This window comes from Peromyscus leucopus, chromosome 4 (assembly GCF_004664715.2).
Source record: "Peromyscus leucopus breed LL Stock chromosome 4, UCI_PerLeu_2.1, whole genome shotgun sequence".
In the NCBI taxonomy this organism is placed as follows: domain Eukaryota; kingdom Metazoa; phylum Chordata; class Mammalia; order Rodentia; family Cricetidae; genus Peromyscus; species Peromyscus leucopus.
Genome location: NC_051066.1, coordinates 141,528,643 through 141,600,731, shown reverse-complemented (window position 1 = coordinate 141,600,731; position 72,089 = coordinate 141,528,643). Strand labels below are relative to the sequence as shown.

General features: G+C 47.4%; 1 protein-coding gene across 2 annotated transcripts; it reads left to right on the top strand.

Moving 5' to 3' along the window:
- The first annotated feature begins 13,494 nt into the window (after positions 1 to 13,494).
- Positions 13,495 to 70,634, top strand: Apcdd1l (APC down-regulated 1 like). 2 transcript variants are annotated; one of them, XM_028893788.2, is made up of 4 exons: positions 13,495 to 13,808; positions 61,344 to 61,482; positions 64,050 to 64,602; positions 69,600 to 70,634. In XM_028893788.2, exons 1-4 carry the CDS (start codon positions 13,760 to 13,762, stop codon positions 70,368 to 70,370), a joined length of 1,512 nt encoding a protein of 503 aa, XP_028749621.1. In that variant the 5' UTR covers positions 13,495 to 13,759; the 3' UTR covers positions 70,371 to 70,634. The 2 variants fall into 2 exon arrangements, with proteins under 2 accessions (XP_028749621.1, XP_028749620.1); XM_028893787.2 differs by having other exon boundaries at positions 64,047 to 64,602.
- The last annotated feature ends 1,455 nt before the right edge of the window (positions 70,635 to 72,089 follow it).

Here is a 72,089-nt window from a genome sequence, read left to right as displayed (position 1 = left end):
TCCATTTATCCTTCTGTTCCTCCATCCAACCATCCATCCAGCTACCCATCCTTACTTTGCACATGTCCAACTTTACTCTTGCCTAGAGAAGCTTCACTCCACAGTGAGGAACAGTCAGAGGACAGAGAGGAGGAGACTGAGTGCTGAGCCTACATCAGAGTCTTTACCTACTCCACTACCACTAAGACTCAGAACAATGAAGAGGAGGATGGAAGAGGAAGGTAAGAGCCAGAAATGGGGAGTCCTGCTGTGGGGTGCTGCCTTCTGCCATGGCATGGATGTTGGTGTCATGAGCAAACAGCAGCTGGCGTCACATACATGACATCAAGACAGCCAAACCCAAGCACAGTGCGGTGGAAGATCTCCATTACTGAGGAGCTGTGGGCAGTGGATAGATGCTGGGGCAGGAGAATCATTCTTTTAGTAGATGTGGCATCTACTCCATTTCCCATAATCCACTGAATGGGGCACACCACACAAGTGTGTTCAGAACTAGGAGGACTTTTCAGTTTTCAAATGAAAGCAACAATAACAATGACACAGACACTCACAAACTCACAAGAGAACAATAAAAAAATTAGGGAGAGAAGAGTTATGCAGTGAGGAATAAATAAGGGAATATTCGAAGAGACACCTATAATCAAGGACCACATGAAGGATCATATGTAAATCATCTACAATAGGAACATCTTTAAAATTTTTATACATATATCTGTATGTATATATACACACACATATATACATGAGACTATATGTATTTAATAGAAATATAAATGGAATAGCCAAATAACAGAGAAACAATGCCCCAGTTAGACATCTCTCATCACCAAAGAGACCTCAGTGACAGGAATGGCTTACATTTAATTCAGTCGTTGATCAAAAGGCCCCCTAGATATGGAATTCCACAAACATCTCTGGCTAAAGTCAAGACTGTTGGTTGCTCTCCAGAAACTGACATTAAGGCCCTACTGTAGGCCCTACTCATCTCCATAACTCATTGAACCGGAAGAGGTTCAGCTGGTGTGTCCCTACAGAGTTCCCCCCTATTGACTAATGATATTGGTCCTGGAAAGTACTTTGCATACTACCAGAGGTCAAAGGTAAACACCAATCCAGATAAAGACCTGTCTCAGTTGGTGTTCTGTTGCTGTAAAGAGACTCCATGCCACAGCAACTCCATAAAAGAAAGCATTTGACTGGGGCTGGTTTAAGTTTTAGAGATTTAAGTCTTTTGTCATCAATGTGTGGTTCATAGGCAAAGGGATCTTTGAGTTCACGGGCCAGCCTCATGTACAGTGCAAGCTCCCTGGAACTCTGCAGCCATACCTATACAGAGAAACCCTGTCTAAAAAAATTTTAATTAAAATTAAATAAAGAAATAAAATGTAAAAAGCTTTCCCTAAGCTATATGATTCTAAAATCCACCAAACATGCTGTGCACAGTTAGGGATTTCCTGTTTTGCGTTTTTCCCTCTTATGTACTTACAAAAATGTCCATCTCATTCCCTGCTTCTACTTTAGATCTCTTCCTCTCATCCTAGATTTCATGTTTATCTTTTTATACTGTGTAATGGGCCTGGGATTGAGTATTTTGAGGATTTTAATCAACCCTACTCCCTACCACAGTCATTGGCTACATTATTGGAACATGACAAGAGGTGTCCGTGATCTTGGCCTCTTCCTGATCCTAGGTAGAGCCTCTGGCCCTGGCTGTAGCTGCTCTAATGTTTCTCTTTGTTCCTCTCATGAACAAAGATTTTTCCTTTCTTCTAAGGCAAGATGCTTGGAAGTGAGGGTTCACATGAACTCCTAGACAGTGTGTGGAGGCTCATGTTTCTTTGGTCACCTGCCTGCTCCTATCTTTTGTCCATATTTACATGATTTTGTGTGTGTTTGCCTTTGTTTGTCACACTTTATATACCAGGTATCTTTCTTATATACTAGATATATACAAGATGCCTTTTTCAGTAAAATTTCATCAGCTTATCATTTCTCCTTGTAAGAAGTTTTTGTTGTTATTTTGTTGTTTATTTGTTTGTTTGGTTGATTGGTTTGGGGTTTTTTTGGTGTTTTGTTTTGAGACAGGTTCTTACTATGTAACCCTGACTTGTCTGGAACTCTAGGTAATTGGGCTGAGATAGAACTCAAAGAGACCCACATATTAAATTAACAGCAGGTGCCACCACACCTGGCAGTACCATTCATATTAATATTTTTATTTTTTCGAGCCAAGGTCTCATCTAGTGAAGGCAAGCATTGAACTCATTTATAAGCTAACAATGACCTGTAATTCTTGATTCTTCTGCCTTTACCTCCCCAGTGCTAGGATGATAGGCATGTGCCACCATGGCTGCCTCTTACTCAGTTTCTTAACAGTGTCTTTTGAAAAAAAATCATACCTGATTAATTTTGATGAAGGACAATTTGTCATGTTTTCGCTTATGGACTAAAGTTTAAGTTGTAAATAAACCCCTATAAGGTGCTAACCCTCAGTCATTTGAGAAATATAAACTAAAACCGCAATGTTATATCACTATATATTTTGTTTGTTTTTGTTTTTGTTTTGTGAGACAGGGTTTCTCTGTGTAGCTCTGTGCCTTTCCTGTAACTCACTTGGTAGCCCAGGCTGGCCTTGAACTCACAGAGATCCGCCTGCCTCTGCCTCCCGAGTGCTGGGATTAAAGGCGTGCGCCGCCACTATATTCTATAAGACCAAGAAACCCAAAAGGTTTGACAGTGCCAGGTACCACTGGAGATGTAGGGAAATATAGTTTGCATCCACAGACAGCACATATTCCAAACTGGACAGTCAGTTTGGTTGATAGTTTGGCAGTTACATACAAAGTTCAACATACATTCATCTTATAACACAGAAACCTCATTTTATAGACACTTGCCCAAGAAAACTGAACATTCCAATCCACACACAAAAGCAAGTACAATGTCAATTTACAGCAGCTTTACTTAAAACATTCAAATATAGAAATAACTGTATTGTCTCTCAGCAAACCATGGAATATCCCTAACCTACCCCGCCTATCCATCAATTCAAAGGTATGACGTACACACAGCACAGATGGACACCAGAGCCATCCTGCAGAGTGAGCAAACAGAATCAATACTTGATACTACATGCTTCCCCTATAGAACATAGGCCGCCATTGGTTGTAAGGACTGGAAGTAAAGAAGGTGGTCACCTCTGAGATTTGGGGGTGCTGGGATACTTCTCCAAACCCATGGTTTCATGCTGGGTTCCGTCATCAAAATTCATAGAGCTATCCATGAAAAGGGTTGACATTACGGTACAGATTATGCCTACAAGAAAATGGGGGCGGAGAGAGCAAAATGGTATCTCTCACAGCAAGTAGAGGATGACCAGCTCTTTTAAATCTTGTGTGTGATTTGTGTATGTGTGCATGCACACATGTTCACATGTGTGAGTGCAGACATGCGCCAGGCCCACCTATGGATATCAAAAGACAACCTCAGGTGGAGGTCCTGCCTTCTGCCTGAGTTGGGAGAGTCTCTTCGTTGTGGGTTTCTGTGCACACTGGGCTATATGGACTGCAGGTTTTCCTGAGTCCTCTTGTCTCTTCCTCTCCACCCTCCTCGTCCCTCTGTAGGAGTGCTAGGATTACAGTCAAGTACTTACATGCCTGGCCTTATCTGGAGTTTGAGGATCCAAACTCAAGTCCTTGTGTTTGCACAGTGTGATGGTTAGCTTTAACTTGACACAAGCTAAAATCACCTGGGTAGAGAGTCTCAATGGGGACTGTCTCCATTGGGTTGTCTGTGGGAATGTCTGTGGGGAATTGTCCTAATCATGTTCATTGAACTGGGAAGACCTGCCTACTGTGAGCAGTGCTGTTCCTCCGCCAGGGTCCTGAGCAGTACACAGAGAAACTGAGCACAAACAAGCCAGTGCATTCATCCTCTCTGCTCTCAATGCAGATGTGCTGTGAGCAGCTGTCTCAGTCTCCCACCTCTGGGACGTCCCTGCCATGATGGACAGGAACCTGGGATTGTGAGCTAAAACACACCCTTTCTCCCCAAGTGGATTTTTTTCAGAGTATTCGGGGAGCGGGGGTGTCAGGGTAGTTCCTCAATGACGCAGAAATGGAACTTGTGAATGCTTTGCCCATTGTGTCCTCTCTCTGGCCTATGAGCAACCTTTTTTTTTTTTTTTTTTTTTTTTTAAAGAGCAACATAAAGCCTTGAGATCAGATGTCCACTGTGTGGGCTCCTCGCTCTCCAGCTCTAAGCCTGTGGGCTTCTTACTAAGAAGAGCTTGCTTGGCTAGTATTGGGCAGTTCTGGGGTACACCGGTGCTCACAGAGACTTTCTCTTATACAATGCCACTGAGAGAGGGTTGGGGGTACTTCCTGTCCTGTCCACACACTGAGAGAGGGATTGGGGGTACTTCTTGTCTCATCCACACGCTAAGAGAGGGTTGGGGGTACTTCCTGTCCTGTCCACACACTGAGAGAGGGTTGGGGGTACTTCTTGTCTCATCCACACGCTGAGAGAGGGATTGGGGGTACTTCTTGTCCTGTCCAGAGAGTAATTGAAGTCATATCAGTTATCCCTAATAGAAATACCACCCTGGCCCTGGCCTAAGGGGTGGAGTCTCAGGCCTTCTAGAAGAGTTCCCCACTTTCTGGAGCATGTGAAATTGCAGCCTCCTCCCCTGGCCTCTGTCCTGATGGCTGGTGCATGTCCTGTGTCCATAGCTAGGAAGCCTCACAGCCTATGGGGCATTGAGTCTCCTACAGGAATCCTTGCTTTCTCTGCTGTCTTTTGGAGTCAAACTCAAAGGCTTCTCCTCTCCTGGCGTAAGGGCTGAGGGCAGATTCAGGTTCTGCCCTGCTTGCCATCTCTCCTCTCTGCCCCCTTGCTGGCAGAAAAGCCATCAGAACCCTGTGTGCCCATTCTCACTTTGGGCCTGCAAATGTCTGTTGATGAACGGCAGAGCAATTGAGGTTTTGGTGTTGTGTGGATCCCTGGAATAGGAACAGGATTTCATTGTAATCAACGAAGAGAGAAAAGGCCTCACTGCCAGCCCGTTCCTCTTCCCCCTCCTCCAGCCTGCCTAACTGTTTGGTGGACAAGCACGGAGGCCAGGGGTGAGTGGAGACAGCTTGTGGTGAGCAACCTACCCACCACCATGCCTCATCACTAGATGCCAGCACCGTCCAGAACTCCGTGTGCCATGCACGTTAACCCATTCCCTCAGAAGAGTCACCCAAGATGGGAGAGTATGGCATAACAAGCATATATCTTGTGGTTTGAAAGAAAATGGCCCCCAAAGGAAATGGCACTATTAGGAAGTGTGGCTTTGTTGGAGTAGGTGTGGCTTGTTGGAGGAAGTGTGTCACTGTGGGGGTGGGCTTTAAGGTCTCCTTTGCTCATGCTACACTCAGTGTGACACACAGTTCACTTGGTCTTCTCCAGCACCATGTCTGCCTGCACACTGCCATGTCCCACCATGATGATAATGGACTGAACCTCTACAACTGTAAGCCACCCCAATTAAATGCTTTCCTTTATAAGTTGCCATGATCATGGTGCCTCTTCACAGCAAGAAACCCTGACTAAGACACATCTTTAACCCCCAAACACTATTGTTTTATAACAGATAGAGTGCCACTCTGCTGGCAGAGGTCTGTGGTTTGTGTCCTGAAGGAGCAGTGGGGGGCATAGCTATTCCCCCTTTTGTTCTAGAGACAAGGTGGCAAGGGCTGTTTCCATACTCCCTCTTCCCATACAGTCTGTGGGGAGAACACATGGTTAAAATCCACAATACCTTTAATACAATACCTTTAGTCCCTTCTGCACTGAGGTAAGACACAGGAGTAGGCCACCCAGAGCACATTTGGGGTCTGCAAATGAGTCTGTCAATGCACATAGATAGATACACATCAGCTTTCCCCAGAAACCTCTCCCATCACAACGCAAGCGTCTGAGGCAAATGAAGCACTCTTTATGTATCGCCCACAGATCTCCCCACATCTGCTGGCTCATGTGTCTAGAGGGAGGGGCCAAGACCACAAAACCAAGATCGAAGATCACCCACCCTCAGGGATGTGGGCAGATCTTTTAATTTGTTTAAATTGTTTGCTAAAACTAATGGTGTGGTTCTTAATTTCCTGGAGCTTTGGGAAAACAAATTAGGGCACAAAAAAACAAGATAAAAACAAAAATCAGCTTCCAGTTCATTTTCTACCGCCTCCTCCCAAAGAAAGAAGGTGAATGGACTCCCGCAGCTGACAAATGCCGGCGGCGGCTTCAATCAAGGCCCGTGTCCCCTGCAGTGAGATGTATAGCTCCTAAGAGCCTCAGAAGCCAGTAGCTCCCGCCGGGTTTCCATGAGAGCCTGTGCCAGCCATAAGGCACAAGCACAGGACCACATCAAAGCCAAACTGTCTGTCCCCTGGAAGACTCCGGGGTGAGTGGAGGGCGAGAGGAACGATATTTTGTTAACCTTTTTCCTAGGGGCATTTTGCCCTCTCTCTCTGCCACCTCGTGTTGCATTTCCCTCACCCTTGAAACACTGAGATGCTCGGCAACACAGAAATATATCTTGTTTTCAAAGCTAGCAAGAACAAAATATAACAGGTAGCTGTCCAGACCTGTTTTAAAAGAATAAACCCCAGCTCTGCTAAGAAATAGCACCCCCGTTGGCTTTTATCGAGAGCCAAAAGCATGAAGGAGCCCAAACTCAGCTTCTTGTTATATGTTAAACCCATTAAGTAGGTAGGAAAGAAAGAAAGCGCCTTTACATCTTAGACCTGGTTGAAACTATCAGGGACCAGATTAGAGTTCATTAGGGCTCCGAACCCTGAAGCCCACAGCTGGGGGGCTCCAGGTAGACCCCCAAGCTCACACCTGTCACAGGCTGAGTTCAGAGAGCCAAGGCGGACACTGACAGGCCCTGCCCCCCCATGCTGCCTCTATGGATGCCTAATCTGTAGCTCCCGCATCTGGATCAAGAGATAAGCCTCACCTCATACCTCACACCTCAGAGACAGGGAGCGGCGCACTCCAAGCAGAACCCGAAGGGCTCTGGTCCTCCGGAAATTGCCGGGGGCTCGAGGCTGCAAGGGAAGACTGCTAAGTTGCTGCTGGCGAGTTGGAAAGTGCTTATCAATTATTCATGTGACTGGATAAACAGGGATTTTATCTTGTAGCATGAATCAAGAGATAAAAATTCCATTTCGGGGGAGGGGGCTGGCATGGAAACTGATCCCTGAATGTTAATTGTAAACTGCAAAGGAAGGGCATGGGGGAACCATAACCGGCTCTCGCTAGGGTCCTGCTTGGAGCATTCAGGAGATTCCCTTCACCCTGTCGCAGAATTTGGTTTCTATCATTCCCAAGACCCCCAAACCAGGCAGCCCAATGGAAGGGAAACCACATCCTCTCCTCCCTGAATTCAGACCACCAATAACTGATGGGACACCTCCAGCCATGATCCCCTTCCCACCCTGGGAGCTGATAGCGGAGGATGGGTTTGTGGGCAACACTGCCTACCCTACACCACCACCTTCCAGGCATTTGGGGTCTCACTTATGGTCTACTCCAGATCGAAATCCTAAGCAGAAAACAGGTTTTCAAATAGCTGCCTAACAAAGCTTCCAGCGAAATTAGCAGCAAGCCTAAGACAATGGGTCCTGTCTGCCCCGCCCCACCCCCATGCTCTCCCCCCCCCCCCTGCCTGCCCCGCCCCACCCCCATGCTCTGTGCCCCGCCCCACCCCCATGCTCTGCCCCGCCCCACCCCCATGCTCTGTGCCCCGCCCCACCCCCCATGCTCTGTGCTCCCAGCCCAATAGTATCCAACCTGAAATATATTTTGGCCACAAAAGAACGTTTTCCCAGGCCTGACAGCACAAGCCTGCCATCCCAACTACCCAGGAGGCTGAGGCAGGAGGATCAAAAGTCCAAGGACTACCTGGGCTACAAAGTGAGTTCAAGACCAGCGTGGGCAATGTAATAGGACCCTGTCTCAAGATCAGAACTTTAAAGAAGAGCCTGGAGAGAGATGGCTTAGCAGCTAAGAGCGCTGGCCGCTCTTCCAGAGGACCTGGGTTAGGTTCCCACATGTGCCTTACAACCACATATAACTCCAGTTCCAGGGATCCGACACTCTTTTCTGACCTCTGAGGATAGAAGGCAGCATACTGTGTACATACATCAGACAAAACATTCACACATAAAAAATGAATTAAAAAAGGCAGATACGAGCAGTGGGAATACAGCTCAGTGGAAATGTGCTTTAGTGTGTATGAGGCCCTGGTTTCCATCTGTAGGACCAAACATATTTTAAGTGACCGGTGAGATGGCTCAGTAGGTAAAGAAAGGTGCTTGCCACCAGGCCTGACCACTTGAGTTGGACCCCCAGGACCCACACGGTGGAAGAAGAAAACCAACTCCCAATAGTTACTCACTGGCCTTCATAGGGACACCAAGGCATGTACCCATACCCCATACACAAAAATAAATAAGCACCAAAAAATGTAAAGTACACGGCTTTATTCTGTCCCGCACCCCTGTTCTACTCACAGCCTTGCCCCTGACAGTCCCAGAAGGGCTGAGGAAGTAACCCAAAGGACAAGTCGATACACTGATAGCTTCTTTTGGTGTGAAATTTGACAAGAGCTTGGAGATGTGTAGATAGGCAACAGCAGGGTACAGAGCTACATTTAGATAGAGATAGATAGGTAGACACAGAGGCAGAGAGACACCGAGAAGAGACTTGAATGTCCAGGGTCACTGTGGCTGTCCCTGGCTAGTGGGAGTATATATAATTGTCAATTCCTCCTTTGTTCTGCTTTCTCTGTATTTTCCAGACAGTATATTGGGAGCACTGCTAATTTCATAATGGAAGAGAAATAATAAACTTTGTGCTGTTAAGGTAGTATATTAGGAGTCAGCATTGATTTTTACATAGGAGGAAAGCAGCACACTTTATAACCGGCGGTATGAAGGACACTAACTGACTTGGCATTATTTTTCTCCTCCCACAAAGCAGGAGAATCTGTCTCAGTAGGTATGCCCTTTCTTGGCACCAGCTGGTAGATGGGGAAGGGGGTGGACAGGGGGACTCTGCCTGAAACAGCAATTCTGCAAGAATGTGCACGTCTGCAAATATGGGGCCTGGCCTATATTCTGAGGTCTTAGGCAAAGTGGTGTCCAAGGAGAACCCGGAAGGGGCGGGAACTCCAACTCTATAGAAACATCCATCCACCTTCTTGGTCCTGCTGCTACTCCTATGAGAAACCATGGCCTGCCTTTGCGGAAAAATGTCTCTTGAGGACCAGGACTAGGGTGTGTCTCCACAGTTTAGGGACTGGTAACTCAGGGGTGAATTAATGAATCATGGGGTTCACTGATGAATTGTTACTAATTATTTAGTGAATGTGAGGGGGAAATTCCACATTATTCAGGCAACAATTGTGACGATTACAATGCCAGCCAGCACCCACCCTCGCACCCACCACTCATCTATCCATCCACCCACCCATTCACACACTCATTCATCCATCCACCCATCCATCTAAGCCTCAATCCATGCATTCACTCATCCATCCATACACCTATCCATTTAAACCTCAATTTATTCACTCACTCATCCATCCATCCATCCACCCATCCATCTAAACCCCAATCCATCCATCTACTCATTAGTCAATTCATCTAGCTAAGCCTAGTCTATCCATCACTCACCTCTCCATCAATCTACCCACACATCTATCTAAGCCCCAGTCCATCCATCCATCCACTCTCTCATCCCTCTACCCAGTAATCCATCTATTCATTCAAACATATCCACTAAGCTAAGTCCTCCAATGTCACCACTTCCCCACAGCCATACACACAACATCCAGATGAGGCAAGAAAAAAATAAGACAGGTATAAGTGATGAGGGAGGTCCCAGGAAGCTCAAGGGGTTTCCACATGCTGCCTCCCAAGAATCGAGTGGACAAGAAGCCACTCAGAATCCAGAAGTGTAGGGTAGGCTGAGAAACCAGACTTCCAAGCCCCATTGCTTTCCCAGCTGGGCTCCACTGCACACCAGCCATGTGGCCTTCAACTCCTTTCCAGGGAGTTTTCGGGTCTGAGAAGGCGGGATCCTGCTCTGGCCTGGCTCTTACTCATCCAGAGCAGTCCCCGGGAGGCCACCTTGATGCTTATTTGGTTACTAGATAACTAACCTGGGCACCAATTCTTTGATCAGACACCCTGATAGTGGGCAAAGGAAACAGCATTTCTCAGTAAGAGTTTGGTCGATCTTATCTTCCCTGGGTGCCTTTAACATGGGCAAGGATGGGAAAGTAGGTGTTTAGAAGTGGGGGGAAAGACAAAGGGCCTGGCTCATGAGAGATCCCTAGCACCCCCGTGTCTGTCAAGAAACCCCTAACACTACCCCTTATAACTACCCCCCAAGAAGCTCTGATGCCCTGAAGGGTCCCTCTGTGATTACCAACCCAGAAAGCAGAGCTCTGCAGACTCCAAAGCAATGGTGCCCTGAGAGGCACCAGCACTGGGTGGGGCTTCTTCCCCAGATAACACATCCACTCTGGATCTTCTAGATTCTGAGATTTTTCCTGATTATTCTAGAGCTAGGGAAGTGGACAGGAGCTGAGTATGGCATCCTTCCTCTTGCAAAACAGAAGGTCGAGATAATGTAGCTTTTTATCTTTTCTTTATTTTTCTCCCTCCCTTCCTCCCTTCCATGTTTCCTCTCCCCTCCCTTCTCCTCCCTCTTTCCTTTCTTCCTCTTTCCTTCCTTTATTTTTAAAAGTAAAGTCAGTTTGAAGTCATAACTTTAGTCTCTCCTCCCCCTTCTCACTTGGTATGGTCACAACTCCAGGAGAATCTTGTTCAAATACTATGCTATGTGGCTGTTTTCTGGTCACCATCATGAATGAGAGCAACAGTGACCTCCAGCGTGACACTCTCGGGAGGTCTCCACTGTTGACATTCCTAGTGGAGGTGGGGGTAAACTCTCACAAACCCCTCCCTTCCCCAACAATTCACTGGGGTTCCTGGGGAGCTACTTTGGCAGGATGGCTGCCTATAGCTACCCAGAACACTTTTCAGTGTTACAGCTTTATGTGAGCTGTGTGGGTTGTGGATAGGACTCTTCAGTGGTGCGCATAAGCCACCCAAGGGACTCGGTGGTGTAGCTGTGAGTCTGTTGTGTTCCTGTAACTCCCATAGGATCATTTCTTCCCCAAGCTGGAGCTGGATAGAGGTCTTTCTTCGGTCTGTCAGTAGTCTGCTTCTGGAAATTTCTGTAACACTCAATTTGTCTACAATTTGTCTACTTTTTAAAAAATTATTGTTACGGGTGCATGTGGATGGATGTGCCATGGGAGGTCAGAGAACAATTTTGTGTGGTCAGTCCCTCCTTCTACCTTTACATGGTTTCTGGGGATGAACACAAGTCACTAGTTTACACAGAACACTTCTACCGCTGACCCTCCCCGGCCCCTTTAACTTCATTTCTGCTTCGTGTTGTATTGGGGTGAAGGCTGGGCTATCTCCAAGCAGCTAAGTTCCAGCTCGTTCACCCAGCCTGTGCATGCTTCTGCCTTCTCGCCTGTGGAGTGAGGGGTGTGGACCCGTCACCTGGGCACCTGGTCCTTTCTAGCTTCCCCTGCTGTCCTGAGTACTGTTCCCTCCACCTCCGCCTGTGCGGGCCGGGGACAATGGTCCAAACTCAAAACTCCTTTTTCCTCATGCTGGGGCTGGAGAGATGGCTGCAACATGGAGCTGACAAGAACTACTGACTCATTTGGATGTGAGGGACACAACAGGTGGCCACCCTGTGTTCTCAGCAATCAACAGTTCCAGCGGGGAAATCAGCCAACACAGCCATCCTGCCTGCCACCCTCTGTGGGGAGCTTCGACTTTTAACAGCAGCGTGGTTAGTTCTGAAAGATCAAATTATAACTCCACCTGGGACAGCCATGCAAAACCCCTTTTCAAACAAACAACAAAGAGGGAAAAAACCACTAATATTTGAGCTCCTCTCTACATCCTGGGACTTGCAATGGATTCAGAAGGCACAGAGAGGCCAGTCATGCCATGATGGGCAGAAGCTGGGCAGAGAATCTTAATCTGCAATGGCAACTTTTACGAATTTATGGACACATAGTCACCACAAATCATCACAATTATGCAAATTATAAATAATCATCATGCACAGCTCTCCTCTGGCCCTTAAGCAAACTTCCTGTGACAGGGACAGCTGTTGGCCAGGGGAGGTTTGCATTGATGTGGGTTTCAGACATCCACCACAAACCTCATGCTGTGCTCAGTAATCCACAGACACCAAAAGAAATACCACCTTCTGGAAGGAGATAGATCCTCTCACACCTCCTCGTGAAGGGCCCACTAGGTGTTTTTACCTTTCTTTCTTGCCTCTGCAGAGAATAGTAAGGACAGCAGTGGGCCCTAGGCTGGGGATCCTGGGGATGGAGATGAAGGGATCTTGGGGTCCCTGAGTCCCTGAGGAGCTCATCCCAGTCCCTCCAGAAAGAGAAGAGGTGTCTTGGGTCCCTTATGGGATGCTCAGCCCACTGAAGTGGGCCAGCTGAAACCTGGGAAGCCTTCTGAGGGCCAAGATGACTGCTCCAACAGGTGCCTGGACACAGACCTGCCTCAGGAAGACAGCCTCCTCCCCTCCCCCTCCTGTGTCTTTCTCCATTCCCTCCCTCCAGTCCTCCTTCGCCTCTTCCTCTATCCCTTCCATTCTCAATCTTCTCTCTTCTCTTCTCCTTTTCTTCTCTCTCTCCCTCCCTCCCTGGTCTCCCTCCCGCCTCCTTCTTTTCTCCCCTTCTTTAATCTTCTCCCAGCTCACCAGCTCCTGACAACACAAGGAGCTGCCCCTTGGGACCCACACCCCACCCGCCTGGTGCCCCCTGTGGAGAGGAAGAGACCAGAGCCCCTTTCCCCAGCCACCTCACTCTCTTCCTTTCTACAATCCTAACTTTCTCATGCCCCCTTCCCAGGTGGCCACAGGGCTTGTTTTGCCACACAGGGCGTCCCTATCAATGTCTGACTTGGTGAGCTCCGGGGACCCTTTTGGAGGTCTTCTGCCTGTCTTCTTCACAGCTGCTTTGCCTCCGCGCTGCCACCCAAAACCGACTCCCTCGGATGAGTCCGGTGGGGAGGCAGCAAGAGGAGGAGTTGGGTGGGGGAGGAAACCCGTCCCAGACGGCTCCAGGCTTTGCCTAATTACACAGAGCAAGTCAGGCTTGGCCACTTTCACTGTGCTCCTGCCTGAGAGTATCTGGAAGACTTCAACAGACATTTCTGGGGTCTCAGGCCCATGAAGGCTAAGAAGAATTTTCTGCATCCCTAGCCCTTGCCCTTCCCGGGAACAGCCTGGCCTGAGTGCTCTGGAGCGTGAAGCACAGCGTTCTGGCTTTGTCGGGGGCGGGGGGACGGGGGGGGGTCCTTGCCCTAAGCAAGGACTCTTGGGGAGGCAAGGACCCTGAAGGCAGGGCTCAGGAAGGTCTGGGAGTGTGAGCTGCAGGAGCAGCCGAGCCCGGGGCTGTGCACTGCTCCAGGACGGTCTCCACCTCTTCTGGCAAGTTAGACCTAAGAGTGCGCAGCTCAGCTCTCCAGGATCCCCAGTCCACAATCAGCGGCGCAGCCCAGGCGAGGGGCACAGGACCCAGCCCGCCCCAGCCCACGGCTGCCTGAGGGAGAGTCCTTTCAGTGCCTCATCCTCCGTGAGCCCCGAAGGGATGCCTGCGGCTATGCTCCCCTACGCATGCGTCCTGGTGCTCTTGAGAGGTAGGTGCCACTCTCCCCAATCAACTCACCTTGTAATGTTCCCAAGGACCCTTGGAGACGGTCACACTGGGCCTGGGTACCTGCCCTGTGCTGCTGCCCTGTGTGCACCCTTTCCCCGGACTCACCTGGAGGGCACCTGTGGTATCTCAAGATCTTTCTAGGTTCTGATGGAGGAGCTAGGTAACTAGGCGATATATAGATTTTGTCCCTGGAGCCTGGCTTCCAGGTATCCAGAGAATCTGCTTGTGTTGGGGCACCAAGAAGGTTCAGGCTATCGCAAGCAACCGAGTTACCCAGGTAAGGGACAAAATCCAGGTTACTTAGATCTGGCCGTTGGGCTGGTCTTGCGCGACAAACCCATAGACTGCTAAGGCCGTGTTACTGCAAGGTTGGGAGAGAAGGAAGCTTCTCACAGATGATACCCAGTAGACCTGACAGTGGAGGGATGGAGGCCTCAAGAACCCTTGGTGACGAGGTACCGCCCTCTCTCGAAGGAGTGTCCTCCTGATGGCATGTGCTAAGGGCTCTACAAATGACAGCTATGACAGTCCCAGGTGCCATCGGTGAGAATGAGAGCAACTGTGCTCGGAGAAGTGTGTCTAACCCAGGGCTCACCCCAGGCACACACTAGGAATTCTGGTCCCGGTCAAACCTTGTGGCTTGGAAGCGCAGATCAACACTGCATGTGACTGTGTGCTTACCCATCAGGACTCTGGGCCTCAGCTTTCTCCCCTGGGAGATGGACACGAAAACTCTCCCTTTGTCTAGGATTACTGTGAAGTACAGAGGGTGAGCCACAGGGTCCCCAGCTTGTTGCCAGTCACTGCCTGGCACCCAGAAACTCTGCAGTGCACAGCAGCCCGTGCCCCAGGCCCTGAGGTCTTCTGGCAGGACCTTGAGCACACTCAGACCTTTCATAGGTAGATTTGGGCACGATAGCGCTTCAACACAGCCTTGCTTTCCTAATCCCAAATTTCTACACAAGATATTTTGAGAAAAGATGAAGGAACCTGGAGGGAAATCAAGGGAGGGGCGTGCTCACAGTTTGAAGACTTGCACATGCATGCATCCAAGGTTCATTCATCAGAGCCTGCTTTCTCTGGCTGAGTGGAAATCAGAGGTCACATAGCTAGGCAGTCCTCAGCACTGAGCCCTCCTAGCATAAAACCCACCAAGTCCCCCTCCCTGCTGGCTTGCTAGCAGGTAAGAACAGGAGGTCCAGACAGGGCAGGGGAGGGAGGGAGGAGCTGGTGCTGGCCGTTGTGGTGGACACCACATCCTCTCCACTCCTCTGGATCTCCCCAGGGCTCTGGGCAGGCCAAAGCAGGGGACACACTACCCTGGAAACTACACTGTCAGCTGCACTGTGGGCTTGCTGTCTTTGGCAAGCCTCACTATTGTTCCCTGCCATGCCAATAAAATCACTGAAGTTTAGCACCAAGGCTTGCTCACGGGGAGTCTTGTGGCTCCATTCCTTGAGACCTTTCACCACAGCAAGTCCAACTCCACGAGAAAGGAGAGAAGACTGCCCAGTGGGACGACTAGCAGGGATCGGCTCTACAGCAGGGCAGCCCTTGGGTCAGACCCCTGAGGTCATAGAGTAACCATTCTACCCAGCTCAAGCTCCAAGGCTCCCCGATGCTAGGCCCAAGCCTGGCATGATGTTCTCCACAGTGCTTTGATCTGTGCCCTCTCTACCACTGGCACCATCCCCAGCTGTCCAGGTCCTTTGCGTTCTTAAAAGGAAACAGAAGCCAGCTAACGGACTGATTAGTTACACAACTCAGTACCTGAGCTGAAGCATGCCTGAGTGCCATCTCCAAGTTCTGGAAACTTCGGGTAGAATGGCACACTAACCCCCTCTGCTAAGGAAGTTCAGATTGTACAAGCGATCACACATGTGTCCACCCACCCACCCACACCCAAGGTTTCTCAACCTCCGTACTGTTAACCTTTGGAACAAGTTTCTTTATTGGAGAAGGAGCTGCCCTCTGCCTTGTGGTGGCTTGCAGCATTCCAACTCCCCCCACCCCCCAAAGTCACAAAATTCCAGAAGTGTCTCCTGACATTGCTAGTTGTCTTCTGGGGGCAAAAGAGCCCCCTGTTAGGAACCTCTGGTCTGGCTAGTTCAACCCAATCGGGTAGGTTTTCACAAGAATCAGAGGATTTTGTTATTATTGCCCTGAGCAATCAGGAAATCTAGGGCACAGCAGGGACCCAAGAAAAACAGCAAAGCCTGGGTGGCTTCTAATGGGACGTTGATTTTTACCATTTGTTCTCTTGGTCTGTATTTGAAAATGTCTTCACCAGAGGATGATAGGCATGAGGCTATGTACACACAATGCCAGACACGTCTCAGACCAACCCTCTAGCTGCTGAGACCAGTTCCCTCCACAGCAATTTCTGGCTTTAAAAAAAAAAAAAAAAAAAAAAAAAAACTCCTTATTCAACAATTTATGCTTAAGGTGGGCAATGAAAAACCGCTGCCTCAGGGTTTTTTGTTGTTTTTTTTTTCACTCTCTTACTTTTTGTGTATAAGGGTTATCTAATTTACGTCTTGCTTTTATCTAGAGCTGTCTACTTTGTGATGACAAGTTACCATTTAGGTATAGATTAACCAGGTTTTAAAAAAAAAAAAAATCACAGCTACTCCCTAATAGATTAGTTCTGACAGAGAGCAGTTTCAAAACCCAGCATAAAAATGGGAAGGGGCTGAGGAGATGGCTCCGTCATGCAAGGCTTGAGTTCTAAGCCCTGGCACGGTGGCACATATCTGGCCCCAGCACTGGGGAAGTAGAGGCTATTGGCCCTAAGTGGGTAGGAGATCCCATCTCAAAGAATAAGACGGAGAGTGAATGAGGAAGATGGGTGTCAACCTCTGGCTTCCACACGACTGTGCACACTTGTGCACACGCCCCCAGTATACACACTATGCAGACACAAATACACACAGACACACACATCAAAACAAAACAAAACAGGGAGCAAATTAACTTAAATACACTTCTGCGGCATCCCAAGGGGAATAGAAATTGGTAATTGTGTTAATTATTTAAAACAAAGGAAATTATCAACAGAGACTTCATTTTGTACTTGGCAAGTCGCAGGCGAATCAACCCGGCCAGCTGTTTCACTTATCTTCTGACCGAGGCTGCTATCTTGAAATTCAAAATAACCAGCTCGAGGCAAACACAGCAGCTTCCTTGATTTTAAAACCATCTGGATAGCAAACCAGAGAGAGGCTACACGTGAGGAAATATGTGTGTGACATACAGGACGTTAACTGTGCTAATGAAAGCTGTGAGCCTAAATGAGCCCCTGACAAGCCTTCCAAGATACAGCGGTTCACCGCCAAAGTCAGTCTGCAAAATGAAGATCAATAGCCCAATACAAGGAGGAAGGGAGGCTATTAAAATCAACTTGAACTCGAGAACATCTAAGCCGAGCTAGGGGACTCTGGGGAAGCAATGAAATTCTAAAGTTGGCACAAAGGATGGTTATATCGGCCTGAGCAGTCGGGTCCCTTTGTTCCTGACACCAGCCCTTTGTACAAAGCCCAGCCCTGACCCCACCCCTTGAGCTTTCCCACTGTTTCTAAAAAACCCCAGGACAGGAAGCCATATCTGGAAAATGAGACACCCAGCAAGGAGGAGGCAATGAAAGCGCCACATGGGTCAGGCCTGTTAGTTGGAGGGTGACCGATGGTCCAGTGGGCCCTGGGAAAGTTGGTGGAGGCAGACCGAGACTCTGCCTATGTACCAGTTTTGAACATTGGCCTGGCTCCCACCCTGGCTTTACTGCCTTCTTTGCTGTTACAGGACCCTTCAGCCTTCCTAGTCCTGTGGCTTGGGAATGGTGACAGCTGTGGTCTCGGGATGCTGGAACCCTATGGGGTAATAGGATGTGTACTTAGTGCTTAGTCTAAGATTCAGGTGGCCCTGGAGCCACACTGCAGAGTGGAGCCTTTCCTAGAGGCTCCGAATCCAGAGAAGAAGGAGCAGTGGCCCCTGTTGACAGTCCCGTGCCACCGAGTGCTGGTTTGCGCCCACTCTGGTATACTGTGTGCCCATCAAAGCTCTGCAGATCCCAAATGCTCACGAACCTCACATTACGCAGCCACACCCAGCCTTTCCTATCTCCTAGATTGTCTCTGACTCACAATGGGAGCCTCCTGGGTCCTTGTTGGTTCAATGGGGATGTGGGTGGCTATCAAGCTAATTATCAAGGCTGGAGAGGTGATAGCTCAACCGTTAAGAGAGCACGATGCTCTTCAGAGCCCAGTTTCCAGGGTCCTTGTGAAACAACCACGGGGAACTTCAGTCCCAGCGGGATCCGATTCCTCTGGCATACACCCTCATACAAGCACAAACACATAATTAAAAATAAAATCAAAGTTTAAAGAGAAGGAATTGTCTAGCAGAGTGACTTGCGGTTGGTCCCAAGCCAGTGAACATATGCTAGGTGTCTTCTTGCGTAGGTGCTATCCATCACCTGGGGTGAAGTGGAGGGACCAATTAGGCAAAGAACAGTCAGGGAGGGGAGAAGCACAAGAGAGGTGAGACGAGACAGCACAGGTGTAAGAGCTCCTAGCTAGGGCTGGAAGGTTAAAGAGCACTCCCTAAAAAGGTCACAGGCGGACCAGAACTGCAAATAAGAGACACTATTGGCTGGAAAAGCAGGAGGAATGTCCAGCAGGAAGAATGCAGTGAGCAAAGATCTGGCTGCCAGAGAAGACAGAGGTGACCCTGGGGAGAGAGAAGGCCGTGGAGCTTGTGAGGATAGGGTGAGGTGTCAAGGACTGGTTGAGGTTAGAAATCAGCAGGACCCAAATCCCAAAGAATCACAGGGTGTCAGGAATGGGTTGGACCTTACGACAGTGGCCATGGAGACTCCATGGAAGGATTGTACATGGGGTGGAATAGGGCTAGCCTTGCCTGGGGAGCTGGTTTGCATTTGCTTCCAGCCTTGAGACTCTCTCTTCTAGACTTAGGACCGACACACACCTCCACTTCAGTGCAAGTAAGATGGGTGACAGACAGGCTCTATGTACTCAGCATTCACTCCGTCTTACAAGTCCCACACCAGCTTAGAATCTACCACTGCATTGAAGGCTGTTGTCTTCATCTTCCAACGTCCCCAGAATTCAGAGCTCCTCACTCTCATCTGAGATGAAGAAGCCAAGGCACATAACAACTGAGCAGAGATGCAGCTAAACTATTAGCAAGCCTGAGGATCTTCCTTGGCAGGCAAGGTGGGCGTGGTTTGCTCACATCATTGACCTCAGTCATCTTGTCTGAGGAGTAGGGGAAATCATAGTACCTAACAGACACAGTCCACAAGTCCCAGTGACCTGGCCCTCCCTGCCTACCAACTTGGCTTCATCCTCTCAGAAAGTACACATGGCCCATATGTGGAGGTCAGAGGACTGAACTCGGGTTTTCAAGCTTGGTCACAGGCTCCTTTACCTATCCCGAACTATTTCATCAGTCTCCAGATGCTCCTTTGCCTGTAGATTGTAGTGTAAGTTCCCAGCATTGGAACTGCTACGAAAGGTGTGTGTTAAATATGTCCCTCGTCTTCCTCCCAAACAGCTAGACAGCCTCCCCCGCAGATGGCCTGCAGCTCTCATCCTCACCTGCCCTGCCACCACCGTTCTCCACAGCCTTGCTAATGCTGACATTCCTGTCATGAGTATGGAGGGTGCCCCACTGGGTTAGGGGATTGTGTTTGTCACTTGCCTGGTTGCTGTGACAACATCAACATACCTAAGAGAGGCAACTGCAGGGTGGGCAGGTTTATTCCAGTTCCCAGCTGGAGGGTCCAGTCCAGCAGATGAAGCCACAGCAGCAGGAGGGTGAGGTAGCTGGTCACCTCACACCTGCAGTCAAGAAGCACTTGCCCTTGCTTCCCCCCCACCCCCCCCCCCCCGTTAGTGAACTACTGCGCGGCTTTCTTGTGCAACAAGGAAGGCTGCACTTTCGTTATTATCCTGTCATGATCTACACATGGATTTCTGAAGACACCATAGCCAGGAAAACTCCAGGCTTTCTTCCCTTAAACACTGATCCCATTATTTACAGAATTCACTTTTACACCTACAGTGAAAATCATACTAGAATTTATCTCTAATTTATTTATCCCTATCTTAACGTCTTTACTGCATATCTCCACCTCCCTAGTGACTTCTTGCTCTTAATTTCTTGGTGTACACAATGCCTTGATCTTTCTTTGGATTTTTCTGCGTCTTTCTTGGGCACCCTGACTTACTCTCATCTTAGGGTCACTGTCCAAAGTGTCTCCAAGGTCTCTGGATCCTAGGCACCTGACATCTGAATCTCCAGGGACAATTTTCTCTTTCTGAGCCTTTGCTGGGATTTCCACACCTTTCTCACCTGTTTGTTGCTCTACATGAGGCAGGGACATCTCATCCTGTCTTCCTGGCCTCACATACTTTCCCACTGAATTTGTTCCTGTTTGTAGACTTGATGGCTCCATCATCTAGATTCTGTAGTCCAGTCTCCTGGGTGTGTGTGTGTGTGTGTGTGTGTGTGTGTGTGTGTGTGTGTGTGTGTGTGTGTGTGTGTGTGTGTGTGTAGGGGGGATCCTTGTGGCCTTCTTTCTCTCCCTATCTAATTTGTTATGCCAACTTGCCAACTTCAGATGGTGGCTTTCCTTGGGTACCTGGAGCTCAGGGGCTCCAGATATGGAATGACTGGGCCCTTCTCCTTTGGGTTTTGTCTCGTTCATGTTCACAGTGTTGCTCCTCTGCTCTCCCATGAGTTGATTCTGTTTGTCAGGGTTCTCAGGTCTTTTGTCTGCATGGGTCAGACAATGTGCAGCTTTTCTTGGGGATAGTTCTCTCACCTGTTGCTTCTTGCCCTGGAGTCACAGAGTACAGCCCCCTGGATCTCAACTGTCTGTATCTTTCAGACTTTCTGGGTGGCAGAGAAGTGCCACCTTTTCTCTGTGGTGCCCAGGTCTCTGGTGTCCACCAGGGTTTCCATAGTGTTCTCAGCATTCAGCATGTTCTCTGAGATTTTCCTGGGTCTGGCCTTTGCTCTGGGGTGCTCTTAAGGTTACGAGTGTCACTTCTTTGCTTGGTGTGGTTTGGTGTTTGGATTATTTCTTCAGAACCAGCCAGGTTCCTGCCCACTCTCCCCCTTTGATTCAATCCAGAACAGCAGTCAGGTGTTAGAATGGTCCTGCCCAGCTAAGGATGTTAAGGACCGTTTTCCCACTTCAGCTTATCTAACCTAGATTATCCCTCACAGACATGTCCAGAGCCCTGTCTCCTAGATGACCCTAGATCCTCTGAAGCTGACCATCATATTAACCATCACTAAAAAATGGTACCTGGCTGGTCACAATGTCTCAGTGTCAGATACGACATTAAACACATCCTGGGAGTTCTATGTAAGAGACCCAGGCAGACTGACCTACTGGCTGTTTGAAAGGAAGTTGGTTTTGGTGTTTAGAGGGGGTCCTGGGTCCTCCCTGCTATTATTAGAGGGGATTGTAAGAGACATCCTATTCCAAGTCTAGTGGACAGGGCCTTAGAATTGGGTAAAGGAGCCTCTGCAGGGTGACTGAGGCCAGACTATAATCACAGATGGCCCACTGTCTACTGGACACAGCTCTCAGGAAGGAGTTTGTGATTTGGGTATTGCTGTTACCCACAATACATACTTGAGACAGTGGACATCCTGGGCTAGAGTGTTGTCAAAGGGCAGATGTCTAGGGAGATTGCAACCTAGTGAGGTCTTGGTTGCTTAGAAGTCCCCAGTGCTGGTGACAGTCTTCAGAGAATCAGCACAGAACTCAGTACTCGGTGTTCTTGGGTAGTCTGAGAGGCTAACAGTCCCTCATCATGATCAGCTCAGGGACACTAGTTGCCTGCTACTGAGAAGAACCAGGCAAGGTGAAATCCTTCAACAATGCTGGGCTTTGTTGACAGTGCATGGATCCCCTCCCACCCCACCCCTACTCCCATATCAAGTCCTGCTCCAGTTGAGACCAGACAGAAGAGCCCAGTCGATGACTTTGTCCCCTGGACTCTAATCCCCATTATCCTTCATCTTGGACCCAGTCCTGGAGGGTCCCTCAAGTCACATGCCTCACCTCCCCGGGGGATTTGGAACTCCAACTAAGGATGCTCACTATGGGGACCAGACACTCCATACATTCACACTCACAGCATGCTGGAAAACTGTGGCTGCCTCCAGCTGGATTCTAAAAGCTCTATTTAGTCCAGTGAGCACCTACATCCTTCCAAAGAATACTTGTTAGGCTTCAGAAGTTCCATGTGGCTTCTTTTGGCTGCAACCAAAATACCTAGTGGTTAGGTCCTAGCCCATATGCCTCCAATGTCTCTTGGGGGACCATGCTTTCAGAGTAGTGAGCTAAATGGCTTCTGTGCCACAAGCCTTCATTGTAGCTATCACAAGAGCATGGTGTGCATTTGAAAAGACATATCTAAGGGATGTGAGGAGACAGATTAATGGGCAAAGCACTTGCCATGCAACCTGAGTTTCGATTCCCAGAAGCCAGGCAAAGCCAGGCACAGTAGCACATGGCTATAATCCCAGCAATCCTTACAGGGAAATGGGAGTCAGAGACAAGAGAGTCCACAGAAGTTCACAGACCAGCCATCTGGCATATGTGGTGGCAAGCAAGAGATCTGACCTCAAGCAAAATGGAAGGCAAGGACCAACCCCTGACGGTGTCCTCTGAGCTCCACACAGACAGCACGGCAGGAGTGTAACTTGAGTTTTCATCTATGAACATGCACGCACACACAACATACAAGCACATCACACATATCATACATACACATCATACACACACACAAAGATGAAAAATATATATATCTAAATTTCCCTCCCAGAGTCTCAATACTAAATTACACATGAAGAAGAGTGAAAGCAATAGCTTACACCCAGCCCCACTCTCTCCCCCAAGTGAGTACAAATCTGGAACAAGACATGGGTGTGTTTAGCTTGGAACCTCTAGAGACCACAGCAGATGAAATTGCTTCTTCTTTGGCATGGATGGTTAGAGTGTCTTAGCATATATCTTTGGTGGCTGGAAGTATTTGCTAGACAGTGGAAACTGAAGTCTACTCTTGGGCTCATCAGTTTTTAACCCAAGGCTGACAGGCTCCAATTTCCTCCCCAGCAACCCGCAGCTCCTGAGGCAAGACTAGCTGGGCTTTGACCACAAGCAGGGTTTGGATTTACTGGGTCTCTGGCTGGGTCTCTTGGTTATTTTTCTGTTGCTGGGATAAAACACCCTTACAAAAGGAAGGAAGGGTTGACTTTGGCTCAGAGTGCAAGGTATGCTCCATCGTGATGAGGAAGTCAAGGCTGCAGGAGCTTGAGACAGCTGGTCACATTGTTCCACAGTCAGGAAGTAGAGAGAGATGAATGCTAGTGTTCACCTAACTCTCTCCTTTTATAAAGACTAGGACTCCAGCAAAGAGAATGGTGCCACCCATAGTGGACAGGTCCTCCCACTCAGTCAACCTAATGAAGATAGTCCCTTGACAGACACACCCAGAGACCTGTCTCCCAAGTGACTCCAGACTCAGACAATTGAGGTTGACTATCACATGTCTGTAGAGTACCACAGTACTTGGCATTTCCATCTACCTCTTCTGAAAGTCTATGAAGGTGACCACCAAAATGTCAGAGAAGGTGACAACCTCCCATTAAGGAATGAGTCTCAGTTTGCTAGTAAACTCCAGATGGAGAGTTTAGGACTAAATGTTGTCATGGGATGTTCAAAGGTAAGAGGAGTGTGTGTGTGTGTGTGTGTTTTCTTAGGTACCACTTCTACTAATATTAAATGAGGTTTTCTTATTTTGATTTTCAGATTTATTTTACTTTATACATATGAGTGTTTTGTCTGCATGTATGTCTGTATATCACACGCTTGCCTGGTATCCTCAGATGTCAGAAGAGGGCATCTGATCCCCTGGAACTGGAGTCACAGACAGTTGTAATTTGCCATGTGGGTATCAGGAACTGAGCCCAGGGACTTCTACTAGAAAAACACATGCTTCTTAATCAATAATTCATCATTCCATGCACCCTCCCCTTAATAAGCATAGATAGATCCTTTTCCCATACAACATAATCTGAATACAATTTCTCCTCCCTCTACTCCTCCCAGTTCCTCCTCACCTCCTCTCCCATCCAGATCCACACCCTTTTTGTCTCTCATTAGAAAAGAACAGGCTTCTAAGAGATAACAACCAAACATGACAAAATAAAATATAAGACAGAAAAAACCCATCATATCAAAGTTGGACAAGACAACCCAACAGAAAAATTAAAGAAACCCAAGAGGAGGCATAAGTAGGGCTGGAGAGCTGGCTCAGAGGTTAAGAACACTGGCTGCTCTTCCAGAGGTCCCTGGTTCAATTTCCAGCATCTACATGGTGGCTCACACCTGTCCGTAACTCAAGTTCCAGTAGATCTGACTCCCTCACACAGACATGCATGCAGACCAAACACCAATGCACATGAAATAAAAAATAAAATTTAAAAAAAAGAGAGAGAAGGAATAAGCACCAAAGACCCACTGGTTTACATGTTCGGGAGTTCCATGAAAACAGTAAACTGAGAGCTCTCATATACATGCTGAAGACCTGGTGAGAACCGGGTAGGCCCTGTGCTTGCTGCTTCAATCTCTGTGAGTTCATACGAGCTTTGTTCAGTTAAAGGACCTTGTTATCCTAGTATCCTCTGTCCCCCGCCCCCACTTCGTCTGCCTCCTCTTCCTCGGGGTTCCCTGAGCTCTGAGGGGAGGGATTTAATGGAAACATCCCATTTAGAGCTGTGTATTCCAAGCATTCTCTCTCTCTCTCTCTCTCTCTCTCTCTCTCTCTCTCTCTCTCTCTCTCTCTCTCTCTCTCTCTCATGTCTGGCTGTTTGTAAAAAAGAAATACTACTGCAGCTTAAATTACATACTGACACTCATGCATTGATAGGGGACATTTTAATCCTCAACTCTAACCAATAGACAGGTCATCTAGGAAAAAAAAAACTAAACAGAGAAATGCTGGAGCTAACTGACATTAATAAATCAAATGGATCTAACAGATATTTATAGAACATTTCACCCAAACACAAAAGGATATACATTCTTCTCAATACCTCATGGAACTTTCTCCAAAATTGACCACATACTTAGACACAAAGCAAGTCTCAATAGATGCAAGAAAATTGAAATAACTCCCTGCATCCTATCAAACCACCATGGGTTAAAGGTAACGTGGGTAAACAGAAAGCTTACAAGCTCATGGCAGCTGAACAACAACAAAAAAAGAGCTAAGATCCAGGAGTGGACAGCAAGAAATCATCAACCATAGGCTGAAATCAACAAAACAATAAAAGAATAATACAAAAAAATGAAATAAATTGGTACTTTGAGAAAATCAATAAGATCAACAAACCCTTATCTAAATTAATTAAAAGGCAGAGACAGAATATCCAAATTAACAAAATAAAAATTAAAATCTCATAATAGACACCAAGGAAATCCAGAGACTCATAAGGACGTACTTTAAAAACCTGTACTAGGCTGGGCAGTGGTGGCACATGCCTTTAGTTTTAGCACTCAGGAGGCAGAGGCAGGTGGATCTCTGTAAGTTTAAGGCCAGCCTGGTCTACAGAGTGAGTTCCAGGACAGCCAGGAACAAAGAAAAATCCTGTCTCGGAAAAAACAAAACAAACAAACAAACAAAAAAAAAAACCTGTACTCTACAAAATTGGAAAATCTAAAAGAAATGGATAAATTTCTTGATAGATACCATTTACCAAAGTAAATCAAGAGCAGATAAGCAGTTTAAACAAACCTATAGTCCCTAGTGAAACAGAAGCAGTCTAGTTGGGAGAAACGTCTCCTAATCAAAAGCCCAAGACCAAATGCTTTTAGTGCAGAATTCTACCAGACTTTCAAAGAAGAGCTAATACCAGTACTCCTCATATTATTCCACAAAATAGAAACAGAAGGAACATTGCCCAACACATTCTATGAGGCCATAGTTACCCTGATACCCAAACCACACAAAGATCCAACAAAGAATGAGAATTATAGACCAATTTTCCTTATGAACACAGATCAAAAGTACTCAATACAATTCTTGCAAACACAATCAAGAACACATCAAAAAGATCATCCACCATGATCAAGTAAGCTTCATCCCAGAGATGTAGGGATGGTTCAATATATGAAAATCAATAAATGTGATCTACCATATAAGTAAACAGAAGGAAAAAAAAAACCACATGATCATCTTATTAGATGCAGAAAAGGCCCTTGACAAAATCCAACAAGCCTTCATGATAAAAGAATATGAGAGACATACCTAAACATGATAAAGGCAGTTTACAACAGGCTCATTGCCAACATCAACTTGAATGGAGATGTAGACTGAAGTTTCTTGGTCCTGCCCAGTCCCACCAGGGCAGCAGCCATTTTTATAAAATAATCACAAGAGGCTTAATATTAATTGCAAGCTGTTTGGTCTATGGCCCAGGCTTATTACTAACTAGCTCACTCATCTTAAATTAACACATTTCTATTAATCTCTGTATTACCATGTGTCTCGTGGCTTTACCTGAGTTCCATTACATCTTGCTTCTCAGACAACGGTTTGCATCATCTTCTGGACTCCACTTTTCTTCTCCCTGTCTCTTTCTTGGATTTCCCACCTGGCTATAACATGTCTTGTCATAGGCCAGAGCCACTTCTTTATTAACCAATGGTAGCAACACATATTCACAGCATATAGAAAGACCATCCCACAGCATGGAGAGAACCCAAAGCAATTCCACTAAAATCAGGAACAAGACAAGGTTTATCCACTCTCTGCATATCTATTCAATATAGTTCTTGAAGTCTTAGCTAAAGCAGTAAGACAACTGAAGGAGATACAAATTGGGAAGGAAGAAGTCAAAGTATCGTTATTTGCTGATGATGTGACAGCATACATAAGTGACCTTAAAAATTCCACTGGGGAACTCCGTCAGCTGATAAACACTTTCCACAAAATAGCTGGATACAAAACTAACTCACAAAAATCAATAGCCCTCCTATATACAAATGACAAACAGGCTGAGAAAGAAATCAGGGAAATAACATCCTTCACAACAGCCTCAAATAATATAAAATATCTTGGAGTAACTCTACCCAAGCAAGTAAAAGACTTATATGACAAAAACCTCAAGTCTTTGAAGAAAGAAATTGGAGTTATCAGAAGATGGAAAGATCTCCCATGCTCATGGATCAGTAGGCTCATATAGTAAAAATGGCCACTCCATCAAAAGCAATCTACAGATTCAGTGTATCCCCCATTAAAAGTCCAACACAATTCTTCACAGATCTTGAAATAACAATTTTCTTTTTGTTTGTTTGTTTGTCAAGACAGGGTTTCTTTGTGTAGTTTTGGTGCCTGTCCTGGATCTCGCTCTGTAGACCAGGCTGTCCTTGATCTCACAGAGATCCACCTGGCTCTGCCTCCCGAGTGCTGGGATTAAATGTGTGTGCCACCACCGCCTGATAAACAGACACATTTTGTTGTTGTTGTTGTTGTTTTGGTTAAAGGACAATTCTCAGCTTCATATGGAAACACACACACACACACACACACACAAAAAAAAAAAAAAAAAAAAAAAAAAAAAAAACAGGCTGGCTAAAACAATCCTAAACAATGAACTGGGAAGTCTCACCATTCTTGATATGAAGTTATACTACAAAGCTAAAGCTATAGTCAACTTAAAAAAAGGCATGGTATTGGCATAAAAACAGTCATACTGATCAATGGAGTTGAATTGAAGCCCCAGATATAAACCGTTTTATTTTTAATTAGTATCAGATGGATGGCTCTAGCCACAGTAGGCCCACATAAAAATACTTATTTTCTTTTGTTGAATGATCAAGTAGGAGCTGGGGAGATAGTTTAGTGAGCAAAATACTTGCCTTGCAAAGCATGAGGACCTGAGTTTGATCAGAACCTAGGCATGATGGCATAGACTTGTAGTCTCAGCCCTGGACAGGCAGGGACAGGCAAATTCCTGAATCTTCATGACCAGCCAGCCTGGCCTAGTGGGCAATTATTACCAAGCCAGTGAGAGATTCTGTCTCAAAAAAGAAAAAAAAAAAAAGGTGGATAATGCATGGGGGCATGAGGAATGGCATATGGGAGAAAAGGGCCTGTGGAGGTCCCCACTCTGCATACTCTGACCCCTCAAGATGGAAATCATGTGATAGGATGGATGCAGAGGGGCCTTGGCGCCCTGTTCCACCACAGTTAAAGACAGTAAGGCTCAGGTGAAGGAGACAGGCGCCACCTAAGGAGCTGCAGGGCCATCATGTCCAGATCATATCTGAGGACTTTTCTCAAGTGACACTTAAGAGATCACAGCGGTGGCCAGGAGAGGCCAGCAGAAGGAGAGAAACAGGAGCTAAGCATTACTGTGGATAATTTCTCTTGAGATAGGCTCTTCTGGACACAGCAGGCTAAGGACAGCCAGACTGAGGGGCACCTCCCAGTGTCTGCTTCCCTCCTCTCCCAGGGTTCCAGAGGCCTGGTCTTTAGTTATTGCTGGCTGTTTCCAGCCTCCCTTGCAGCTAGAGGCCCAGTGGTACAGTCAACTAGATGGACCACATGTCTCCTCCCTAGGAGAGGTGTGAACATGAGAACCCTGCTCGGTCATAGCGACAAAGGTCAAGTCCAGGGACGCAGCAAAGCCTCCTGGAAAGAGAAGAATCCTGCTCACACCCTCTGCAGGCGTGCTGTAGGAAACTGTCACCACAGTCAGGGTCGTTCCTAATTAACTGGAGGACGATAATTTGGGATTTGGAGAGCCCCAAAGCCAAGGTGGTGACAGGACACTCAAGTAGCCACAGTTAGAGGCACTCCCAGAAAAAGAGTAGACGGAGGGCCGCTGCAGGCTGCGAGTAGTGATCGTGGACTGAACATGATTTCCAAGAAGGGGACCAGTGTGCGAGAGCTCCGAGAACTAGAGACTATGACGTCAGGAGGAACACCACGATGCAGACGCTGCCCTGCCTCGTGTCCCCTGGCACAGAGGATGCTGTGGCTCTGGAAATTGTGGTTTCCAGGGCAGAGTTTAGGGCCCAACAGAACTCAGTGGCCAGTTTAGACACACTTTCTCCAACCTCCTTCAGCCTTACCTCCACCTCCATACCTCCTTTTCCATCACATACATCCCCACTGGCTTTTCCCTAAACCAGCAACATTTCTTTATGCACAAAAGCCAGCTCAAGAAAGCCAAGGAGAGCAACAAAATCCTCCCCCCCCCCTTTAAGAAATTATATCCTTGTTAATCAGGAAACATGACATCACACCACCACCACTCCCCGTGAAGCATCCTTTCCTGGCTTCCCAGTGCCCAGAGGGCCAGGTTAGGAAGGCTAACAGTTCAGCACCAAGCCAGCAGCCCACCCCACGGCTCTGATTACAATGCACCTCCTGAACAAATTTCCTCACTGAGCGAGCACATTTGAAGCTGGTTTACATTGTCTTTGCTTGGCTGACCTTGTATGCTATTGAATTGGAAAATGTGGTTTGTATTGTAAGTCCTCTTAATAATGTATTTAAAAAAGAAAACAAGAGACTTTTCCATTGCAAATGAGATATGGAACTCCATATTTAGCATGGAGAATGCCTCAGTCTGTTTTGAAACATATTTTTCATTAGCTAGACTTTTCACCGTAACAGAGATTTAGATTTTATTTTAAAAACAGCCTGCCATCCCCTACATGCTCATGTATTTATGTGTACTCTTTCAAAGAGACTATCTAGAAAGATATACACGCCAACAGTGGTGGTGCCTGTAAAAAAAAATGAGAAGATATTATTAAGTTTCTGTGTGCCGGCTTATTTTTCAATATGAGAATTGTTCCTGGGTCTGGTGGCACACGTCTACAATCCTACACTTGAGAGGCTAAGGCAGGAAGATTAAGAGTTCAAGACCGGGCCGGGCGGTGGTGGCGCACGCCTTTAATCCCAGCACTCGGGAGGCAGAGGCAGGCGGATCTCTGTGAGTTCGAGGCCAGCCTAGGCTACCAAGTGAGCTCCAGGAAAGGCGCAAAACTACGCAGAGAAACCCTGTCTCGAAAAACCAAAAAAAAAAAAAAGAGTTCAAGACCAAGCTGGGCTACAGACGGAAGTAAATTCAAGGCCAGTCTGGGCTATAGAATGGGACATTGTCTCAGAGAGAGGACAGCTAGATGGTGGAGATGGTCACTTAATAATGGTGACCTTTTGAGATGATATCATGGCTGGTAAGAAGCTCAACGGACCTTCTCAAACTATCAGGGTATGACTTCACTAGACAATAGAATCTCACAGCACTACCATGGTATACGTGGCCCCTGTTCACCAAAGACATTGTGTGTGTCACTGTGTGACAAGAGAGGCTGCCTGGAGCCTATTCCCCACCAGCCCTGTAACCGTCACTAAGTGCTATGACTGAGTTGTCCCTGCCCTAGAATTCCCAAATGAAGGTTCTGACCCCAAGGACTGCAGGATGTGACATTGTTAGGAGAATGGGTCTCTGAGGCTATTGAGTTAGTTAATCTGAGGTCATTGGGATCCCTAATCTGAGGTGACTGCTATCCTCACAAAGAGGCAACATTTGGAAAAGGACATGCAAAGGGGATATCTATGTGAAGGGATGCAAAGAAAAGGTAGCCATGTACAAGCCACAGCCATACTGGATGGAATGCAAGAGTTCAGAATGATTCCAGCCCTCTGATCCCTTGACCTCCCCTTGAACCTCTGCCTCCAGAACATGAGAAAAGCTCTGTCCATTGTTCTGTGGACAACAGGTAAAATACTTATTCCTCAAGTCTAGCTGGCCCCATCCCTCCCTGGCTGTGGGTTAACCTGGGGTAGCCCCAAGGCACCAGCCCCCCTTAGCCACACTCTACTTTTCTCCCTCCTTCCTTCAACCAGGTGGCCCACATACCTCTGATCAACCCCATCTACAAAAGCAGCTTCTTCTCCCTCTGGTCCCTGCTCCTGAAGTCTATTTGCTCCAATTTCCCATTCCCTGGGTCTCCCTCTTCCAGAGGGATTCTTGGGACCAAGTTAACATCAGTAAGTTCAGACAACCAAATATACTTAGTGGTCTTCCTCTCTGGCCTGGTTTGGGAAACTGGCTCTGCATTTTACTTACCATAGGAGCAAGTCTCCTTCCTCAGCATTTCAACTTCTCCCTCCTCAGTGCCAAGTCCAGACCTCTCACACTCTGTGTGACCACAAGGAGCCTCCAACAGTCCCGTGACCCTCCACTCTTCTGTGCCTCTTTGCAGCGTCAGTACTCCCAGAGTCTCCCTGAATAAAGTCTAAACTTCCCCCACAATCACTGGGGCCCAGGCCAGCACTCCGCCAGGCTCATGCACTGCCCCTGTACTGCTGAGCTCTGCTCTCCCTGGGACCTTTGCCTCGTCTGCTTCTTAGTCCCACCAGACCCACTACAACCAATCTCCCTCCCATCCATGTGCACGCGTGTGTGTGCGCACGCGCTTGTGTGCATGTGCCAAGGCCAGAAGTGGACATCAGCGCCTTCCTCAATAACTCTTGACCTTATTTTTTTTTGAGACAGGGTCTCTCACTGTGCATTATCATCATGGCGGGAAGCAAGGCAGTATGCAGGCAGACATGGTGCTACAGAAGGAGCTGAGAGTTCTTACATCTTGACCAGCAGGAAGCGGTCTGAGACGCTGGGCGTGGCTTGAGCATAAATGAGACCTCAAAACCCACCCCCACAATGATTCACTTCCTCCAAGGCCATAACTACTCCAACAAACCACACCTCCTGACAGTGCCACCCCCTATGAGCTTATGGGGGCCAATTACATTCAAACTACCACAGGGGGCATTCTCATTTAAATCACCACACCATCTTTGGAAACCACCTTGCAGGTTGGCTCAAAGGATTCACTCTGTTTTCAACTGTGAGATGCTAGCCTAAGGACAGACACTCGGCTTTCTTTCTTAGCAACATCCTCACACTGAACACGGTGCCTACTTGCGATAGGGGCTGCCCCAGCAAGTGATAAACCAAGGTACCCACTGCACAGTCACTGTGCACTTCGAGTCCTGAAACCAGCCTGGGCTTGGAGCCTCCCTGCAGCCACATTCACAGTGCCTCTCTGCGTCCCTCCCACACCTGCCCCGGGCTCTGTAGAGGTTACTGCTAAAGAAAAGCACTAATTGCTCTACTAGAGTTCTCTTTCAGCATTCAGAAAACCAACCTGCACTCATTAACCCTGGGGAAGCTGGGCTCACACAAGTGCGTCCTTCCCTCCTCTGCTTGTACAAAGGATGTGCGAGGACCTGGCCCCTCCACATCCAGCAGTCTACACTTCTGCTTTGGCCTTAGCAGCTCTGGGAAGGGAAGCCTGGTGCACCAGCCAAATCTAAAGCTGAGGAGACAGACAGAAGCCTGGAGAGGTGACACAGCCATGACTTCCAACCCAGGCTGGTGGGGCACAAGGAAGTTGTCATCTGCTCTGTCAGTGGCTGGGAGACTAGGGTGTGGGGACCCCAACTAAGGCAACATGACACATGCCAGGTAATTGATGCCTGTGTTTCTCATTCTAAGTCATAACAAGGGAGAGCATGTGAGCCTCCCTGTTGCCTGTTGGCTCTTTTCATACTAAGGCTCTGACCCCACTCTATACAGAGAAGGAAACTGAGGCTCTCAGTGGGGTGGGGGATGGGGCACTGGTGTGTTATACAGAATTCTGCAAAGCAGCTTCCCACCTGGATTAAGACAAGCTACAGGACCGTATAGCTAATGCCCATGGCCTAGAGAAGCCTGAGGCACAGGAAGGATGGCAAGCAGATGGGGGAGGGGACATGGGGAGTTAGCAATTCTTTAACCAGAAGCTTATGAATGCCCACCATCAGGCAGCCCTCCACTCATCCTGTCTATAGGACCCAAGAAGGGCTGGCTCCGTGAAGGCTTTGTCAACTCACTGCCATGACATTCCCGACACATCCTGAGACAGGGCGGGTGTTGTCAGAGCAGCCCGGCTTCTTGGAGCATGTGGTTGGCCCTGGTAACCATTGTCAGCATATGACTCTAGAGATAGATGGTAGGCATGGAGGCCCCTGAGTGTCAGGGCATGAATGAGTGTCCCATCATGGTGGCTAGAGGGGAGGTGGAAAGGCACCAGACTCTCAGTATTCTCTGCAGAGGGGGCCGCAGGGGATGCCAGGGGACCCACCTCATATGTAAAAGGCCACGAGAAAGGTCTCTCTAAGTAGGTAGCACTTCAGAGGATGAGGATGAACTAGAAAGCTTACAGAACCTTTTCTGACTGAGGTACCACAGGTGCCAAGCTCCTGCGGTGAACCACCTGCATGTGCATTTAAACTGACAGCAGGTTCCCAGGTTCCCAGATGCGAAGGACGCAGGGCAAGGGAGGAGCTGCAGAAGCAAATGATCTTTCCATTCATTCTTTGAGAATTTCATACACGTATACAGTGTACGGTGACCACATTTGTCCCCTTCCGCCCACCCGTCTCCAAATCTCCCTGCATCCCACGCCTTATCCCCGCACCCCCAACTTCGTGGCCTCTCTTTTTCTTTTGGTTTTTTTTTAATAATCCACTGGGTCTAATTAGTGCTGCCCACATGAGCATGAGTGTGTCAAGCGGATTTTCAAAAATATGTTTACTGGGACTAGAGAGATGGCTCTGTGGTTTAGAGCATTGGCTTCTCTTACAGAGAACCTGAGTTCAAACTCTCAGCCCAGTTGTGGTGGCTCACAACCATCTATAACTCCAGTTCCAGGGAATCCAATACCCTCTTCTGATCTCCATGGACACCAGGCACACATGTGGTGCACAGATATACATGTAGGCAAAGCAGTCATACATATAAAGTAAAATAAATAAACCTAAATATACATACACACATATTTGCTAACTACAACAACATACACTTTGCAATACAACATAGAAAAACATTGCAAGTCCACCACTCACCCCAGGAACCCCAGCTGTCCAGACTCTGTGCACCTACAGGTACAGCCTCCCTGAACTCACATTGTTCCCTCCCCTTTTCTTTTGCAGGTCTAGTGCTTTCTGTATGATGTTTGGGGTTTTTCTTTTTTTCCCTTTTTTTTTCTTTAGTAGTACACATTCTTGAGCTCTGTAACCATGGAAACGTTGGTGCTTACAGTATGCACTGCTTTCCTGAGCTTGATCTTGCCTGATATTTTATGTCTAAGAGGTAAGCTGCTACTGGGTGTGGCTGCACAAAATCTATCCACTTTTCACTACTGGGTAATATTCCAAAATTTTGTTCTCCTGTCTATCATCACTCTGTGTCTTTCTAAATTCTGCTATAATTATAAGCAAGGCCATTAGGATCCCTCATTCTTGCCATGGGTGCACATAGGCAAGTCACCAAAATTTGAATCACTATTAACAGGGCCAAGGGTCTTTTTTTTTTTTTTTTTTTTTTTTTTTTAGTAGACGACAAACAGCACTTGAGCGTGATTAGCTGGCTCCCAGTGAGAGCTAATATTGTTTCCTGGTGCTTCTGTTCCCACCTTAGGCATGTTCATGTGTGTGTGTGTGTGTGTGTGTGTGTGTGTGTGTGTGTAAATGTTCATACAGCAGGTGACACAGAGCCTTCATGCAGCTGAATGAGAGCAGGTGCTCCCAAGCTGCTGGTCTCACACTGTGAATGAACATAAAGTTAATTGACAAAAGTTGTTTCTCAATGCCATTGTCCCACCTTCGGCTCTCACCAGCAGGGCTCCACATCATCCTCTACACACGTGCTATTTGGGGAATTCTGAAATTTTGTTGATCCAATGAGCATGAAGTACTACCTCATTGATCTTGATTTGCATATATTAATGAATACAAATGTATCTACACCCTACTCTCCAACTTCCTCTTCTTTTAAGTGTGAGGCCGTTCTTGGGCCTGTTTTTCTATCACATGCTTGGCCTTTCCCTTAAGATCTGGAGGATTTTCATCAAGTCCCATATTATCCATTCTCTGCTACCTGCATATTGTAGAAATACTAGAATTCGGGGCTGGAAATGGGGATCAGTCGGTGGAATGCTTGCAGAGCAGGCACAGAGCCCTGGGTTCGATCCTTAGCACCACATAAACCAAGCCAAGTGTACTGACTCCGCCCTGAACTCCCAGCTCTCTGGAAGGAGAAGCAGGGGGTCAGGAAATCGATGTCACCCTTGGTGACACAGAGCGTTCAAGGCCAGGCTGGGTCACATGAGATCTTGTCTCAAAAAAAAAAAAAAGTAATAATAAAAAAGAAAGTTTGAGGCTATTCTCCTCATCTTCCTGACAGCACCTCTGTAACAGAAGCTCCTAACATGGCGTGTGTACCAGCTTGTCCTTCAGTACTCAGCACTTGGCAACCTTTGTTTAAGGAATCTGGCCACCCTGAGGTCAGAAAGACACTGTCTGCCTCAACACTTTGCCTTTTACATTTCCTCCTTTTGTCCTTTGGAAATTGATATGGACTGTGAGAAAGGAACGCCTCCCTCCCTTCATTTCCCTTCCCCTTCCTTTCTTTCCCACAGGCATAGCCAGGTCTCTTGGCCCTCCAGGGGGGCACCCTCCCTACCCCTCCCCCAGGACAGAAGCTGCTCCTCCGGTTCCTTTGTTTCTGCCTTTGCAGAATCTGCATCATTACAACCACCACATTTCCCGGACACTCTTGGTCAGCTGTGCAACAAACAGGCCCTGCATCTTATTTCCCGTCAGTTTTTGACATCTTTGCTCTTTCATGTTTTATAATCATCTTGTCAGAATCCTAAAAAATAATAATAATAAAACAAGACAATCTTTGGGGTTATTTTACTGGAATCTATTGTATCTTGGTAGAGAATAGACATCTCTCTTGATATTTTATTTTCTATCCATGAATATATCTCCTTTCATTTATTTATATCTTCTTTAATGTCTTTCAATAAATTTTTATAATCTCCTCCAACTATGTCTTGCATATTTCCTTGCAATGTATTCCTAGGTGTCTGATACCTTTTACAGCTGCTGTAAATGTCTTTCCCCCTAACTATTTGTTGCTGTTATGGAATGTAATTGATTTCTGTGTGCTGCTCTCTTTCATTCGTCTATCTTGCTAAACTCCTATTATTTCTAATAATTTGTCTATAGATACTGAATTTTTACACAGACAATCATATCATCTCCAAATAGTGCCAATTCCATTCTTTTCTAATCTTTATGCCTCTGATTTCTTGTCCTCGCTCTGCTGCAGGGACTGTCTCTAAGACGTCTAATGTAATTGGCATTCATTTCAGTGATATAGCAAGCCCCTGTCTTACTCCCGCTCTCCAAAGTTCAGAATTTCACCATTAAAAAACAGCATTCAGTGTGGGGATTTTTGATAATGTCCCTAATCAGCCTAAGGACACAGCGAACTCTTTTCTGTGACAAGGGCTTTTGATTGTGAATGCGTATGGAATTTTACCAGACGCTCTCTCTGCATTTGTGAAGGAGCCTTTGAATCTGGGGATGTGCTGAGTGCATTGACAGGTTTCTCTGTCGCCACCACTTAAACCGACACAGACATGGCACGTTGTCTTTGCTCTATAGGACGGCACTCCACTAGCTGACATTTTATGTAAGATTTTGGCAGCCTCCTCCACGCAGGAGAGCCTTCTCTCAGGCTTTCCTTCATGCTTCTTTGTCATCCTGTCTGTCCTCCAGCGGCTTTAGGGTCTTTCTCTTCTAAGTGTCCCTTCCAAAGGCGCAGGGCAGGCCTGTGAAAACCCTGGCAAGCTGTTCACTTAGATAATGCAGGCATGTCCAACCTGTGGCCCATGGGCTACCCCTGCCCAGGCCAAAAGTAGCTATGAATGCCATACAACACACTCAAAAAAAAACCCACATCATTTACTTTAAAAATATTATGATATTCTTTTAAAATGTGTGTGTTTATGTGTGTGTATGTGTATGTATGTGTGTATATGTGAAGTGTGTGTGTGTGTGAATGTGTGTGTGTGTGTGTGTGTGTGTGTGTGTGTGTGTGTGTGAATGCAGGCACATACATGCCCTCCTGGTCCATTTGCAGAGCTCAGAGGACAACACACAGAATCAGTATTCTCCTACTCTGTTTCTGAGGCAGGGTCTCTCTTGTTTTTGCTGCCCACTGTGTATCCAGGTTAGCTGGCCTCTGAGCTTCTGGGGACCCCTGTATCAGTCTCTCATAGCATCATCATAATGGAATATCTCACCTTAGGGGTGCTGGAATTACAGATGCTTCCCCACCACATCCAGCTTTTACAAAACTTTATTTGGGAATTTCATGCATGAGTACACCTTATTTGCATCATCTCCACCCCCTCCTCCCCCCTTTCCAATTCTTCTGTGTCCTTCCAAACACCCCTCCTGAATTGATGATCTCTTCTTCTATAATATTTTGTTATATATGTATGCATATAAGTATACATATAAAACCTACTGAGTCCAATTAGTGTTGCCCTTATTTGCATGTGCTTAGGGTGACCACCATGGACTGGGGTCTTGTCCTGATAAACGAACAACAAACTGGCCCTCCCTCCCTCCCTCCCTTCCTCCCTCCCTCCCTCGGCAGCCATCAGCCTGCAGCTCTTCAGCTCAGAGTAGCACCTTGGGAGGTTTCCTCCATCCGTGTTTTCCTGTCCACTGGGGTGGCTTTGCAGGTCTTGTGCAGGCTGCCATGCCTCAGAGAGCTCACGGGTGCAGTGTCCCTGTCCTGCCCAGAAGGCATGGCCACACATGGCCACCGTGGTGCTCAGGTTCTTACGTCTTTCCACCCCCTCTTCTGTGACGTACCCTGAGTCTTAGGAGCAGAGGTTGTGTTATAGAGGTCCTATTTAGGGCTGGACACACCACAGTTACTTATTTTCTGCATTTTGACCCATTTTAGATCTCTCTAATACCCTCTGCTGCTGTAAAAATAAGCTTCTTTGGTGAGGAGTGCTTATGTCTGAGTAGAAGCATAAGTGTTTTAGGAAGCAGTACTTAGAATGTTCCTATATTAATTTAGGAACATGGTAGCAGTATGTTCTCCTCTGGGATCTATGCCCTCTCCAGCTACAGGTTCTTGGCTAAATTTACAATACCAGGCATGAGCTCCTTCTACCTGAATGGCCTTTAGGTCAGATTACATAGTTATTAGTTAACCCCAAAATGTAAGAACCACTATCGTACCACTAGGGACAGCTTACCAGTCTTGGCTTTCTTCCTTTTTTTTTTTTTTTTTTTTTTTTTTTTTTTTTTGTGAGTTCCAGGGACCAAACTCAGATCATTAGGTTTGTGCATTAGTGAGTGCTTCTACCTGCTGAGACATCCCCCCAGCCCAAGAATCATGGAAGAACTGGAGAACTGGAAGGAGGTAGGAGGGGGTGGAGATGATGCAAATAAGGTGTACTAGTGCATGAAATCCCCAAATAAAGTGTTGTAAAAGCTGGATGTGCTGGGGAGAATATCCCCTAAGGTGGGATATTCTATTATGATGCTATGAGAGGCTGAGACAGGGGTGTTCCCAGAAGCTCAGGGGCCAGCTAGCCTAGGCACACAGTGGGCAGCACAATCAATATAACAAATACACACATGCACACACACATTGGCACACTTCTCAAGCATGAACTTTGTGGTTGACTCACGTGTTGCAGTGCCAAAAGGTTGGTCATACCTGAAGGTTTTGTAATTGCTGAAAATGTGAGATGGTCAGAGACATTCATTAGCTACGTCCATTTCCTGCCACTCTTCACTTTTTCTACTCTGCCCACTCCTCTTTGCAATCACACTTTGCCCTTTGCTATAGGTGTGTGGAGTGACTCTAGGCACCCTGGTATTGCTATTGGTTGACAAGGTGACCCCAGACATCTAGGGATTGCTACAGGTTGGTAGAGTGATGCCAGGCATTGAGGGATTGCTACAGGTTGGTAGAGTGATACCAGGGATTAAAAAATCCCGTGCAAGGAGTCACCACGTTGAGAATCTGCTAGCAGAATTTGCTGTTTTGTTTTTGGCAACCACTCCTAGCATGTGCTGAATCTGTGAGGGCCAAGACTGGCTGCCTTCCTTCCATCATGCTAAGATGGCACCTAGGAACTCATCCTCTGGTGCTGGGCACTAGAACCATGGTTAGTGGAGCAGAGATGGTCAGGAAGACACTGAACTAGAAGGCAGTGTATGTGAAGTTTCTGCTCATAGCTCACCACTCCTGGTAAAGAACCAACATCATGGCTTTGCAGAAGGTGGTGAGAATCCTACCTACCACAGCATCACCTCATGATGAGTTGTGTCTTAGAGAGCTTTCTCATTCATCAAGAACAACCAAATGTTTGAAGTTGGGTGACTCTTATCCCAGATGGATCCAATTTGTTGGATTGAATGACAGTTGTGAGTATTGTGTAACTATGCCTTCTTTCTGGTGAGAGGGCTCCCCACCAAACTGAATTCACCCAAGTCTTCACAGCTCTCACATCTGTCCTTGGTCATAAGACCCCAGACCAAATGGTAGGTTGTTCCTTCCCCTAGCTCTTGGGAAGAGGTCATGTCAAATCAGGGGGCTCTGTGTCTGCAGTTTGGTAGAGGTTATCTATAAACATCCCATGGCCTTCCTGGGTGGTGGTGGCACATACCTTTAATCCCAGCACTCAGGAGGCAGAGGCAGGCAGATCTCTTAGTTTGAGGCCAGCCTGGTCTACAGAATGAGCTCCAGGAGAGCCAGGGCTGCACAGAAGAGAAACCCTGTCTAGAATGAATGAATGAATGAATGACAAACAAACAGTAAAAACATCCCTTAGCCTGGCTGTTGGTTGTTTGTGGCTTGGGGGAGTAAGAGGGATGTTTAAAGACCTTCCCAACCCTTTAACAGCTATAGAACAATGTAGAACAGATATTACTCACAAACTACTTCTGATTCCACTTGATGTGCTGTGTAGTGCTCCCTTCTCCCCGGCGTTCCTGTTCTCTCCCCTCCTCCTTACCTCTCTTCACCCATCTGTGTTCCTTCCCTTTGTTTTTGTTGAGTCTCATGAGCTTGGTCTAATCTGTTAGCTTTTCAGAGAAAAAACATAGACCCCACTCGTTGGCTCTTCAAAAATGTGTTTCCTATCTTATTGTTCTCCGATTTTCTTTCTTATTATCTTTTTCATTTCCACTTACTTTGCTGTACTCTCTTTTCTTAACTCTTTTTATTAGATGATAATTGTCAGCCTTCTTCCTTGTGAACATAAGTACCTCAGCCCACAGGCTCACTTGAAAACACCGCTCTCAGCTCGCTCTACAAGTGTTGGTGAATGCTGACTTCTTTCATGCTTCTTGAATCTGCCCTTATCTTTAGATTTTGATTACTTCGTTGATGTTCTTTGTGTCTTGAACATCTTTTTTTCATTCCAAAGCACATAAATGTTTTTGAGTATTTAATATTTTATTATTATATGTGTATTTGTGTCTTGCCCACATGTATGTATGTGTACCACATGTGTGCCTGGTGCCCATGGAGGCCAGAAGAGAGCATCCAATCCCCTGGAACTAGAGTTACTGATGGTTGTAAGTTGCCATATTGGTTCTAGAAACCAAACCAGTGTCTTCAGAAAGAATAACTCTTAACCACTGAGCCATCTCTCTGGCTCATGTAAAAAAACTTCAAAATATCTTCTTTACTGACTTATAATTGGCTTGTAACAGAAAGGTATCCTGCATGAGGCTAGCAAGTCTTCAAGTTTGTTGAAACTTATTTTATGGTCTTTTTGTGGGGTTGTTATTTGTAAATGTTGCATGGTTTCAAATGTAGGAAAACTGCATATTCTGAGTATTGAGCACTAAGATACGTGTACCTGTCTATACATATTGTCTTAATTTTTTTTCCTGTTGCCCTGATAAACTATCCTATCAAAAGCAAATTAAGGAAAGGAGAATTTATAAAGGATAACAGATCCTGGGAACAGTCTGTCATGGTGAGAAGGACGGCAAGAGAAGCAGGAGGCAGCTGGTCAAGCTGCATCCACAGTCAGGAAGCAGAGAGGTGCACGCTGGGACTCAGCTTGCCTTCTCCTTTGAGCTCAGCCTAGGGAATGGTCCTGCCCACAGTGGCAGGGTCTTCTCACCTCAGTGAACCTCATCAAGACAATCTCTCACAGACTTCAATCTCACAGGTGTGCCTGCAGGTTTATGTCCCAGGTGCTTGTAGATGCTGTCAAGTTGGGAGGTCCACACCAGCCATTGCACATGCACAGCACATGGAGATGGATCCACAGACACACAATGAAGTCAATTATTCTCTTCTCGTGTTTTAATACTTTTTATGTTGCTGTCAATCTTTTGTCTACTTGATGCACACATAATTGAGAAGCTAGCCTTTCAGTCCTATAGTGAGTGGGTGCCTGGTTTGTATGAAGCCCCAGGTTAAACCCTCCCCCTCAAATTAAAGATTGGTACTGAACTCTTCCTTTACTGTGACAGACTTGTTAAGATCTCCCTTGATCTGCAGTGATATTCTGATAGTGTTCGTGGCTTTATCTTCCTGGTAGATCAGACCTTTAGTACAGAGACCGCCTCATGCCCAGTAAAGCTTTTGGTTGTACACCTCACTTCCTCTGATGTCGATGCAGCCATCCACTTCCTCTTATTAGCATTCAGTGTGTTTCTTTACTTTCTACCGTTCCGGAGCTCCCTGTCTCAAGCGTGTCTGTTGTAAACATCACAAAACTGGTGTGCGAGAGCGGGAGGGGGAATCCAATTTCAGCGTCTCCTTAACAGGTGATCAAAACCATTTTCATTTATTTGATTTGTTTTCAAACAGCTTTTATCTTCTGCAAATTGTACTTTATATAATTTACATCTTTCTCCTGGTTCTAGGGGCTACCTCCCCAACCCTCTTTTCACTTTTCATTTTGAGACAAGGTCCCACTAAACTGTTCAAACAGGCCTCAAACTCATTCTATACCCCAGGCTGACCTTGAACCCCTGGTCCTCCTGCCTCAGCTTCCCAAGTAGCTGGGGTGACAGGCTGGACTGTTCAGGCTCAGCACGATGGCTCTTTTCTTCTTTTCTTATCTTTCATTTTATTTTTACTTTTTTAATATTTGAGGGGCTGGTTTCATTGTGCCTATTTTTTTTTTTTCTTCTTCTCTGAGTTCTGGGAGTCTAACTGAAGGCCTCACGCACACACTGCAAGTACTCTAACACTAATCCGTGTCTCTGGACTCTCTTTTTACCTTTTATTTTGAGACAAGATCTCATCAAGTTACTCAAGCTGACCTTGGAATTTCTAACCCCCTGCCTTGATGTCTTAAGTGCCTGGGACAGCAGGTCCAGCATCCATACCACTGGAACTGTCCTTTCTCTCTTCCTTCTTCCGGTTTGGGGTGACACAATGCTTGTGTGTAGTTTGTGTTTTATTTTGTTTTGTTTTGAACATGGTCTCACTGTATAACCCTGGCAGGCCTACAGCTTGCTATGTAGACCGGGCTGGTCTCAAATTCACAGAGATCCCCCTGCCTCTGCCTCCTGAGTGCTAGAATTAAAGTCATGCATCACTACACCCTGTTGACCTACAATTTTAAAATTATTTACCCATTATCCTGCCTTAAAAATCAATCTTCTCACTATGGTCTAGTTCTCACCTCTTAAAAGCCTGCCCCATGGCCCTTTATCAATTTCCTGGCCTTGGTGGTGTCCCAAATGAAGCACACACATCTTAAGAGTCACAGCCAACACCCACACAAGAGAGAGAACAAATGACATTTGCCTCTCTGGTCTGAGTTCTGTCACTCAGAATGATTGTCTCCAAACCCATCTGTTTACCTGGGGATTTCATACTTTTGTTTTTAATATTTCTATTTTTAGACCTTTTTATTTTATTCTATGTGTACAAATGTTTTGCCCACCTGCATATATGTGGACCATTGTGTGCCTGGTGCTTGCAGAGGTCAGAACAGTGTGCTGGATCCCCGAGACTAGAGTTACAGACAGTTTTCAGCCACCAAGTAGATGCTGGGAAACAAGAACTCACTCTCTTTAGGGAATCAAACCTGGGTCCTCTACAAGAGCCAGAGCTCTTAATTCCTGAGCCATTTCTCCAACCCCAATTTTGTTGTTCTTAATAATTGAAAATGTGCCACATTTACATTATCCATACATCAGTTGATGGACATTTAAGTTGCTTCCAATTTCTGGCTGTTATGAATAGAGCAACAGCAACCATGGATGAGCAAGTGTCCTTGTAGTGAGATGTGGAGGCCTTTGGATACATGCTCAAGAGTGTGGAGTGATATATTGTGTACCCTAATAAACTTGCCTGAGGATCAGAGGACAGAGTCAGCCACTAGATTAGACATAGAGGTCAGGCAGTGGTGGCACACACCCTTAATCCTATCATGTGGGAGGCTATCATCATCCTATCATCATCTGGATCTCTGTGAGTTCAAAACCACCCTGGACTACATGAGACTGATTCAGCCTAGGAGAGAAAACAGAGCCACGCAGTGGTGGCACACACCTTTAACCCCAGTACTGGGAAGCACACAGGCTTTTAATCCCAGGAAGTAATGTCTAGGCAGAGAAAGGTAGATAAGGCGTGAGGAAACAGGAACTCACTCTCTTTAGACTGAGGATTTCATAGAGGTAAGAACTAGTGGCTGGCTGCTCTGCTTCTCTGATCTTTCAGCTTTCACCCTGATATCTGGCTCTGGGATTTTTATTAAAAGACCATCTAAGATTCGAACAAGAGTGGTATAGCTGGATTTTAGGTGGGTCTATTTTCAGCATTTTGAGAAACCACTGCCACACTGACTTCCATCATGGTTCACCAGTTCCCACTTGCTCCCACAGTGGATACACATCCTCCTTTCCTCACATCCACCCCAGAATTTGTCAACATTTGTTTGGGGGAAGGTTATTTTGTTTGTTTGTTTATTGTTTTGTTTTTTGTCTTAGCCATTCTGAGGGGGAAGAAATGAAATCTCAATGCAGTTTTAATTTGCATTTTCCTTACGGCTAAGAATAATGAACATTTTTTCAAGTATTCCTCAACCATTTGCATTTCATCTCTCAAGAACTCTCTGGTTAATTCTATGCTCCATCTTTAAAATGGGTTGTTTTCATGATTTTAACTGTTTCGGTTCTTTGTGTATTCTAGATACTAACCCTCTGTCTGATGGAAAGGTAGTTTTTTTCCACATTCTGTAAGCTGACTCTTCACTTGAATGATGGTGTCCTTTGCTATACAAAAGCTTTTTAGTTCCACAAGGTCCTATTTACTAATTGTTGGTTTTAACACCTATGTTACCATGTCCTATTCAGAAAATTCTTTCCTGTGCCAAAGAGTTCAGGCACATCCGGGCTTTCTCCTCTACCGAATTCAGGATCCTTGACCCATTTGGAATTCAGTTGGATCCAGTTTCATTCTTCCATATGTAGCTAAAGGTCAGAGGGGAATAATGGATCAGAAAGGGTTAACTTGGATGGTGAATGGGAGGCCAGGGTAGAGGAGGAAATATGGAGAGGGGTAAAAAGCACTACAGACCTTTCTAAAAATGTGTATGAAAACCTACTCCTGCAGAAGCTTCCTACAATAGACACATATATCAAATATGCATAGGTAATAAAAGCTAAACTGTAGTTACCAAATAATGGTGCAGCAACAACCCTACTAGGAAACACAGGTTAACAAATAAAAAGCCCAGGGCTAGGAAGGGGTTACCTCCTTTGGAGTTGTTGACTAGTGAGGTTCCATAAATCCCCAAACATTTCAGGCTATTGCCGATGCTCCTGGTCACCCTCCAGAAGTTGATGGTAAGACCCTGCTGATGAGGCCACCACATGCTTAAGTCAAAACCATTTGTGCAATAGCGGCACAAACATCATTGGCACAACCAGCCACTTTCTGATTGGCTTTAAGTCCTACTCCATAAGTTGAAACCTATTCCTGGCACCACAAGTGGGACAAGAACCTGAGACTAAACAAGCCATAGGTCCTAAGGGAGAACCTATTGCTATTATTCTGGTAAGTGAACAATATTAAATTGACTCTTAATTACTTACTGTTGTACCCAGAGATCAGTACATTGCTTAAACCACATCAGAGAAGCTTCTATCTGCAGTAGGTGGCAATTAACACAGACTCCCACAACTTGTCAAGGTGCAGAAAATACTGGCCTGTGGAATGTCATCCTTAAATGAGACAACTGTATCACACCTCCTCCAACCAAGGCTCAAGGGTCATAGCAGAAGAGGGAATGAGAGTGGTATGAGAACCAGAAGCAGTGGGTGACTTACAAGGAAAGAGCATCTTCCAGACACTGAGTGTGGACAGACAGCAGTTGTGACAGCATGCATAAGACCTGTGCAAACTCAAGTCAGACCAAATCCCAGTATGGAAAGGGAGATGGGACACAAAGACCCACACCTAGCTGAGGAGCTATTGACAGCTACTAGAAGACGGAGAGTTGGTTTTCTTTAAAAGTCTATCCCTGATAGGTTGACTACACTCAGGGGAAGGCCACACATTCAAGAGTATGTAAGTTGCACAAATTGAATTCGATGTTGCTGGATTTTTTTTGTTTGTTTGTTTTGTTTTTAAGAAAAAAAAGAGAACACAAAATTGGGTGGGTAGGGGAGAGAGGGGTGGATCTGGGAGGATCTGGGGGAGGGATGGTTATGATCAAAACACATTGTACAAAATTCACAAATAACTAACTAAAATATTTTTAGAAGAAAACACACTGCCTTAGTTAGATTTTCTATTGCTATGAAGAGACACCACGACCATGGCAACTCTTATAAGGAAAAACGTTTAATTGAGATGGCTTACAGTTACAGAGGTTTAGTCCAGTGTCATCATGGCAGGACATGGCAGCACACAGGCAGACATGGTGCTGGAGAAAGAGCTGAGAGTCCTACATCTTGATCCACAAGCAACAGGAAGCAAACTGTTTACCACACTGAGTGTAGCTTGAACATAGGAGACCTCAAGGCCCATCCCCACAGTGACACACTTCTTCCAACAAGGCCAAACCTGCTCCAACAAAGCCACACCTCCTAATAGTCCCACTCCCTTTGAAAGCCATTTTCTTTCAAACCACCACACACATACACCTACACACACACACACACACTAAAAAGAATCAGACCTTTCAGGGAACTGGGAAGATGGATCCATTGTTAAAGTGCTTGCCATACAAACATAAAAGTCCCAGCTTCCCTCCATCACCCACACAAATGTGGGCATGTTGGCAATGTGCCTACAATCTGGACACTAGGGAGGCAGAGAAGAGGATTCCTAGGGCTCACTGGCCAACCAGCCTAGCTGAATTGGCAAGCTCCAGGACTGGTGAGAAACCTTGTCTTAAAAACTAAGATGAAGAATTATTAAGACATCAACCTCTGGCCTCCATGCACACACACACACACACACACACACACACACACACTATATATATATAAATATATATATTGTAATAAGGTAAAAAAAAAAACAATCAAAGAAGACACTCAACATCAACCTAGTCTCCATAAATGTGCTCCCATCCCCCCACCCAACATACAAAATCAGACCATTCAAAAGGAAGGAAGGAAGGAAGGAAGGAAGGAAGGAAGGAAGAAAGGAAGAGAAAGGAAGAAAGAGAAAAAGAGAGGAGGAGGAGGGAAGGAAGAAGAAGAAGGAAGGAAGGAGGAAGGAAGGAAGGAAGGAAGGAAGGAAGAAAGAAAGAAAGAAAGAAAGAAAGAAAGAAAGAAAGAAAGAAAGAAAGAAAGAAAGAAAGAAAGAAAGAAAGAAAGAAAGAAAAAGAAAGAAAGAAAGAAAGAAAGAAAGAAAGAAAGAGGGGGGAAAGAAGGAAGGAAGTTTTAAATTTTAAATCAGACCTTTCTTCTTGTTAACTTTCCTTCTTGAATTCCTTAGACCAGAGTAGCAGTTCTCAACCTGTGGGCTGGACCTCTTTGGGGATGAATGGCCCTTTTACAGGAGTCACATATCAGATATTCTGCATATCAGATATTTACATTATGGTTCATAACAGTAGCAAAATTACAGTTATGAAGTAGCAATGAAAATAATTTTAATACAGCGTGAGGAACTGTATTAAAGGATTGCAGCATTATGAAGGTTGAGAACCACAGGTCTGGAGGCAAAGTGGTAGGTTCCTGTTGATTGGAAATGTTCCCTGTTTTGGCCCCTGTCCTTAGGAAGATTGTTTTTGTGGGCATGCAAGTCTGTGAAGATTATCTGTTTCTTCCTCCTGCTTTTGGGTTCTGCAGGTTCAAGTATTGATTCCTTTTCATTACTCTTACTTGGTGCTCACTGCACCGAGACTTGGTGTCCTTTGCCATTTTGGGAATTTATCAGACTTTTCCTTCATCTACTGCTCCTCTGCTTTTTCCCTCCTTCCCTTCTGAGAGGCATTACTTAGTCTTTCATAATTGTATCCCATGTTCTTCATCCCTCTTTGCTTAATTTTCTGTCCTATTTCTTTTCTGACTTTAAGGTCAATTCTTTATATCAATCTTCCATTTTAATGATCTCTTTTTCAACAGTATCTAATCTGCTGCAGCAATGCAGTTATATTTTTTATTCTGACAATTCTACTTTTATTTATTCACGATCATTGGTTGCTTGTTGTACTTTTTGGTGATTTTTTTATAGTCTTATGTTGCTTGCTCAGTTTTCAAATTTTCATACCTTATATCATTAAGAGTTTCATATATATCTTTATGTATTTTGTAATATAGAATTCCAGTAGTTGGTGTTCTTTGGATGTGAGCCTTTTGTTACTGCTAACCTTTGCACCACAGTGAGATGCTGACCTGTGTCTTTGGTGATCCTTAATTGCAAATTCACATTCTCTTGATTTTCTTAGAAAATCTTGGACTCTAAAATGATGATGCTTTCCTAAGTGGCCATTTTTGTTTGCTTCTTCCAGGAGCCAAGAAGCATCAGGAACCTAAGACTAGTCCAGCCCTGTACCCTACCATCACAACATGAGCAAGGCCAACATTTCCATTAACCCCCAGGAAGGTTTCCACAGGCTCCATTTCAGTATTTAGGGTCTAGCGTGTCTAGATGATTCCCCTCTCTTTGAAAAAAGAGTCCTTAGATGTCTAACTGTGTACCATGAAATCCCTCTGAATATGCAGATCACTTTTGCAGAGATAGAATGCTAACTCATACTTCTTAGTGCTCTAAGACAATCAATAACCGGTGCCCGTGTGCATGCCTGTGGGAAAGCAAGAAGCCATTGCAACGCTCCAGCTGTGACACAATAGATGCCTGCGTTAGAGCAGTGTCTGGAAAGACACACAGAGGGGTGAACCCTCAGGGAGACAGGGCAGCTGCTTGATGATGGGGATGATGGTGATGGTGATCTGCTGACCTTATTTACTTAGTTGTGAACACAGAACAAAATGTATGGTTAACCAGAGGCTGTAATTTCTTTTCCACCTTCATCTGTTAGATTGGCAGAAATCAAAGCACTGTTTTCAGAAGTCACGTGTGATGGCACACGCCTGTCATCCTGGTACCTGGGGAGCCAAAGCAGGAAGATAGTGAGTTTGAGGCCAGCCTCAGCAACTCACTAAGATCTTATTTAAAAAATATGTATGCATCATGTTTACATTTAATGGTCTCTGGTGCAGCCAGAGGTGGATGCACATAGCTATTCTCGCACATCTCCAGTGGAGAAGAAACAGAAACAGCACACTTAGAGGCCAAGGTGGCCACACTCATTAATGTGCATTGCATACAGAGCTTCTTTGTGAGGAGGAGAATAATGACATACACAGACTTCACACCGAGAAACACTGAAAAGGCTATCCAATGCATTGTTCTTCATAACAGAAAAAAAGCAAGAGTCAGGGGTAGGAATGGCCCACAGTCTAACAGCCATGAACAGAGGAACAGTTCATTAAATCACGATTCATCCAGATGTTACAATTTTGCCTTTTCCACGAAGAGATAAGTCTAAAATGAAAAGCTGTCTCTGATAATTTAAGTATAAAAAGCAAAGGGTGGAACGATGTGTATGAAAAGATTGCATGCATAAAAATATTTTAATAGCCAAATAAAAAACACATACATATATATAGGCAAGGATAGGCAGAGAGCTGTTTCCTGAGAGGATGAATGGGAAACCATGAACATGATTCACTGTGTGCAAAGCCACCAGGGCCTCAGGGAAAGGCACAACACACGCGGTTCACTTTAAACCTGTTTCATAGGTTTTGAAATTCGACTGCAAAGCACATATTGCTTTTGTTTGAGAGTTCAGTTCATTTTTATAGGGTTCTTCTTGATGAGGGTCCCTACATCCCTCAGTTACTCCTCCCATTTCTGCTACTTCATTATCTCAGATTCTCCCCCTACAGACCATAAACAAATACACATTAGTCCCTCTAGCCAAAAATAAATTTTAAAAAATTAAAATAAAAAAAAACTCTGTAAAGATCTCTAAAATCTACTATTAGATTAAAACAGTAGATTTAAGAATGATTCATTTTGTAAAAAAAAATTATTAGTGTATTACATGTGTACAAAAAAGAAAAGACTAGAAAGATCTATTTACTCAATGAAAGCAAATGTCTTACTTTCCAAGAGTATCCCTGCAGAGACGGGGCTCCTCAACACCCCCACAACAGGCGCTGGTGGGGTCAGGCCCACATGTTATTTTTTTTCTATATTTTCTGATTGTCCCTGATATAGGGCATAAAATAACTTCAGTGAAAATGACAAGTCACAGGACACAATGTTTCTTTCATGTGCCTCTGCTCTGGCCTGGCTTCTCCGTCTCCCAGGACATCGCAGCCCTCACCTGTGTAGATGTGGGACAGTAAGACCAGAAGATTTTCCAGTCAGGCTGAAGTAAATACCCTTGGTGTCATGCACAGTTCTATCTACCGAAGCACATTCTCTTCAAGTCTGCCCTTTCTTGATTATCTCACCTTCCTTCAGAGTTTTCAGCCCAGGGATGATGTCTCCAGGTGTTTCCCCACACTGTTCTCACCTGTGTGTGTCATGGGGTAAGGGCTGGCCCCAGCCTGTGCCTTCTCAAATAGCACATCCCCACAACAGAACTTGTCCCCAGTTCATCTGAGGAACAGCACCCTATGTTCCCTGGCTAAGGACCCACATGCACCCCCCATTCCTCAGGTTGTTTTCCTGCCTGCTGCCTCTGCTTCTCTGTCCTGTGATGGCCTGGACCCCGACAAATAGACCACGTCATCTGTAACACAAGCAACAGGGGCCTCCGAGCCTTGGTCTCTAACCACCTGGGGCTGTGGAACATCAAGCCAGTTTGATCTTTTCTGATCATTGCTGCCCTAAAAGTGAATCAGCTTTTCTCTTCCAATCAAAGAACTCATTTTCACTTAACTTATTTTTAAAAATAATCTATCAGTCTCCACCTTCACTTCGTCCTAACACCACCCCAGGCTGGATGTGGCACTTATTGAATGGAGTCAAAATAGACAAGAAAGTAATCAAATGTACAATGTCCATCCTGGTCCCCTGGAGTCATATGCACACACACACACACACACACACGCACACGCACACGCACACGCACACGCACACACACTCACCGTGGGCACAATGCCCTTTAGAACACAAGATGTTTGGGAACACACTGATCTCCCCTACTGCAGCTCCTCTGCCCAGAACCACTCCAGAGTCTGGGCCCCAGCAGACCCTCGCCTCTGTACCCTCCCTATGACAACGTTCAGAGCTGTGCCCAGCTCAGGACTAATTACACTGTCCTCTCCATCCCTGTGCTCTTCACACCTTCCTGCCACCTTCACAGCTCTGCCCAGAGAGCCCATTACCTGGTTCTCCATCTGTCAAGCTGTTTCCATTTATGTAAGACCCTGAAGGAACAGGCAGTCACTGAATTCAGACCTGCAGATTCCTGTCCCCGCCTCTCTCTGGCGAACTGGACATGTACCAGACAGAATGCTCCCAGACAATGGTCCGCCACCATTTAGGGAACCCTAAACCCTGGCAGAAACATGTCTACAGCTTTGTAGACATATACACACACAATAGGAACTGAATGGATGCCAAGTGAAGACCACGGGCAGCCAGCACAAGGGAGAAGAAGTTGGGCTTCCTAGTGGCCTGGATTTGAGTCAGGGCCTTTCTATTGGCATTTACATGAGGAAAGTCAGAGCTCATCAGACTCTGCTTTCTGATCCGTAAAATGGTAGCAGACAGAGTAGGTAACTCAACCTGGGTCATGCAGAGTAGAGCTTTCTAGAAACATGCACCATTTTGTTGTGATGGCGGTCATTCCCTATCTGATTACTAATGCACCATGGTTATCTAATCATCGAATGACGTCCCCATAGCCAACCATGATGCTCTTCTCCAGGATGGCAATCATCCAGGGCCACAGAGAAGGCAAGAGCGGAAGGTCTATTTACTGAATACTTAGGACACCAATGTATTTCCCAGTACCATGTCCGCAACATTTCAGCCAGTGTTTGTGTCTTTAGGATTCTATTTGTATGGGAATTTAAAAAACAAGGTTCAGACACTTTCCTGAAATTGAAAAGCGTATTCATTTTCTAGATGGTAAAATAACATCACAAAAAAAAATTACTATTTCTCTTAAAAATCTGGTGACTCCTAACAAAATGGTGTTTTCAAGCATAATGTAGGTTTTCCCACAAATTCATACTCTAAGGATATTCTTTATTTTGAATCTATGAAAGAGACCACGAACTTAATCTCAACACAATGCAAGAAAATTTGATTTGCTAGAATCATCATAATTTTCTTGCATTTAAAATCTCTGTGTTTCCTGACCCAAAGTGTGCCCCCCACCTCCCCGCTGCATCTTTGGGGAAAGATTCGGGGAGGAAGATGTTTTGTATTACTGTTTTTGGAACTTCCTGGTGTCCTTTCTTGTTCCACTTGCGGCTTTTGTTCTGAGTTGCCCATGTGTCTGAAAGGAGACCAGGCTGGGTAACCCCATTAACCTTCCCCTTCAATCTCAAAATATGTCCTCAGTGGCAACCCGACATGATGACCCTTAGGGTGGGAGAGAGCATGAACTCCAAAGCTAGCCTTCCATGGGTCTTACCCAATGTCTGGGAGGAAGGGATGGAGGGAGGTCTATGGACCTCGGCTGGAGGCCAACTCTGGAAGAGGCGAGTTCTGGGTTTCTACCCAGACTCCCAACCACCCCAACTGAAGCTCAAGAGGTCCCCCTTGTGGGGACTCCCAAGAACAGCCCAGCCTGTGGTATGTTTCCCCCAACGCTGGGGCGCCTCCCTAACACCCCCTATGTCTTTGAGAGCTCTCAGGACCCAAGATGCCTCATAAAGATCTCCAATCTCTATGTTCTCATGAAGACCTCCAACTTTCTAGATATTTCTGGTAGATGAGAAGGTTCTTGGTCCTTTAGGAGAAGACCAGATGGCCACCAAGTTCCCGAGTCTTTAAGAAGAACTCAGATCTTAGAGATGCTTGCCCAAGGTTCCTTCTCAAGCACTCATTCATGGTTCATTGGAAGCCTTCATCACCATTCACTCAGATGGATGTCTTATTTCTTATTGAATACACCACAACCTTGTGACACTCCTGCCAAATCCCTTTTCTACAGAACAATGAAACTTGGGTCTTCTGCCAAGAAATCCAACAAGGATTTGTTGGTGTGATGAAGACTTCCAGACGTAGATCTGTTCAACAAACACTGTTTCAGAGCTACACCCCTCAGGGAAGAGACTGTGTCCATCAAGCATGGCCATCCAGAACCACAAAGCACTCAGAAGCATTTCTACCTGCCCTCCTCTATGTCCATGCTGAAGGCTGGTTTGGGGCAGCATGGATTATGGATGTCTAAAGGCCTACCGAGAGACTGGGATGGCGGCACTGATGAGGCAGAGGAAGCCAGGCTGACGATGTCTGCTAGACTCCACATCTGGGTGGAGAGGGAAAAGCTCCCATCAATCACCCTGATGCCTGGGCTATTTTGAAACAGCTGGGCTCTGGCTAGAATTTTCCAGTTTTCATCTGGGGGAAAGCCCCAGCCCAGAGCAGAGTAATTAGCATTACCATGGGGCCAAGGGAGAATTTTGATGGGAAGTTTTTGTACTGGAACATTCTTAAACAAACAAACAGAAAAACCTGGCGGATGGGCTAGCTGAGTGGGCCAAATCTTGTCTCCCCAAGCCCCTCATTCCTTTCCCATCCCAGGAGCCATGAGCTTCCTCTTCCCTTAGCAGGAAATGCTAAACACAGGGAAGATGTCCCAACGGCAAACCTCTCCCCTGACAAAGGGCTTCCCACGCATAGGAGTTCATGGAACAGAGCAGCGCCAACGGCAAGGCCAAACTTCATCCCTGATGCCTGAGTTCTAGGGTGCATGGAAAGCCGGAAGGACAATGGGGAGTCATGCTGTCCCCCTGCTGGCCTTCCCACGTGGGCTTTCATCTAAAGCCCCCCCCCCCATGCCTCTGCCACCTGGGAATCCGTGGGTGCAGGTGTTCCATTCCTCCCGAGGTCCTCAGGGCAACCGTCCACTCGGAGGTCACCCAGCAGAAAAGGACACATTCCAAAAGGCCTGAGAAATTGCCAGGAGGGGGACGTGGGACATGCTCATTCTAGAACATACTATTTCTGAGTTTCCCAGGGTTGAAATGTACACACACACACACTCCCTAAGCACAAAGGCCTTGGATTAGATGGATAACGAGGCTCTAAGATTATGGCCAAATGAGAGACATGTGAGGTGGCTGAGGAGCAGCCAAGCACGGCAGAGGGGCCCTACAGGCTCTGGGGTGTCCGATCTTGTCTCCGTTCTTCTGTGATTTGTTGGAGTTGTCATTACATGCCAATCTTGAGACCTTCTCCAGGGAGATCTGCTGGACTCTCTTCATGCCTTGTGTGCGGTGATCTCATCCCAAAGCACGTGTTTTTCATGGGCCCGCTGAGAGCCACCCCTCTGACAGCCAGTTTCTGGAGCTTTCTGAGCATCATCTGCCAGCACATCCCAGTGTGCACAGGCAGGCCTCCTCTAATCAAGAGCTTATTGTTTGGGTGGGACCTGTTGTTGACACTTTTATTTAAAATGTGCGCAAGCTTCCAAGTCTGAGCATTCCAGGTGAATTACCTCAGACTGAGGGTTTGAAAGAAACCAGAGATATTCTGACTCTCTGTTGGTTTCCTTTTTAATCAAGTACAATTTTTAAAGCAAATCAGCACTGAGGAGGTGGAGTCTGGAGGATTAGCAGTCCAAGGTCATCCTTGACTACATAGCATGTTCAAGGTCAGCCTGAGATACATGAGACCCTGCCTCAAAAAAAAAAAAAAAACATGGAAGGAAGGAAGGGATGGAGAGAGTGAGGAAGGAAGGAAGGGAGGGAGAGAAGGAGGAAGGAAGGCAGGGAGGGAGGGAGGGAGGAACAAAGTCTGATTTATACACAGAGCATAGGGTGGGCTGCTGGGCCAAAGTCTGAATAAGAGACTAGGCCCCATTCATTGGACCTCCTGTTGCCCAAAGCTGACTCACAGTCTATGGGGTTTCTGTCCTATGCAGCAGCCTACCCATCACTGAAATGTGGTCAACCTAAATTGGATGGAGTTGTTAATCATGAACACCACCCAACTTTGAAATCATGCTGTTAAATCTATATAAGGGGTGCACATCGAATATCTCCTTCATCGTTTGTATGTAATGTTGGGCCTTGGTAAAAGATGCTGAAATTAATTTCACCTATTTCTTTTTTAGCTTTTTGCCCATGGCTCTTAGAAGGCATCGGGCATCCATGACGTTGTATCGGTGACCTTCTATGTATGGTGTACAGGCATTTCTATTGAACCATTCAGTAGGGTACAGGACCTTAACTGAGAGAGGCTGACTTCAGACTGGAGGCCGGTTAAGCTAGAGCACACCGCTGGGTACAGCAGGCTCCAGTGCAAGTAGTGGGCATTGGACTTGGAGCCTGGATCTAGCCTTGGCCTGATCCAATGCTCTCATGTTATCTCCGTCCAGCTGCCTCTCTTTGCTCTCCACTCGCCTGGGCCCCAGATCCTGGGAATGCCATTATGGTCCGCCCTTTCCCACCAGCCTCAAAAACCCCAACAGCTGCAAATCTACCTCCAGCCTGACCCTGACAGCCACTTCCTGAGAGGAGGAAGAGGTGTCGCCAAGGCAATGGGGTGGTGCTCACAGGGAGTAGCAGTCATCCCCGCATGTAACTAAGAGGAGCCATGGGAAGGAGAACTTGGGAAGTGTTGTTCTAAGAACTTTCCAGGATTATTTTTAGGGCATAAACTAGGCATTGTGCTGGAAGGGACATGAAGAGCAAGAAAAGAGAACCTGGTCCTGGTGGGGCAGGCAGACTAGTATAGGGACACTGTGGAAGGAAGGGAGGGAGGGAGGGAGGGAGGGAGGGAGGGAGGGAAAAAGAAAGAAGTGAGTGGGTCAGTGGAAGAAATGAGAGGAGAAAGGAAGCATACGGAGAGGGAGAGGGAAGGGGGGGAGAGAGGGGATGAGAAGGCAGGGGAGAGGATAAGCACTGGGTCCATATTGGTTCTCACCAACAGTGAACACCCAGTCCCTGAGTCCTGATGTCTACACATTTTCATTAAAAGAACGTAAGGGCTGACTCTAGGCTGAGTCTAAGAAAATTCAAAGTGAATCCAAAAGATCTTTTGCCACCTGGGAAAAGAAAAAACAAAAACAAAAAACAAACAAACAAAAAAAAAAAAAAAACCCAAAACCTGACAAGGGCATGTGGAGAAATGTTTGAGATGAACTACAGGTGCCCTCAATGTCCAAATCAGTAGGAATCTGGGGTGCAAAACACTGATAATGGCCTACAGTCTGAAAACTAAAGACCCTATCCAGGGGCAGGTATAAGCAGCTAACACTGACATTTGGAGAAGGGACAGTTCCTTACAGCACAAGCCAGTTCATAAACTCAAAACAAGTGATGGCCTCCAGGAGGACGTCAGGACACACAGGGTAGTTCTTACTGTGGCAAGCAAGAGTCACCCAGAGTCAATGGATAACAAAAGCAAGCTTGTTCCCAGGTCTCCATGATGATCTCCAGTGGCCTTGAGGCCATTAGTAACCACCAAGACAACATCCTCATCTTAGTCATGGCTGACAGTGGGGAAACCTGGTAGGCATAGTAATGAAGTTCCAAACTGCAGACCGACTGACTCGGAGCCTCCTGACAGAGTGAACTGAAGCTATTTGTTACAGGTCAGACTCAATCATAGGAAACTCTAGTCCCAGACAAAGGGAACATATGAAATACTGGCCAGTATTCTCCAAAAGTGTCAAGGTTGGGAAAGATTAGAAACCAAACACATGTGGAAGAGACGTGGAAATTAAATTCCTGGACCCCAGGCACAAACAAGACAGTGAGTGGACCTTGGACAAGCTGCTGACCACATTCTGCTTCCTGGTTTTTATCTTCGTTGGGTGTCTAAGCAGATGACAACCTTCAAAGTAGCTAGCCAGAGGGTATACCAAGATCCTACTCCTGCAACATTTTCTAAAATGGTTCCAAAAGGAAAAATCCAAACACAGAAATAAATAGAAAGCAGATAACTAATCACTGGTGTGGAAGGCTGAACAGGAGTGGAGAGCAGAGGGGCTCTTCCAGAAGATGTGGGGGGTAGGGGGAAGTTACAGTGCCAGCCTGTGGGCCAGCCCCAGAGCAGGGGAAAGAAGAGGGCACATGGCAACCCTCTGTCTTTGGGAACACTCTGAGAGTGGCCTCGTGGGATCTGGTGGGTGAAAGGAAAAAGGGAAGTCTATATGCCTCATGGGCTAGGAAGGAAGCTCGGATGGACAGACAAGGACACTGGGGAAGCCTGGGAAGTTAGGGGCCATTGTGTGTCCTCTTCCTTGAAGACACTCAGGATCATGGTAGCTCTGAGTAACTGGTATCAGCATCTCCAAGAAGGAATTCTAACCCTCTTGGACAGCCTTATAAATCTAGAGCCTGCAACTCTGTGTGTGTGTGTGTGTGTGTGTGTGTGTGTGTGTGTGTGTGTGTGTGTGTGTGACACACGTGTTGGATATGCATGTCTGCAAATGTCTGTGTTCAATTGCATGCATCCATACTCATGAAAAACAGGGCGACAGCTCTTTCTCAATGGCTTTCCACTTTATTCCCTTGAGAAGCATTCTCTCACTGAATCTAGAGCTCACTAAATTCTTACTAGACTGACTGGCTAGTGAACTCAAGCCAACTTCCTGTCTTCTCCTCCTCCTCCTCCTCCTCCTCCTCCTCCTCCTCCTCCTCCTCCTCCACACCACCACCACCACCACCACCACCACCACCACCCCAGCATTGGGTTTACAGGAACGAACACCAAGCCACATCTGGCTTTTCACATAGGTTCTGGGAATACAAACTCAGATTTTCAAGTGCACTTAACTCACTGAGCCTCATCTTTAGTCTTTTCCTCTTTTGCTTTTCTGATGATTAGGCAGCCAGAGCAGAGAGGGTAACCAACCTCACACACACACCACCACCACCACCACCACCACCACCACCATCACCACCACCACCACCATCATCACCACCACCACCACCATCACCACCACCATCATCATCATCACCACCATCACCACCACCACCATCATCACCACCACCATCACCACCACCATCATCATCATCACCACCATCACCACCATCATCACCATCATCATCACCATCATCATCATCTCTCATCCTACCCGCTTGGGCCTGCTCTCTAGAAAGGGTCCCAGTCCCAGGACTGGGCATGCAGGCTTTCCAGGCCTCCACTGTACATCTGCACAGAGACCTTGTGATCCCAGGGATGATGCTGGTAAGAAACAGGCAAGCACAGTGGGTTCCTTCCATGGGAAATACAAGGATGAGCCCACCCACAGTAACAGTGAGACTGGTGGCTGCAGGTTAAGCAAGGGGGATTGACAGATGTCAACTGCAGGCTTCCTTACATGGAAACTGAATATTCTGGAACTAGAGATTACAGCGGCCTGGTATTGTAATTATTCTAAATGCCACTAAATGGCGAACTTAAAAATGCCTAAAGCGATAAACTTTGGGTAGGATGAGTGGGTTCTGCTTGTTCGTGGAGACAGAGTCTCACTATGTTGTCCAGGCTAGCCTTGAACTTGTGCTAAGAACTGTAAATGCCACTGTACCTAATCATGATTATTGTATTAGATATGTTTTATTTACTGCCCCTTTAAAGGTTGTCTAATTCCTTAGCACCCTTGTTTTTAAAAAGAGTGCCTAGCTACTTGGTGACTTCCAAGCTAAGAGACATGAAAAAAAAATGAACAATGCCTAAAGATTTAGAGCCAAAGTACCCTCCGCTGTCCTCCATATGTATGCTCACATATGTGTGCGCGCGCGTGCATGCGCGCACGCGCGCGCACACACACACACACACACACACACACACACACACACCTAAGACTAAGAGCTGGCTTTCAAACACACATCTACCTACCCAACACTTGGGAGGCAGAAGTAGGAAGACTGTGAGTCCAGGTTAGCCTAGGCTCCGGGGGAAGATCCCACCCCCCAAAATCCATAAAAATAGGCGAGGGATATAGCTCAAGTGGAGCCCTTGCCTGGCATGTGTGAGTTGGTACTACGTTCAGTTCTTGGTACCACAAACCAGCAAGGTTCTTTAGGAGACAAAATCCTGGGAGTGACAGCAGTGCAGCCCCTCTACACACACACACACACACACACACACACACACACACACACACCCGCCCCGAGTCTCTGATTCCTCAGCTGTAGGACATGGATGGCCCTGAACTCCAGATGGCCATGCAGATTGTAACTGGCTGTCCCCAGCAACAGCCAGGCAGAGGATGCTGTGTCCTCCAGGGCTGTGGAGTGCCACAGCACGACACAGGGCACCCCCAAGGCGGGAACCCTAGTGTCTCTCTAGAGTCCCACAGTTGGCACTCAGCAAGCATCTCTGCTCCCCAAGGCCACAAACATGGCCCACGTGGCGCTTGTGCAAGTGGCCTGTCCCCAGTGTTCTAACTCCCGCTAACTCATCGGGCCACGGCAGATCATATTTTCAGCTCTGGGAGCCCGGTCTGAGCAGTTGGGTACTCTAAATTTAATTCTGCAGGTAATTTGAACGATGCTATCTAATTTCAAATGTCCCCACTCTTATGAGTGCAAAAGCAGCATAATTTTTAATTAGTGGGTAAACAGTAAATACTGAACGGCAGTAAAGTGGACAGCACTGTTAATTAAAAATCCATGGTTGATAAAAATCAATTTGGTCTTTGCATTCAGGTCCCTGCAAAGAGTTGTATGACCCAGCCATGGCCCCATCTGCCAGCAGTGGTTCATCTAGTTAAGACTTTCCTGGGGGGAGAGAAAGAAAGCGGAGAGAAGAAAGAAAAGAAAATGGAGGTCTGTCCCAAAGCAGTAAGGGGCAACATCATGAGACTCTTTGTACCTATTAAGTTGAGTTGGTTGTTGATTTTTTTCTTTAAACAACCTTTACATTGAGGCTCCGGGAAGGCAGCATGGCTGGGCCTTGGGGCTTCTTAAAGACAGTCTCCACCGTGCTGGGCTCTGTGTGTGTGTTCGTGTTCTGAAGACAAAGAGGCCTGACTATCTCACAGTCTCCTAACATAATTAAATCCTAATTTCTCACACAAAAACAACATAAACGAAAACACACTTAGGGGGAAATAACATCTGAGGCTTCGTGACAGAGCGTGACATCTCTTCTCGGTACCTTCAGGGAGGGGGCATGCAACAAAATGATGGCTTCCTTCCCAACAGAGAGAACATCTCTTCAAGAACCAGAGATTCATGGAGACAACGACACTCTAATTTTCAGAGCCCGTGTGCTATTTCACTGTGAAATGTAAGCTTCATTTCCCAACCAGGCAAATAAGGTTGACCCTCCTGCTTCGTCTTTGCTTCCATCTGCTCCCCAAATCAACACTTTGCGGCAGGTTTCATTGACACTGGTGATGTTCAAATTAACCTGCAAAATTGAATCCAGAGAATCCAGCAGCTTCGGACCACAACGGTGGCTCAGAAACACCAGAATGTGTTCAGGTTGACAGCTTAGGAGAGTCTGTCTCAGTTCAGGATGCACGGGCTCAATGTGGATATCCATGCACCCACCATAGAGACCTGGCTCGGGTTTCTTCGTCTTACTGACATTGTGCCAGATTAATTCTGAAAAACTCCCCTTCTATCTTGCAAGTTTCCCATCAGCCTCGCTTCCCCAGTGCAGTGTGTCCATGGAAGACCCCTCGCCCTGGTTACCTATTGTATTCTTTGTCTCCTACTTGTCTGACCACAATCAACAGATTCATTGACCAATGGGCCCAAGGGTCACATTCAGATCTTCACTCAGTCACTCTTCACATGTGTGTCCTATACATGTATGTCCACACACACTCCGTGTCTCCAAACCAGCTCCCATTGTCCTCAGTGTTGACCCAAAGGAGCAACAGTCAGAATCTGGACACCCTAGGCACTAGCTCATGCTTTTCTTGATGAATGCCACAAACCCATGGAGCTGAGCCACCAAGCCACAACCAACCCCGAGGGTGGCTGCGAAGATTGCAGGATTACTATCAAGCCACTTGTGTCCCTTACTTGACTGATGACACCGTCATCTCCAGCTACACCACTCATCTTAGTCAGAGTCCACAGGGACTCTGGATGTGACTCCAGATCCCAGGAATGTGAGAGAATGCTGGGCACAGAGAGCTCGGGGTCTCAGTGTGTACCAGACAGAGCTCCAAGAGGCAAAGTGGGGTTCCCGTGGCTTCCCCTCAAGCCCAGTGGGAACCTGTGAGCAGGCAGTGGGGACGGGATGGGAATATGCCGTGGGAGAGTTTCTCCACTCCACCCATAGTCTTCCCTGGAGGCCCTGGCTGGCCAGAGCTCTCTGGGCCCCTCCTGACCCACTTCGGCCCCAGGCTCAGTGGGAAGGGCTGGGTTGGCAAGCCTGAAGCAGTGGCTAGCAGCCAGGGTCAGGAGCCACCATGAGGACAGTCACTGCTGTAAAACTTGGACGCTGTTCACACTAGAATCCTGCGGTCTGGGCTGTGTCAGCTGTCCTTCCTGGGGTAACAGCTCTGATGCGATTACAGTTCCTTAGCAGCTGAAGATTTTGCTCCTCAATTCTGAGCAGCAGCTGAGAGCTGAAGGGAGCTGTCCCACGCCCTTGCCATCCTCTCCTGGGCTTAGGGAAGAGGGCCAGGCAGGATGTGATCTATGTGGCTGGTCTCTGGCTCAGGCTCTAGGCATCTACCATACACTCAGTGAGCACTGGCTGAGTGCTAACCAACTATGCTAGACTCTGGGATGTGCCATGTACAGAGGAGGGGACAGTGGCAAGACTGCTGTATGCAGTCCACAAGCATCTGGGTGTTCTAGGGCCTGGGGTGAGCTGTGTAGCCTGCCTGAGGCCCTGACATGGGGAGAGCAGGTGGGCTAGGCAGTATGCATGAAGCCTGTGGATCTCTGACTGGGTTCTTTCTCCTTTGTAGCTAACATCATAGAAACAGCTGGGATTACAGGAGATGGCCATCTACACTGGGAGCCCCAATGTCAGCAGCCAGTGTCCAATGGTATGCCTATCACTATTGTCCTGCCCCCACACATCAGTGGGCCCTGGATCTCCACTGGGTAAGACTCCCCTAAGTTCCCAACCATGCACTGCTAGGCTGGGAGACGTCTCCCTCAGAGTCCCAGCATGGACCTCTATGAAGCTGGGACAATGATCCATCCCAGTTCCTCAGAGGCTGCTTGCCAAACTCAGGGCTTGCTTTCTCCCCTCTGGAGGTGGTATCTGGAGCAAGGAACTGTCAAGCATCATGTCCAACAAACACGGTTAAGCCGAATGATACACACGTGGAAACCCGTGACACAGACACTCAGGCTTCCCTCTTGTGAGCTGGTGCACAGGGCGCAGTAGGACACGGGCTAAATGGGCAAGCAGGGAAGTGTGTAATGCAGATTTGGCATGGTACTGAACTGTGCTACAAAGCAATATATGTTCCTGGAGATGGTGACATCTGGTTGAGAGAAGTTCCCATTCTGAGATGCACAGGAAGGCACAACTGGTACAAAGAAGACAAGAAGTGACCAGCCAGCCAGAGTCTGAGTTCCCACCCAGCTCTCTGAACCTTGCAGGCACACTCATCTTATTGCAGGGGTTGCTCTGTGCCCTTCATCCTTGGCAGCCATCAGGTTACTCTTCCTCTCAGAGTGGGAGCCGAGGGGAAGCTGTGGCTCCCCTCACTTAGCCCCTCAGGTCTGCTCCTCAGCCCATTCCATTCTGGGGTCAAGGACTGAACTTTCCATGTCCTCCACGTACCTCCTGAGCTCATGGAGAACTCTGCTTGCCAAACATCTGCTAGCGCTTTGGGTGCCGGGAGGGGCCAGGGGCAAGTTTTCAAAATTGCTTCTAGCACTTTTCCCAGGCTCCGGGGCTACAGCCCTACTTCATTCAGTCCAACTGGGACCGAGGCTGCTCTTGGCAGGGTCACTGAGTGCACAGAGGGAGACGCTGAGCTCTGCTGCTCCTGCCTCCAGCAACAACACTCTGGAGCAATTCTAAGAAACTTCCAGAACTTTCTTCCTAGAAAGTTCCCACTGTACTTGTTGCTTTCTGAGAGGAGTGTAGAAAACGGTCAATAGTCTGGGACTGCGAGTCAACACTCTGCATGCCCTAGGACAGTCATTTTGTCCTGCAGGCCCCGTCTGAGGTCTTGGGGTGTGCAGGCAGCCTCTCTTTCCTCACTCTAGCTGTGGCCTGGCCTATTAGCCACTTGCTGTTTTTCTTCAGACCAACTTACTTTTATTTACTTAAACACATTCGTGCATTTTTACAGCCTTATTGGGGTATAATTGGCATACAGTAAACAGCACACATTTATAGTGTAATATAATTATTTTTTAAAGATGCCTAACATAGCTCTGGATGCAGAGAACAGCCACTTGCCATAAATAAGAAGTAACTGTGAAGAGACTCAGTGGAACAAAACCACATAATTGGGTTCTCTCTAGATTCATGACCCATCTCAGGCTCAGCGTCTGCTCTCTCTGGGAGAAATGGGAGCTGAGGCTTAAGACTCATTAGCTCTCAGCCAAGGCTTTCTCCTTCATGTTAGCAGAAAGCCTGGAGAAAAAAAGGGAGCTCTTTCTGCTTGGATGAGAGCCACCTAAGAACAGAATACATATTAAGGTGGCAATCCAGGTGGGCACAAGGGAATGAGGGGGCATCCCCCACCACACACCACAATGAGCCCTCAACAGGGATTTTCTAACCTTGGCCATGGTTGGGGGCCAGGTTGGGGGTCACTCCTTTCCCTTCTGTACAGCCTCTAGAGCTGTCTACATCGCTAACAGGCTAGACCTGGAGGGGGCGCGTGCGTGCGTGCATGCGTGCGTGCGTGCGTGCGTGCGTGCGTGCGTGCGTGTTAGTGTGTGTGTGTACAGAGGTAGATGTAGGTGTCTTCCACAATTCCTCAATTGTTCTCCACCGTATTTTTTTAAGGTAGCGTCTCTCACTGGGACCTGGGAATCTCCATCAATCCTTAGAGATCCTCCTGTCTCTACCTTCCCAGAGCTAGGATTACAGGCACATACCCCAACTACGTTTTAGTGTTTGGATACTGGAGATCAAACTCGGAGGGCATCACACTTGTGTGGCAAACACTTTACCCACTGGGCTAGCTCCCCAGTCTTGCTGGGGTACAGTCGTTTTCCCTGATGGCAATGCTGAGTGGCTGCGACAGAACCCTGATCTGCCTTCAACCCACAAAGTATGTATTGTCCAGCCCCTCCTGGAAACATTTCACTAGTGTGTGAGTAAACCAGGGAAAGGAAGCAGCTCACTGAAGGGGAGGCCCTTGAGAGAGGTCCCCCTGTGCTCCTTCTACCCAGCTTCATTCAATCAAAGTCCAGGACAGAACAAGTCATCCCTGGAACTCAATGAGGGACAGGCCAGGGTTCCTAGAAAGCTCAGAGTACACTGAGAGGTAGATGGTGGCAACAGTCCAGTTAGGACCATGAGGTTGACCAGAAAGAGAACTGGAGAGCTTTTATGAAGATCACAAGATTGAGAAGGCCTCCAGCTGGGGAAACAGGCCTGAGTGAAGGAGGCTGGAACATGGGAGCCCAGTTCAGAGGGAAGGGGACACCCAGGTAGGTTTTCATTTCTCTGTTCAAAACCCATCTCCTCCCAGCAGCTGTGAGGTACGTCCGGGACCAGAATTCCTCACCCGCTCCTACACCTTCTATTCCAACCGTCTCTTCCGAGCCTACCAGTTCTACTACAGGGACCCCTCCTGCCAGGAGCCTGCCCACTCACTGCTCATCAAGGGCAAAGTCCGTCTGCGCCGGGCCTCCTGGATCACCCAGGGTGCCACCGAGGCTGACTATCATCTTCACAAGGTGGGCATAGTCTTCCACAGCCACCATGCCCTGCTTGACATTGCCAGGCGCCTCAACCAGACCCAGACTGGCCAGGACTGTACAGGACGGCTGCCCCCAGACCGGGCCTGGCTGCCAGGGACACTGTATGAGCTGCTGAGTTCCCAGGTACCAGGTGACTGCCTGGCCGCACTGGGCTTCAGCATGAATGAACTCAGTCTGCTGCGCCTGCAGCATCACATGCAACAACAGCCTGGGGCAGCACCCCATCTAGTCAAGGAGCTGTTCCTTGGGGATGTCCACACCGACTGGACAGAGAGGCAGCAGTACCGTCCCACTGGCTACCAGCGCCCCCTGCAAAGTGTTCTGGTGAGAATGGGCCCCTCTGGGTGTGTTCTGGTGTCCAGTCCAGCAGGTCCTTTAGAGTCTGGTCCTCCGAAGGGTCTCTGTACCGTTCTCACTGCCCTCACCTCTGATCAGCTAACCTCAGGACATTAGCACATTCTATTACTTCTGCTTTTGAATTTTGAGACAAGAGCCATCTTTTCTCAGCTTTTGCAAGGCTAGATGGCGTTTTGTAGAACACAGCATGATTCACCCTCCCTGGCGCAGTCATTCTCCGCATGCATCTTTCAGGTTTGGTCTTCATGGTTTTTGCAAAACCTCACACCTGTCCCTGCATGGCACAATGGCTCCAGCTGGCTTCCCCTCCTTGGTTCTCAGTTTACCTGGTCCTTCTAGCCAGCCCTACTCTACACATCGCCCAACACCCAGCATATGCTGCTGTCAGGGAGCCCGCCTGTTACCTCCTCCCTTAGGCTCTGAGCACACTCCATCAGGAGAGGTCTGTGGCATCAGCCAACATGGGGTCTGGCATCTGGCTAAAGGTAGCATAATGTTGGCACATGCACTGGGAACACTCTGCTGGGACTGAGAGTACCCTCTTCATGACATCCTTCAGGAGCCCAGGGAACAACCACTGATGCATGTGTGCACACGTGCTGGTGTTAGAGTGTGCTCCATCGAACTCCACAAACATTAAGGAGTTGGCATAATGAACACAGGAGGCACTGGACATGGGTACTCACTCTCACTGTTTTGGGGTTGCTTAGTGAAAACAAAGGACTCTGAGTTAAGGCCTGGGCCTCTGTGAACATGTGGGTGCAGGGTGAGGCCTGTGGTCCTCACTTCTAACATGTGCCCTGGTGGTCGATGAGTGAGGAGACTCTAGCTACAGCGAACTGCCCCTCCATGAGACTCCAAAGTGACCATCGTGGAACTCAAGTGTAAAGGAAGCCAGCATACTGTCCTACACTATAAAAGGTGGGGCTGGTGGACTTTTTGGTGCTGAGACCCTGTCTGGTAGCTGGTAATGCGTGAGAACACCTCCTCAGAAAAAATGTTGAGAAAAAAAATTGAAGACATAAAAGGCATTGGCTGTAAGTGGAAGCCAACCCCACTAAAATAGCCTGAAGATGCAAAGCTGTGACGGGATAGCTGAGAACAGGGACTCTTTCTTCATCCTCAGGTCTAAGCAGTGATAAGTGCAAACAATGTTCCCAGTGTCTGGGACACTGACAGCAGGACACGGGTGACACACAGGGACACACGGTGATGCTGGGACTTGCTGCTCACTGTAAATGGAGATGAAAGAGGGCTAAGACTCTGAGTTAGGAACTGCTGGCCAGTGATCCTCTTATTTATTTCCTGATAGTCAAGCTGAGACCAGTAGCTCCCATCTGTAACCAAACCAACAAAACAATAAAGAGAAAAAAAAAAAAAAAAACAAATCAAGAGAGGGAGGAATAAGTTCCACCATCTTTACCAAGTGATATTTGAACCTTGGGCCACTCTCCCATCATGCAGCTTATATTGAGCGCCTACTGTGTACTGTACACTCAAGCAAAGCCAAACAGGGCAGTTTCTGATCTCTGGTAGCAACTGCTTGCCAGAATCACCAAGGGGTGAGAGCTAGACCATGCCCATCTACCCACCTTACACTTTCCAACTGCCCCCAAAACCCAGGATCTAGGAGGCAGAGAAGGAACATGTCAAGGTTCTCCTGAGAAGGGTCTTTTTTTTTTTTTTTTTTTTTTTTTTTTGGTTTTGCTTTTTGAGACAGGGTCTCTCTGTGTAGCTCTGACTGTCCTGGAACTTGCTCTATTGACCAGGCTGGCATCAAACTCACAGAGATCTGCCTGCTTCTGCCTCCCAAGTGCAGGGATTAAAGGTATGCGCCACCACTGCCCAGGCCCGGCTCCTCAGGGTTCTTTTCAAATGACCTCAAAATCAATCCCTTTTGACAACTGTCTATGATGCTCAGGACTTAATCCTGAGGAGGAAGGCATACAAGGTGAGTTGATTACAGCCCCCACCTCCTTGTTCCAAGGGACACCATGAGGGCTGACAGCATCCTATTTCCTGGGCTGAATTCAGGGGCCACTATTCCTTCCCTTCCTGCCACCCCGCCAGCCCTGGCGGCCTACACGGGCTGGAAAAGTGATTGAGAAACAAGACACATAGGAACATGTCATTGCAGACCAGCACCAGATGCAGACATTAAATTAAAGGTCTGCTCAGCAACTCCCCTCTTGGGGAGGGGGAGGAAGATCGTTTGAGAGAAGGAAATGCTACAGTCAAATCCCCAAACAGCGCCTCACTCTCCTTACATTCTGCTCTCAGGGGCCTGAGCCTTGCCTCAGACCAAAACCAGATGGTAAACACGAACATTTTTAGAAGTTAATTTAAAACCAATTTGATCCCCAAATTTATTGTCTGGATATAGAATATTAATCAATCAGTCCATTCTCTACCACAGTCATCCGGGCAGGCATCACCTCCATAGGAGAAATGGCTGGTGAAGTAGGCTCACATCAGCATGAAGTTGGCAAGTGTGAGGCTGGGGGCTTTGTCTATTAACACAGGGGCCTCTGGCCCCTGTTGAGGACACCCTGGAGGTGTCTGATGGGGACAAGAGCTTTGTGTCACCTCCTTTAACTGTTCCTGAGTGGGAAATGCCTTTTCTGTCCCCTCCACCACCTTCAGAGCTCTGCTATGCCCCAAATGACCAGCCAGCTCCTGCAACGCCCCTCTGCACGGGGATCACGCACGTGTGAGGCCGTGAGTGTGTCTGTGTGTGTGGCAGGAAAGAGCCACTCTGGGACTATTTCAATGCTGTGCGTTTGGTCCTGTCAATACACATTAGCGTGAGCATAGTTCAGAATGTGGGTTAAAAGGCCTCAATTAGAGGGGACTCTTATCAGCCGGCCTCCCAATTACTGACACTCCAGCTAACTGCCATTGCCTCCTCCATCACAGACAAGTCTGCTGCCATTTACCAGTGTTTCAAAGTGCCTTCGCGTCCTCCAGGTCAGAATCCCCCAAACAGCTAGGCATGAGAGTGCTTGCCTGTCATCTGAGCCCTTTGGAAGCTGAGGCAAAAAGGATGGCCTGGAGTTTGAACCGAGCCTCGGCTATATAGCATGACTCTCTCTCTCAAAATAATAATAATGATAATAAGAATAACATCCAGAAATAAAACATGATATAGGGTCATGTGTTATAGAAATAGAAGTTTGGCTTCCTCATAGGAATAAATATTAATAGTAAGAGCTTTGAAAGTGTGACAATCCAAACAAAAGAAAAAAAATTCCCTCCCCCTTGCCTTTTCTGCTTGGGCCTCAGTCCCCAAGTTTCCCTCAGGAACAGCGGGAACAGGGCTGATTGCTGGCTCTCAGGTCAGCACTGAGAAGTGGTATTCCAAGGCCTTCATATTTGCAAAGAGGACTCTGTGTTGGCTTTAGGCAGCAACTCCCTTTAAGGAAAGGAGGAGAAGAGGGAAGGGAAGAAAGAAGGGGGAGGGGAGATGGGAGTCTGTGCCTGGTTCTTTTCTGGCTTCCACTAAATGTTTTCACTCTGAAATGTAGACCAATTAGATTTCATGTCTGTTTGCTGTTGTTGGGCTTTAGTCTCCTTAGCAAAGCAGAGTCTGGGATGACTTCAAACAATCCAAAGCAGGCGGAAACCAGTGCACACCCTGGGGCAGCAGAGGGGTCCTGCAAACCCCAGGACTCCAGTGCAGCTGGTTTCGTCCGTTACAATAATGCTGGAGGCTGGACAGGCTGGTACATGCTCATAATCCCAGCACTTCAGGGACGTAGAAGAAGGAGAATCAGGAGCACAAGTTCTGTCCAAGTTAAAAAGCAAGGTCAAGGTTCGCGTGGGCTACATAAAAGAAATTTATCTCATAAGAGGCCTGGGTGGTGCAGGGCTGGGGAGAAGCTCACTGGTTCATGCAATTGCAGAGCCAGGCCAAGGATTGGAATCTGGATCCCCAGATGTAGCTAAAATGCTAAGCGGGTGTGGCAGCTTGCTGTAGTTTCAGCATTCAGAAAGCAAAGTCAAGAGAAGCCCAGGGCTATCTGGCTAGGAAGACAAGTCCTGTTGACAAGCTTGAGTTCAACTGAGAGACTCTGCCTCACAGAATACAGTGGAGAGCAGCAAGAGGAAAACTCCTTTTGTTAACCGCCAGCCTCCACATGTGCCTGCATACACAGGAGCACACCTCCACACCCCTCTACAAACCCCACAACCACCACACACACACACACACACACACATACACACACATACACACACACACATCACATATACAAAACAAAAATAACCACGGCAGCCTTGGCCCTCCCCCTTGCAGTGAGACTTTGGGACAAGTTCTGCAGGGCTGTGTTCAACCACGGACAACTGTGGCAGCCACCTGGCCTTTGAGTTTCACTGTCCTTGAGTTGCAGGAAGGGTTCAACATAGACCCCAGCCCGTGAGAAAGCTGCAGAAGTAAAGGGATGATGGTGGTGAGCCGGAAGGCACACTAGGCAGGACTTCTTCTACATCTGGGGACCTAAGACCCACCTAGACTTCAGCCCATTTCTCATTCATTCAACAAGTGTGTGTTTGTTGGGAGCCTAGGGCTGGGAGAGGTCAGGGCTGCTGCCTAGAAAGTTTTTGTCACTCTCAGCCTAATGCAGAAGGGAAGAAGGAGGGAGGGAGGGAGGGAGGGAGGGAGGAAGGGAGGGAGGGAGGGAGGGGTGTCTATGAGGAGGAGACAGGACAGGTCTTGAGTCTGCTTTATAAGTTGAAGCCTTGATTAGACTTCCTCAGGACATGTGCAGAGGCTGAGGGGGCATCTTTCCTTCTAAGTCCAAGGACATCAAGGAGGCCCACCTGCTAGAGGGTAGCAGGGCAAAGAGAACCGGGCAACCAGGAAGGCGGGCTCACCTGGTTAATCATCGGGTCCTGCGCTGGGAGTCCATCCCAGTTCGCAAGCCTGGCTCTGCTAGTGCCTGACCACTCTGTTTGAACTTTGGCAGCACCACACTTGGCCCTGCCCGGCCTGCAGCCTCATTGCCTGCTCTGATGAGCACCGCCCACCTGTGCTGCCCCCCGGCCCATCCCTGCCACTGCACCTGGGTGGCCACTGGGTCAGCATGGGCTGCGAGGCCAGGCCTGCTGTGCTGTTCCTCACCCGGCTCTTCACCTTCGATGACCACAGACGCTCCTGGGAAGGACACTACCACCATTTCTCGGATCCCGCTTGCCGCCAGCCCACCTTCACCGTGTTTGCCGCTGGCCACTACTCCAGAGGCGCCCCATCCCCACGGGTCCACGGTGGAACTGAGCTGACGTTTGAGGTTACACGGGCCCACGTGACCCCCATGGACCAGGTTACTACAGCCATACTCAACTTCTCCAAGCCAAGCAGCTGTGGAGGCCCAGGGGTCTGGTCAGTAGGCACTGAGAGGGACGTCACAGCCACCAACGGGTGCCTACCCCTGGGCATCAGGCTCCCACATATAGAGTATGAGCTGTTCAAAATGGAACAAGATCCCCGCGGGCAGAGCCTGCTCTTCATTGGGCAGAGGCCCACAGATGGGTCCAGTCCAGACACTCCTGAGAAACGCCCCACCTCCTTCCAGGCACCCCTGGTGCTCTGCAAGAGGCAGGCCCAAGGGGCCCCTAGTCCCTCACTGCACAGGCCTCCAATGCAGAATCCCCCCATTGGGTGGGCACCGTATCTTCCTGCCATCCCTCTCCCCATACTCCTCCTTGTTCAAGGACTGGCCCCCTTTGAATGGCTATGACATCAGTCTTTGACTTCCAGGTGGCCCCTTGGACACTGTGTGGCCCTGCAGATGCCCACCTGGCTCTGTGCTGTCTTCCCATCATGGGAAGAAAACAGCCCTTCTCCACTGCTCTGTCTTGGATGGACGTCGGCCCTGCTGCCTCTGGTTCAGCCTGTATCCCACAGGGCTCAACAGCACTGCAAGGCCAGGGGTCCCAGACCACAGGCCTGGATGATGTGGCCGCAAAATGTGTTGTTTCTAAACCGCTTCTTCTGGTTTTAATCATTGTGGTTGGTGTTGATATACTCGCTCTTCCTTGCCTGGGGTGTTGAGACAGAGAGGACATCCTATGATGGTGCCCAAGGATGCTTCCTGCCGCCTGGCCAGGTTCTGGGTTGTGGTGTAGAGATCATTAATTTGAATTTAGCAATACAAACTCAGCCAGGGCATGAATTAAAGATGCCGCTTGGGGTTTTCAGTACTTCTCAGCTCTCTGGCAGAGGGCTTGTCTCTCTGGGGGCAGTCGGCTTTCTTGAGTTCTGCCTGTTGGCATCTTTGGGCATCTGCTTGTGCTTCTGTAAGTCAGACCTCAAGCTGGCAACACAGCACATGGATAAATCTGGTCCTCCAGGGCCACAGAGCACGGAAAGAGGGCTCGATCTGAGCTGAGACCTTGGCCTTTCCCCTCAGGCTGTGGCCTCTAAGTCTCCCATGCCCACGCAGAGTGCCTGCAAGCTCAGGGCTAGCCAAGCGGGGCGCAGTCCACGGAGGAAAGTGCATTTCTGCCTTTGGAAACTAATTAATACTAATGATAGCTACAGCACGATGTGCTCTGTAATTAGCCCCGGATATTCTTCCAGAATCCGCTGCTGTCAACAGACCAGGATGGGGAGGCCAGGGCCAGCAGGCTACATAGCAACATCTGGAGGCAGGACCCAGCAAGCCTGGCCTCCCCAAGTCCCCACACTGTGACGCTAATATGTCGAGTTCTCATCTGCTCAGGGGGGCTGTCATCACGGCAGGGACCCTGCTCATGGGCCCAGGGCTTCATCTGCACACTGAGAGATTAACTGGTATCCTGATGAGCTCAAGGGTTTTCAGGACGGTGAGCAACTTGTCCCAAGCCCCTTCCTCCCCCTCCCACAGTGCCTCTTATCACAGATCTTGAACAATCCTATATGAAGCTAATGATGCATACAGAGGAAAGCCCTTGGCCTCCCTGAGACTGTGTGGGGTTCAATCAGTCCAAGGAGATTGCTCTAACTTATTATCTATTCTTCTCAAAAAAAAAAAAAAAAAAAGGCACCAAGTTAATATTCTCTGTGGGTCTCAGACAGCTACCAGTGTTCCTGGCATATTTACCAAAGTACAAGAAATAATTAGATTATTTACAGTCTCGGACTACATGGCAGTGGGGAGGGAGGTTAACATGTAGGGATGACAGTGGGTGTCGAGAACACAGCCATGGCTGAGCAAGCCTTCTATCTGAGGCTTGAAGCAACCATACCGATGTTCATCATCAAATTTAAATCTTTTAATAAAGTTAAACAGCCTGAAAAATGTTCTCATTGGTTATTAAAGTCAACCAACGGGATTATAATTCCAAAGAAAAGACACATGTGAGGAGAATAAAGCAGAGCGGTAAACCCAGCCCGTTGCAGACGCCCAGTGCCCTGCCCCTCATCCCTCCACTGTGCCCACTGCTCAGAGCGACCCAGCTCTGGCTTATGGTTGTCT

Excerpts from the sequence above, each read along its gene's own strand:
- Apcdd1l (XM_028893787.2), top strand. The coding sequence starts at position 13,760 with ATGCCTGCGGCTATGCTCCCCTACGCATGCGTCCTGGTGCTCTTGAGA. Across the intron at positions 13,809-61,343 it reads CGTCCTGGTGCTCTTGAGAG|CTAACATCATAGAAACAGCT; the intron begins GTAGGTGCCACT and ends TCTCCTTTGTAG. Across the intron at positions 64,603-69,599 it reads GCCCCCTGCAAAGTGTTCTG|CACCACACTTGGCCCTGCCC; the intron begins GTGAGAATGGGC and ends GAACTTTGGCAG.